At 36.6% G+C, this 72,089-nt stretch overlaps 1 protein-coding gene across 1 annotated transcript; it reads left to right on the plus strand.

Moving 5' to 3' along the window:
• The first annotated feature begins 2,435 nt into the window (after positions 1-2,435).
• On the plus strand, positions 2,436-31,355 carry RASSF9 (Ras association domain family member 9). Its single transcript, XM_071552132.1, has 2 exons — positions 2,436-2,680; positions 24,960-31,355. The coding sequence occupies exons 1-2, from the start codon at positions 2,634-2,636 to the stop codon at positions 26,233-26,235; spliced, it is 1,323 nt and encodes a 440-aa protein (XP_071408233.1). The 5' UTR covers positions 2,436-2,633; the 3' UTR covers positions 26,236-31,355.
• Positions 31,356-72,089: the final 40,734 nt, after the last annotated feature.

Raw genomic sequence — 72,089 nt, forward strand, 5'->3', positions numbered from 1 at the left:
TTTATGTTCACATGGCATGCTGGGAAGTGCCAGGGCCCTGGTCTGGAATGTTGGCCCAATATTCCTGGAAGATCAGAGCTGGAGTTTAAAGAAAGCTAAGGACGTGTACATACAGATGCAGATAGTTTGAGGCACTTTGGAAGTTTAAGGACAGGCTAACTGAACTGTTGTGTCAACACTGCCTGCAAAATTAACCTGTCCCTCTGCAAAGTTTTGCAGCAATTTCTACTCTATTCAGAGACTAGTTTGTGGACTGGGGAATGGAAAGTCAAGTCCCTTCTGTTACTAAGAGAAATAACCATAGATTTTTATGGTTTTGTGCATGCTTTTCTATAAATTTAATAAGTCTTTTTGCCCCTTATGCCACTTTTTCTTTGGGTTTTACAGATTAATTGAATGTCAGGTGAAACAGCATGTCTTCACTTCTTTATGGTATGCTGAATACCTTTGGTCTTGTTTTTAGTAAAGAGCAATATTCCTCATTCTTAAGATTCTCACCTTTATTACTTTGTAAGACTTTATCATATACTCATGTACTTTCTTCCTGGTTTTGACTAGCCGAAGTGTGCAACTGCATAGACTGAAAACCTCATCTTCTCCCTCAGCTCTTGGGGAAATATCTCCTTATTATGCTAATGTCTTCTACAATTCTTTGCATATCTACATGAATGTAAGAAACATTTTGATTTACTTGTGTAGAGGGACCCAGTTCCCACATTATATATTTGATTGAACATTATTTTACATTTTCCAGGGGAAGAGGAAAAATTTACATGTATTTTAATTTTTAAATAAAATTGTGAGATGACTATTCAGAAGTAATAAAACCAGCTACAAATATTGCCAAGTTCCCATTTATTTTCATAATGATGAGAAAAGTATTATTTTATAGATAAAGCTATTCCATTTTAACTTTGCCAGTATAAATAGTTATTTGAATATTAATTATTCTCTAGGACGCCTTGAACATCTCCTAGGGACTGAAAAATGTCCCTCTCCTTTAGATATAAGAAAATTCCCTCTTTGTAGCATATATAGCCTGATTCAAAGCAAAAGGAAAGGCTTCTATGGACTTAATGTGTGGTTACGATCATAATGCCCAAATCAGACTACTTAAAATCTACCCTGGCAACAGGACAAGAAAATCTGACACTTACTTCATTTCAGATTCCCTATTTTTGGTGTTATCTGGATGATTACACAAACAAGGCTTTTGAGACGCTCCGGTTCCTCTCTTTGTAGTTACAGCTCAGAGAATTTAGAGGCGTGGGACTGAACTGAAAATATGTGGGGTATTCCTAGAGCTGCCAGTAATAGGTAACCCATGGAATGGGCCTTTCCTTTGTTTTCTTCAGACTCCTGTGACTGTCTTTAATAAGGGAGGAAAGGGAAAATTTAGAAAAAGCCTTTTTTTCAGATAAGCCCTTACTCTGGAAGGCTTCTATTTAATCATTGCCCTTGGTTAATGAAACAATTCCCTATTGTGTTGCACCTTTAGGCAGCCACATAAAGAATTTGCCCTGTGAGGAAAAAAAATATTTACATCTAACATATACCTGTTAAATTAACTGCAGAAAGCCCAGGGCCATGGTGGGCTGGGGCAGTGCACAGGACTCCCCAGCTGCCCTGGGACCTTCACCCACCAGCACCAGCCTTTGGGGAGCAATGGGTTCTCTTTCCCTTGCTCAGCTCCCATATTGGAGGAGGGGGGAAAAAAAATTCCTTCCTAAACTTTATTCCAAATCTCTCATTCCCAGACTGTTCCAGTGAACAGGAACCATGGTGTGCATTCATTTCCCTTCTGGCAAAGCCAGTTTAAAATCATAACAAAAAAGGTCCTGGAACAGTGCAGTACGAAGCCAGCCTTTCATGTTGGCTGCCTCGCTTGTTCTCTGCCAGGCCACAGTTTAGACGTTTTCGAAGGGCAGTGAGTCTTGCAAAGGCTTTCATGCAAATAGCTCATTTACTTAAAAATCCAGAGGAAGCAGAGGGTCTACAGCAGTCTTCTTCCCTTCCTCTTCCCCTTGCTCGTCCAACACCTTGTAAAGAAGTGCCGAGGTACTGAGAAGGCAGGCTATTATGCACTGGGAACTGGTGTGGCAACTGGTGTTTGAACCTCATTAACGCATGTGTTTAAGCTGCACGACTTGACCTGAACTGGCTGGAACTTCCCAGGGAAAGTTTTGTGTGTGTGTGTGTGTGTGTGTGTGTGTGTGTGTGTGTGTGTCTGTGTCTGTGTGTGTGAGTGTGTGTGTGTCTCTTTAGCGACTTACACACCGGAGCAAAACCCCTTCTTTGCCACTTGCTGCCTGCTGCCCTGAGGGTGGCAAGTCTGAAAGTTTAGCAAGTTGTGTGCACAACTTCACATCACAGAAGCAAGTGCGTTTTCTCTCCCTCCCCTTTCTTTTTCCTGCTCCCAAACGCCTCCTTCAAGTTCGCAGCTGGGCAGGACTCCAAAGGTGCAGCAGCAGCAACAAGCTGGAGTTCAAAGTTAGCAGTAAATTGCACAACTTCCAGCTCATCGCTACGCTCGGTGACTCTTAGCAAGCTGGAAGGATCGCAGGGAAAAAAATAGGGGAGAAGGGAACACCCTCGAATTGTTTTGGGATCGCTGATGTTATGCTGCTGGGATCATGGCTCCTTTTGGAAGGAATTTATTAAAAACTCGGCATAAAAACAGGTAAAATGAGTGGGGGTGTGGAGGGAAAGGGTGGGCGATATGGGATAATTATTTTATACTTTTTGTTTGGTTCTGGGGGCAGGATGTGTAATCCGGACCATGCCGCTCCTGGCACCTGGAACTTCAGGGCTCCCGTGCGAGCGGGAGCCGGGCCGGGGGGAGCGGAGCGGAGCGGAGGGGGCCGGCATGTGCAGAGAGAAGGGGCTCTTTCCCTTGCCTCCCTGCCCTGGACCTGTCATTACCCTCCGCGCTCTGGCTCTTTTGACTGCTGGACAGTATTTTCCGTGAGTGGAAGGTAGCTCTTCCGGACTTGGAACCTGCCCCGTTCTAAGCCGAGGCGAACCCTGGCAGCCCACTGTGCTAACAAGGTGGGACTCCCCGGGCCGGCAGGACGGGCTGCAAATCTGAGCGCGTCCCGGCGGCGGCCGCGGGAACCCGGAGCCCTTCACCCGTCCCGGCACAAAACTCCCCGAGTTTCTCACGGGAGGGCCAGGGCTGCGGGCCCTTCGCTTAGCCCCGCTCCCCTGGGAGGTAGAGCGGGTCTGCAAGCCCTTCGGATCAACCCCGTGCCTTATGCTGTCCACTGGCTGTGAGCCTGGGAGGTAGGAGAGCATCGAGCTCTCAGACTGGGGAGGGGGGATGCTTTTTTTGTGTAGCTTTTAGTCCGGGGTGGACTTGTACTGCATATGGTTTTTTTGCCTTGAGAATCCTTCAGGGGGACAGCCGCGGTCCGTGGCTTTCCTGCCGCGGAGTCTGTGCATGGGGACTTCGCCCCGCACGCTGTGCGTGCTCCCACATGCCCCGCACATCGCTGCGAGACGGGGAAAAAGGGTTATGTAACATGCTAGGTGCTAGGATGGCATTGGATTTTTTAAGAGTAAATGTGCTTGGAGTGGAGTAAATCTCCTTGGACCTTGTGGAATGTACAGAGGCCAAGTCCATCTAGCTAAAGCTGAACAGAAACCGATCACTGAAATTTTGCCTCAGTGAGAAATTAAAAAATCATTTGTAATCTCTACCCTATTTTGAGTGGTGTTCCTCGCTGAAATTTAGTTTGTATTTAAAGGTATGCAAGTGAAAGGCTCTTCCAGGGGAATATAATTGAACTCCTAAAGTCTTGTAAAAATGCCCCATTTCTTGTCTGGGATTTGCTTTTGGTTTTCACATTTGATACACTGAAGATTATTCATGGGGGATTGTATTTTTTTGGATCATGTGAAAATACTAATTTAGCATATTATAAATCAAAAAGACTGTAACAGGCAATGTTTAAAAAATAGGGTACTGCTTTAGAATTATTAATATTGTAGGTTCCAGTTTAAACAGCGTGTTTTGCTAATGTGTCTGAAAACAGTAAAACTCTGATGTACTTCTCATGTGGCCATTTTATGTTTAGAAGATCTGGAAAGGTGGACATGAACTTTTATATGAAATTGCTTTTACATGAAGCAGTAAATTTGTTACTCTTAAAATACAAGTTTTGCTACTGCCATTACTTACCTGAATAAGCATTAAATCACAAAGCACAGTTCCATGTGCTCAATGGTGCAATTGCTTCTCTTTTGGATATTTACAATATCTTCACACTAATTTTATCAGTCTCACTATGTTTGCTGATGTGACATTTTATTCCTCAGAAAAGAAAGTCAAAATCCAAGGCTTTAAACAGCCAGTAAAAATTAAAATACCAGATAATCCGTTATTGTGAACATCTAGCACTTTCTTCTCATTTCATTCTCCCACCCCCAAACATAAATGAATGGTTTTAATGGTAGAGAGTAGTTGTGGCAATAAGAAGGGGCTGTGTGACCACAGGAATATGTGGGGGAGGAGGTCAAGAACAAAGCAACTACATAATTCTTAAGATGTATTATTATCTATTCAGATATTTAAATTTCTGCATATTTCATGTTCGCTTTGGCATTGAATTTTGAGAATTACACTTTACTTAGGCAGTTAGTAAAACGGTTTGCAGAGCTAGATAATAATGCTTTTTCACTGTAATTGTATCATAGTGAAGTATTTTGAAACCTTGAAGTGAGCTTAAAGTCCTGCTCTGTGTTTAGGGCAGTAGTTGGGGAGTTGGAATTTGTGGCTCACTGCCTTTTCTTAGTTTAGCTACCTGTAAAGAGGGACCAAAAAGGGACACACACAAACATCAGTCTTTAATCTGGTGCCACTTTTGCATTAGGTCTTGTGCTCATCAACCTTTCTGAGAAACGTAAGTTTTTTCCCTCTTCTGTGCAAGTTTTCAATGACCATTTGCTACATGCAAATATAACTCTTGAAAATTATAAAATAAGCAAATGAGGACTACAGTCTGTGTTTACATGAGGACATAAAGCTAAGTTGAGGAAACAAAGGTGGGTGGAAGAAGTGCCAGAGGAAAATGAAGGCGTTACAGTCATTTGCTCAGATAACAAGATGACACAACTGTAATTAGTGCTTGTCTTGCAGCATTGCCTAGAGGTCCCAGATTGGGGCCCTGTTTCATAGTAGGCTTTTCACATCCAGATTATACATTGTTAGTCTCTACCCCTAAGACCCCAGAGTTCAAACAAGTTTATTCTGAGTCTGTGTTTCTGAGGTATTCTTGCAAGAGGCAAGGGATGTTGGCCTTGATGCCATGAGCCTTTATGGAAGGAAACAGATGAAACATCAGGAAGACAAAACTTATGCTGAACTACTATTAGTCTTTGAACGCTCTTCAGTCTCTTGGACTACAGAAATCTCACTCATGCAGAGACAGCACAAGGCCTAGCTAGCCACTGTAAGCCCTGGTTTGATTTCAGGGGAACAGCCGCTAGCACTTTGGCTCCAACATGTTTCTTGTCCAGAAATACAATGATTGATGTCTTGATATCTTTTGCAAGAGCTATAAGTAGCATAGTCCCCAGTGTGTATGTGTGTGTGACTCTGTCTCCAGAACAATACTTCCAAGATGCCCCACCCACCTACAAACCCAAATGTTAGAAGCCGGGAGGGCCTGTGCTCTCTAAGGCAACAATGGAAAAAGGAGTTTCCTGCAGGACTGAGGCTCTGCAATATGAATAAACTTAAGGGGATGTATTTTTATGCAAATCTCTTAAAGATGCCATTCTTTGAGAGTGTGAGAGGAATGTTCAGCTCACATCATACTTCAGGAGTGTGGTGGTGGCAGGAAATGCTTAGCTGAAGGTGGAGGAGGAGAAAAGGCACTGAGTTCTTTGCACATAAGGTCTAGTACTGATCTAACAGAGTGCTCTGCACAGAGTCAGAACAGCTCCCTATCCAAATATGAGAAACAAATACAGAACATACTTTCAGTGTTTATGTACCACTTCCTTGGATTTTGCACATAAACCTTAGTCAAGCTTGTTGAAGCTGTGCTGTTCCGTGCACCTTGTAGCCAGGGAAGTAGCAAACTGAAAGACAGAGGGTATGGGTAATCCCATCTTCTTCACATAGCTGTCCTTGATGCTCTAGGGCTGTCCTGTTAGGCACAACACACTGAGAAATACTTTTTGCCTGTGTACTTCATGCTGGTCCTGTGTTTACCACAACCATTTGTATTCTCTGTAGACGTACAGCAATTCTGAACACCATGTACTGTTTCATAATGAAACAGTTGTTACAAATTTATTAATATTTAAATGTATTCATTGGTTTTGCTTTTCATTCCTGAACTTTTCCCCCACCTTTTACTGTTTTTCACCATTTTTACTCAGTGCAATGACAGCATAGTGTTTCTCTACAGGAGGCAAAGATTTAGTTTGCCTGCTCTTCCTTTCTTTAAACAGCTCATCTCTGGGTCAGGGATAGAAAGAAAGACCATGTATCTCCATTCAGTCTTATGGATATAGAGGGAGTTCTTCCTGTCCTGCCAGTCAGAGGCCCTTCCCCAGTGAGAGACACATCCAATTATTCTCTCAGTTTTCATACTACATTGCAGGGTAGTGAATTAGATTAGAGACTTCATCTATCTGATACTGACCTAGCATTTCCATGATCCCTCCCTTCCTCCCTCCCTCCAGTAGTTTCTCATCACATCTAGTTAGCATAGTGATTTGAGTATTCCTCTGAACATCTCATCTGCTCTGCGGTTGAATAGGCTGCTGTGAATTTTAAACCTTGGTGAAGTAAAACTGCAAATGCTCAGCATTGAGGTTTGGACTGGTAAAGCTCTTGGAGATCAGCTGCATGTCTGAATGAACTGTGCGTGACCTGCATTGTAAGTCTCATGGGATCATGTGAGATGTCTTCTTCTCTTGGATGAGCACACCTGGATAAAAGTCTATACGAAGCTATAGAGCTGCTTTTTTGATACAAGACTAGCAGGTATTTGGTATGTATGTTGAAGGGGATATTTAGAATCAGTGGTGCTACCTGTGTTAAATTTTTAGATTTAAAAGATGATGATTGTTCGGTAATGGTAGAATTCATTCTTCTCCACGTATTTTATTTTACCTGGAGTGTGAGATGTATTAGTGAACTATTGAAAAAGTTGTTCCTTTTTGAGCCAAACTTCATAATTTATTTTCTAGCCTAGCTTGTCAGCTTTCTCACAGGGGTCAAAATGTTTGCATACATTTTCTAATAATCTTTGTACATATTTGTTCACTTCACTTTCAGGAAGAGCTTTTGGTCTAGCAAAACACTAACCTTATTTCTAAAGAGTTAATTATCTACTATTCCAAGAGGGCAGGCAGCAATTTAATTCCAAAGGAGTAAATAAAATGAGTAATAGAAGCATGTAATACTACACCATCTAAGGAAAGAGCATGACTTAGGTTAAGTTGAAGCTAATCTGAAACATTAATATAATATAGAGTCAGGCTGAGAGACACATTTCAGACAAAACCTCCATTTTTTTTAGTAAGAAATTAATAAGAGGAAAAATTTTGCTGGTCCGCAGTCATTTCTTATTTTACTGTCAAAAAATTAGCATTTTACATGCACAGAAAAGACTCAGTCACATGGGTAAATGTGTAATTATTCCAACAGAGAGAAGTAATTTTTCAGAGATGGACATTTTTTAAAGTCAATTAACTTTAATAAAAGTCAGTGATATTCACAGAGTAGTACCTCCTGATTGACCTATGCTCAGAAAAACTTCTTGTTTTGTTTGTTTTATACAATTAATAAGAACAATGTAAAACTCTGGTATGAAACATTATTATTTGAAAGCATTAACATCACATACATTGTACAAGCCTTAATTAGTTCATCCAGCTTATATATTTAGTATGTTGATATATCCTCATTAATAGTGACAGAAAGGATGATGTAATACAAAAATTTTGTTTAGGACCACACATTAAGTGAAGTCTACAACTAAAGATGTTGGACATGATGGTATCCAGTCATGTGAATGGGTAACTGGGCCATTATTGTCACTTCTATTATTACTCTTACGTATTATGATACTCTCAAGATGGTGACTTTCTGTCTTCTTCTTCACTGTTTCCATGCCAGCAATTAATCAGGTATCACACAAGTCAAAACAGGTGACAAATGGTTTCAGAATAAACAGAAAGAAAGAGTGACCAACCAAATAGCATTAGAGGGGGAAATAAATCACAAAATTTATTTGTGTAGCAAAGGCCAGAAGCATCCTCTACAACATGTAGGTACTAAACAAGTTCAGTTCAGTGTAATTTTCAGGTTGGTCAAATATTGTATAACAAAAAAATGGCATGCAGAGTTCTCTGAAAAATTCTCTTAGATCAGTTTGCATCTGATTATATTTTTAATCAATTATTCCATGCCTATGTGTTCTATTAGAAAAAATTATTGAGAACAGAATTCAGCGCAGTTTTCATGCAAGTTCTGGTGATGGCATTTTACCTTCCAGGGCTGTAAATTTTCCATGGGCTTACATTATTCTTGCAATAAAAATAAGAAATTTTCATAAATAATTTCTCATGCTTATGTTCAACACATAAATATAAAAGTTAAGAGCACATTAGTGATTTTGGAGGTTGAATTTTTGGGGGAGCCTTGTCTAAAAGAATACTTTTTTGAGCATCTTTCTGGAACTTGACTCAAATAGGCTCCAGAATGAACCACTAGCTTGCATTTTCCTGTTTTGACCTACCCAGAAATGCACTTAAGTTGCAGCTGGTGCAGTAATGATAACGATACCCACTTTGGCTGTAATTGTGGTGTTAATATTTATATGCCTCAGGAAAATAAGTAGGACATGACTGGACAGCATAAAATTTTTAGAAGTGCAGAGTTTGGAAGCCAGTTATTGGGAGAGGTATGAATAAAATCTGAGTTCTTTGTTTCTAATTGATATATAGTCCACTAGAGCTAGCTGCCATACAGGGAAATGAGAATACACTGTGAATTGTTTAGGTTTGATTTCATATAAATGTCTGAGGAATTTTCAACAGTCTAAAATTTTTCATAATGTTAAAAATGGCTTGTGAGGATGGTTGTAGTGTCCCAGAACAAGGAATAAATAAAGAAATGTCACATCGATTTTAGTAAATTTTGAGGTGGGTTTGTGAAGTGAACATAAGAAAAGAAGGTTAACTGAAGAAACTAAACCCCAGAAATTAAAGTTCTTGATGATAATGATAATAAAGTTGTAATGTAATTTTATTTTTAATGCTATGAAGTCCTGATATGGGGAAAAGACAGCAAACTTTAAAGAAAAAATTCCAGCGCATGATTGGCACATCTCTCATGCACTTTATTTATTTATGCCCTTTATTTAAGACAGTTTCTCTTTCACCAAATTTTTCCTATTTAATTCTTACTCCTGTTTGCCTGAGTATGTATTTGCCTCTGTCAGCTTTAAGCACCTAATTTGCAGTTTAGATGGTTGCTAGACATAATTTTTTTGAACATTAGCATTAGAAGAAGCCATGCTACCAGCTCATTTTTTACGTTGTAATCTTGGAAGTGATGTACACCTCTGTTTTCCTGGGCTGTTGTTGCTTTATTATGTTTTTGGGGTTTTTTCCTACATTCATTAGTAAGCTGCAGAATAATGATAGGACAAAAATATATTTATAAAGAGGGTAGATATTTGCTCTGAATAAAATATATAATTTGTCTATTTTAAGAGTCAAAACTGTCAGTCTGATTAAAGTTGCTTTCACCCCCATCTGTTTTCTTTCATTGATGTAAAGAGTTCTGAACTAGCAATTTCCCATCATAATGGCAAATATAATAATCTCTCTTGAAAAGCAGAAGATACTTATTTTTTCCTCCTTTTAATGATGCAAAAAATCAATGCTTAAAATAAATATGCAAAATAATAATAGTCTTATGTTCAAGGACAAAATCAGGTTATGAAAATTCAATAATCTATTAGACCAAACTTTGTTTTGGTCAGGTATAAATATGTTTACCTTACTTTACGGATATATGACCTCAGTGGAATAATGTAGCTGAGTGAAGACTACTAATTTTTAAGAGAGTCTGCCCTTCGGTCTTGAACATGCAATTTGCTTTGTGTTAATAGATTCCATCATCCATGCAGAACACCTTACTTTGCTTTCCCCAACCTCCTTCAAACTCAAAAGGATTATTTCTACAGAGCGTAGTTTCCACTGTGAAAGCACTTTTAAGCTACAGCTTTTTTCAGAGCAACAGTTGGGATACTGTTTTCATGACCTAAAATATACCTCATTTTCCAGAGGAAGTTACCTGGTTCTGCTCACTGATCAAAGAGTGGCTTAGCAATATTTATAAATGCAGGATCTTACCTTGATGTTCAGCTGCTCATGTTTTGGTTGGCTTCATAAATGGTAAACTGATGTTCTGAACTGCTTTTTCCCTTGGATATTACCTGTTGACAGACTTCCTCTGTTCTGATTGCTATGGAACTAAGTATACTTGTTTAACTTGATTATTACCTGTATCTCTCAAGGCCACTTGGTTGTTAGCATCCTGTTTTACTGAAAAGCTCTGTATAAATCCAGTTTTCTAAGAAAGATTTAGGATTAGTATTGACATTCCCAGACTTCTGATACTTTAAGGTTTAGGTAGATACCTAATCATGTTTCTTTACCGCTGAAAGTCAATACAGGTGTCAGACAAAGATCTGAGTTATTTTTGAACTGCAGCTGTGCATGGTCAAAGTACTTGTGCTGACACTCATGTCATTCCTAAGATCCAAGTACACAGGAAAACAGAAATGTCAAGCTCCAGCTTACTCAACCTGAGCCACTGAAAATTTAGGTATCTAGTCATCTAGGTACTCTTTGTAGTTAATGGATAGATCTAAACACTTCTGGAGGGCAATTCATTCAGTCTTAGACAGGCTTTCAGTATAGGATTAGTCACCCTTTTGGAGGAGCCTACTTTATGCCACTGATTACAGAGGAAGGGCAGAAAATTATCTCTGACTGCACATCTACATTTTAAATAGCTTAAGGTAAATGACATGAGCTCCACCCAATCACTTTTCATGGAGCATGCTCAGACTGTAGAGCACCTTATTAACCATCTTCTGCACCATTCATTTTAGAAATTAGAAAGGGAATCATGAATGGAGAGGTGAATTACAGGTGGATAATGTATGATTAAGGGAGAACCACCCTAATAGCATGGATATCTTCCCTGACCCTGCCACAAAATTCCTACCTGATTTTGGGCAAGTCACATAAACCACAGTTTACAGAAGTGGTTACTCAACTGCATGTTCCTCATTTGCTAATTCAGTGTCCTGTAATCTGTTTTGCATAAGGGCTGAGCAAACGAAGCTTATGGATGTCTTGCTTTGCACATCTCTATGGACATCAATTCAGTTAGCCAGAGTGGGAATTTAAATGATTAGATAGCTTTGACCTAAACTTTTGAGCTCTCTGGTTTTTAAAATTGAGGGGTTTTTTTTCCTACAAGAGTATGTGGAGATAAATTCAGTAATGTGTCAGCTTGAGAAACAGCTGAATATCTGATGGTAAAGTTTAGATTTCAAAAAGTGCCTTCTATAAAGGGTGGAACCATACCTAAGAGAAAAGATAGAAAATGCACACATACTGGATGAATATAAGTCATAAAGGCTAGATTTATGAAGGAGACGTTGATGCCTAAGTGTAATTTTAGTCACTTAAGACAAGGTTTCAGAACTTCTGATGTTCACAAAATTACGTTTAAATACTGAGATAGTAACATTTTAACTGGTAGCACTCCTCAGCTGCCTGCGTTCCTACCATCTCTTACACTGGTCCTGAACACCATGCAGTTTGTGCCTCCACACACCTTACCATTATCAAGAAAAATTATGTCTTTCAGCCTTTTTAACTACAAGGTCCTATCCAATAGCCCTGTTCAGAGCATGTGCAACAATACACAAAGTGCAGCCAGGAGCCCTGATGGACAGAACACTCCTGTGATGCCCACACTGGCATCTTCATTGTATAGTCATCAGGAAAGTCTTGTCAAGTTATTCTAAACCGAAAGTCTCTCAGTATTTCGTGTTGAAGCTGTACCATTTTGTGCTGGCTTAAGTTACGGTAAGGAACAGAAAGACAAGGATTTGTGTTGAAGGCTTCAGTGAGAGAAGGGATCAGGCTTTTGGTTGCTGTTGTAATTAATAGTGTGTTTTTTATACAATGAACATCTGAACATGGCCTAGCAGTACCCAAGTCCTGCTGTTTTGTTCAGATTTCTGACTACTTTAGGTCAGTTCCTGCTGAACTTGCTGGTGTCAACAAATCCCATTGTTAGGAGTTAAACTCTTCTGTGGAAATCTAGGTGTCCCAGTGGGCATTATGAATTTCAGCGGCAAGGAAAACACTTCTGTAGATTGCATATCTATGCATCTACATATTACAAAACTGAATACACACCAGACTTCTTTAAAGTCAGAAGCAACAAACAGAATGTGCACATATTATGGAAGAAAGCTAAATACATATATTTCTCCAAACATGCCATCATTGTACTTATTGGCAGAGGGAAGCATGCTTTCACCCAGCTGTCACTGTAGGCAACCATTCAGCTCATGAAGTACCTTGTAAAAATAAAGTGCCTTTTTATCCTCCCTGAGCTATGAAGCCATCTGAATTGCTCATATGTTGAAAGGATCCCTACCTGCAAAGACATTTGGCTATGTGAAATAAAGAAACATCAGATTCAGTTGAATGTTCACTCAGTCTGACTTTCTGTGAACTAATGACAAGTAGTTTGCAGTGGCTTTCTGGTGTCACAGCAGCCTGTTTGGGATAATCACTATTCTGCCATAGATGCATCTCACAAAACTAGCACCACCATTTCTTGGGCCTGCCTTTGTCTTTGTTTGCAGTCAGCTGGCCATGTTTGGCTTCAGCTGTGCCCACTCTAGGTTTTTGGCCCATACCTGCTCTCCCTGTTCATAACAAATCTTGTGCCAGGGGTTACTATCCTGTAAACTGCATCAAACTTTTGAACAATTTCTTCCTAAACTGTTTAATCACATTTAGATGGGTTATCTTAGGTGGTTTAATGAGGCTTTTATCTTTATGACCTAATTTCGTCATGAGTCACTGCAGGTCAGACAAGAAGCTCAGCCCCAGTGGGAGGGTTGTGATGTACAACTGACATGGTTATTAGCCTCTTCAGGTGACCCCAGCTGGAAAGTCGTTATTTGAACACATTATGTCTGTTATAGAATAAGTTTTAGGCTTAAGTCACAATCATTCAAATATTCTAGGATTCACATGGCTTTTTGTGTAAATCACGTGGAATATCTTTCCTCTGCAGACAACTTCCTTCATCTTCTCACAGCTAAAAATTGTGTGAGTGTGCTACTGGACACATTCTCTGTATCTCTCTCTTCTCTACACTTTCATCTTTGCATTAATCTCATAAATTTCCCATTGCTCTTGGTACTCTTTGTGATTTGGCATTAACCTTGCTTCCAGTCAGCAAGTCATCCCTTCTTGCCTTTCCTATCTCTGTTGCTCAGCTGGCTAGAGGTAGTTTTGCAATCTCGTATGCCCTCCTTAGCATATCCATTGCTAGGACAGAGCACAGTGGGTAAGGTTAACAATTTATTTCGTTTGTTCAGTAGCTTCTTCAGAGAGGATGTGGTTATATTTCAGACACCTTATCAGCCTGTGTCTGACTAACTACATATTGAAGCATTCATTGACAGGCCATTTTAGAAAATTACTTGAAAGTATAAGCTGCACTAATCTCCCAGACTGACAATGGACAGTAAAAATGCTTCAGTTTCTTTCAAAAAATTATGTCCACTCTTCTTGTTAGCATAATTATGTGTCTAGTACTCAATTTAGCTCTTTCGAATGAAAATTTATATGAGTACACTTCATCATCTCGTCTTTTTTTCCTTTCAGCTCTTCAGATACTGTAAGTAATGGAATACATTTGTCACTGAATTATCTTTCAAAAAGTTCAAGGGAGAAGTTCGAAGAAAAAAAAGATAAAGAATTGATTGTTAATGAGGTCTTGATAGAAGCCCTTTTGAGGTGATGTTCTTCAAAATGATTTAATGAAAGCAAATGAAATAGTAAAGATCATATAATGTAATTTTCAGAGTAATGTGGTTTACTCTGCAAAATTTATTGCAATACATACAGAAGAAAATTAAAGACCATCCTGTATTTCTCACTTCTGGCAAACTGTAAAGAGATACTTAAACCACATTTTATGATATACAAAAAAGCTGTGTTGACAAATCAGATTCAAAAAAAGTTAAGAAAGGGCGATGACTGCTGTGGTGGCTGAGGAGATCTAAAGGCTTGCTGCTGTACAAAGGGCAGTCCTAAGCCCTGTTTCCAGGCTCCTGGCCATTCTCTGCTATTTCCTTTGCATTGCTACTATTCTTGCCTGACACCATAGAACCCAAATGAATATTTTCCTTTTTTTAATTTACCTTTGCTGTTTTCCTTTTTTTTTTTTAATCTTAATGTTGCTTGTCCGAGTTTGCTTGCTGCAAGTTTATCAAACTGGAAACCCTTTGGTAAGCTACCAGAGATGGCACAAGCAAGGTGATGGAAGTATCAGCTAGACACCAGCTTGCCTAAATTAGTTCTTGATATTTTAAGTCAAACATATTGCTGACCTGTAAGACTAGATTTAGCAGTAAAAATAGTATTTAGGATAATCACTTTCCTAAGGTATTTCTCTTGGAAATAACTCTGTCTGTTTTGGGGATAGGTCTGAGGAGTGTTGAAGTGTTTGAAAACAGAAGATAAAAATACTGATTCCTACAAAGTTCATGAAGTACAGTGTCCAATTTCTGAAATTTGCTACCAGCTGCTACTAGAGCAGTTACAGAAGTATTTACAGTAGGTAGCCAATAGGACCAGACCATAAGGAAAAGAAGAGATGCTTTTCTGAGCCTGGGTTCAGCTTGAGGACTGGCAAAAAGAAACCAAGTCTATCTGGGCTTTCTGTTTATTGTGAATGAGATTAGCATCTGTCTCACGTGGTGCTACCAGAAGCAGAGAAAAGGTACACAGCATGCACAGCATATAAGGGTTTATAAGAAAGTAACCATCTCAGCTTCCTTTAGCTTAGAGAATATTGGAAAAGTGACATGAAATCTTATTATTTCCTTGTCTGTATCATATTCCTTTATTCGACTTACTGTATTATCACCCATCTGTGTATAGTGTGCTTTGTTCGTGTTTTGGCAGCCCAGACCCAGCTGCAGAATGCTTTGTGTTTATTTCTTCACTGGGCAAAATGTCACCAAACCCAGGGGAGGGAAATAGTGTACATTTGCCTTTCAACAAAAGCTGAACTGAATATCATGGAACAACAACAACAAAAAACCCCAAACTCATACTCTCAATGCTTGGAATTCCCCTCACTTCTTTGATCTCAAGGCTCATAAACAACAAGGGTGTTTCTGAAAGGCAGTTATAAAAATTCTAGTGAGAGTAGTTAGATAACCCAAATTTCTATTAGCTGTAATAGCAACTCTATAATTTAGAAGCCTATGTTCTAAATAAGCTATAAACAATTTTGCTTCCTCTAAATTACTGAAAGTGACAGAATTTTAGACACATTGTGTACATTCTTAATGGCGTTCCATAAAGCTTGTGTAGTGTATCCAGTGCTTAAATATACATAGGCACTTAAGTAGACACAGGAGCAATATATAGGATGTATTTTTCAATATAACCAAATTCTTGTGGCAGATGAGAAGTACCAAGAGCATTTTCATTTGTTCACTATTGAGAGCTACCCACTGCCCAAAATTAAGATGTACTATTTGCTGTATTGATATTCCCAAACTTTGCATGTTGCTTATTGATGCTGAGGAATTTGAAAATGGCCATCTTCCCATTCCCCCCAACATGATCTAAGGAATTTCTATCACTGAATGTCAGTGCTGGTTTTGGCTGCAGAGTTTTTCCTGGAACTTCCATCCCTGTATAACATCTGCTTCCTCCTTAGTAGTTGCAATATATACTTCAAAGTGTGTTTTCCCAGTAAATTGTTAATGTTATTGTTACTCATATTGGAAAATATTGTGGTGGACAGCTAGTTCTCCTCTGTTCTCAAACCTCAACTGTGTCATGCCACAGCAAATACATACCTGATACAATGAATGTGTTCCCTGCCATGGCATTTTGTGTACACAGCATGCTTACTGGAATTCCAAACATTTCTTTGACTAATATCCACTTACCAACCTTACAACTTTGAATATACAATGGAGAAATGATGATTTGTTTGACAGGAAGGCAGAGTTAAAGCATAGATATAATTTATCGAGAATGTGTACCCTTAGGAGTAGAGGAAAATTTCAGAGGTAAGATGGGAGGAAAGGGCAGGGGCACATGAAGTGTCTAGCACAGCATTTGCACTTGCCTGTAGGTTAAGTAATTGGAAGCATAAACACAGTATATGGCAGAGCTAATAAGTGAAGGGGAGGACTTAGTAGAATTTTGGTCACCTTTGCTGAAAATCTGCATTCTGACCTTCCAAATGGGATTTTGCAAAACAGTACCATCCACTGTAGCAATGAGACAGAGTTCTATCATTAAATGGAGCTACAGGGGAGTGTTCAGGGTAATTCACCATAACTATCACTCTTAACTAGTGAGCTAGGTGTATATTCCCTTTTACAGTAGCTTTTATTTCTGTCTTTCTCTTAGTGCAACATCCTGAATTAGTATAATTTCATTGCTTATTTTCTGTGTGATACAAACTCTGGTATCCATCCACATAACAGATGATAGAATTACTACTGTCAGCCCTTGTTGGTCCTTCTTGTTGGCTGCTTTAAATTCTTTTTTATCTGTTTTAAGTACTGTCAGGATCTTTTTCCCATTTTATTTTTCTTAAATATTAGTCCCTCTTACAACACCTGTTTCCAAACAGTGCAGTTATTAGAATGAAGCGCATTATTTCCCATGGGATTGTTACCAAAGTCTGACATTTCAAGTCAACAGCAACTCTGGTGTGAATGTTGTTTGCAATAAAATAATTTTCAGAATTATTTTTTTTAAACTGTCATGCCTTTTATATTTTTTATTCTATGAGAAAATAATACTATTCCATTGCAATTCAAAATTATTTCACTAAAATTTGTCATAGAGCACCTCTATAGAATAAAGTGATGAGGTGAACAGAAATTTCAACCATAGATCATTGCTGAATTATGATGTATGCAGTTTTGTACAGTAGCTAACTAGATGATGGCATTTCTCTGCAGCAGAGATTAAGAAACTACCTACAGCTTTAAGTATGCAAATTTTAATTGATACAGGACATAATTTGCAACAGCTGTTGTAATTAAAATGCTTGTTAAAGGCTTCCTAACAGTGTGGGTATGTTATTGGGTTAAAAATGTCTGTTTTTAAAAAGGAACAGCAAAATGAACATAAACTTATACTAGGAAAAATGTCTTGTAAATAGCTAGTTATAAAAATAGACTTTGTTTAAATTGTTTTCTTTTTTCAAATAGCTGAAATATTTAAATTAGAGCATCCAAAATAGTGTGTATATGTGTATGTTTGAAAAATATCATGTGGCTCACAAGATGCCTAATTTTCTTTTATTTTTTAGTAAATGCCTATGTACATTTCTGTAAAGGAGGAAGTTTCATCAGAGCTCAAGAATAAATGGATATAGAAACAGATGGTAGAGAGAAATTTATTTTTTTGAATTAATTATTTTGTTTTCAGAAGCTCTGGAGTGTTCTTTCCAAGTCTTCTTGCAGTATTGGGACTGCACCGATTATCTATATTGAGGGATTTTATTCTTAAAGTACTGGTTCTGCCTTGCCATGATACTTTTCAACTATCTATTGCCCTGACTTTCATGTGATGCAAAAGGGAAGAAGAGCCAATTTTCTGACATGGCCTGTGTGGAATTTCTGTGTGGATGGTAACTGTGCATCTATTACTATTGCTTTTCGGGGCTCCAGTGAAGGGGAATGGGAATGTAGTTAGTTAATAGGCTAACTTGAATCCCTAAGGCTTTGGAGTAATGCCAGCTTCATTGGGTGGTGAGAGAGTAGGTACTTCCTCATTGCTGCCCTTAGGAAACTCAGAAGCATGTAATCTACTTAGGCAGGAGGCATACTGAGCATAAGATTTAGCCTTTATTGCTTTTTGAAGAGCTTTACAGAAGGTGACAGAAAGTTGAGGAAAAAAGTGCATCAAATGTGAATAGTCTGAATAAACTTAGTATGAACTTCTAATATGATCCATTTACTCCTAAAAGGTGGAAATACTTCTGACCTTAGCTTTCATATGGGCTGCGTATTCTCTATAGCTTTAATGTTTAAACTCACTATCAAAAATTTGGATCAATAAGTGAAGAGTTCTTCCAAGCAAGAGCTGCAGCACATGGTGCCAATAACTTTACATTTTTGCAAATTTCACAGAAAAAAAAATCCCACAGAGCCAAAATATGTTTTGATCTTTTCTTTCATAATGATCATCTACTGTCTCATATATATAACCTGCCAAGATTTTGAAAAAGAAACAATAAAAGCAATATTATCATTTCTAAATGGAATGAGATGATATATTCATTTGCTATGTTTTGGCTTCATACTAGGTTGTTGACTCATATTAGGTCAGAGGTCTGGTGGAAAGTGGATTCCCACATCCTTTCCACAAATGACTGAACATTAGGAAAAGGTTCTTCACTGAGAGTGGGATTGGGTACTGGAACAGGCTCCCCAGGGAAGTGGTCATGGCCTCAAGCCTGTCAAAGTTCAAGAACCTTCTGGATGATGCTCTTAGTCTTAGGATTTAATTTTAGATAGCCCTGTGAGGAGCGGGGAGTTTGGCTTAGTGATCCTTATGGGTCCCTTTAAACTTCAGATATTCTGTGAATCTATGATGGATAAACTAATTAGCTCTTATATACCCTGACATGTAAATGTCACTGGTATCAAAAACTCTGAAATGACATGTAGCATGTATCCTACACTACAAATGTAGGGGGTTTGTGTCTAGAGGGTATCCTGGTAATATTAGCTTCTCCTTATTTCCAGCAAGTAACTGTAATTAAAAACATCATATTTTTGATAGATAGTCATATATTTGATAGTTACAGCTCAGCTCTGAGAGATAGTTATAGCTCAGCTCAGAGAGATAACACAGGTTATTAATCTTGGAAGAGCAATAACAACGTTTTTGGCCAGTGCATAAACACAAGGCAAGAGCTTTCTAGGTCTAGGCCCTTGCACATGACAGAAACGTCTATGGGCTTTGAATAAAGAGCAGATTATAGTTCAAATACATACTTGCTGAAATCCAAATAGGCATATTTATGTGTTCCAGCAGCATGCTCAAAGACCAACCCACTGAAAACACTAGATTATTAAATGTTTAGTGTCTTGTTTTCCCAGAACATGTTACATGCCATTGTGTCCCATCATTTTGAAAGGAGAGCAAGCAGTTCAGCCACTGAGGAGGCTTGGCTGGGAGATTGTTACCCACTGTGCAGGGTGGCATGTAGGAGATGAGGTTCAGAACCTCTTGCTGAGGGGCTGGGAGTTTACAGCTTGAAAAAGAAAGTAGAGACCCCTGAGAGACACAGGGAGCATCCTGCCTGTGTTGCCCTAAGAGTTTCCTGTTTCTTAGTGGACTCGAAAAGCTCTGAGATGGCAGAGCTCTAGGCAAGCGCTTCAGTGCAGGGATGCAGTAGGCAGCAGGAGGACTGTCTTTTAAAACCTTCTTGGCTTTTGATTTCTCCATTGAAGAAAGTGGATTGTTCTGAGTGGTACCTTGACATAATGCAGTGGTTTGTTTCTGAGAAGTTAGAAGCACTTTGGTTTTACATTGGGAAGGTCAGGACAGCAGCACACCTACATATTCTGGTCAGGTGACGACCCCATCACAACAGACAGTCAACTATAAAACACAGTTATTAGCTCATCTGTTGCAGATTAAACTCTATGTGCTAGGGTTTATGCTGTCATAGAACAAAATGTGATTTTTCCAACAAATTGAGTGGAAAATTACTAAGATATCTCACACAAACGGTTTTCCAGCATGAACCCTTTGATAGCATATTTATAATTAGTAAGAGTTGTACACATTTTCAAGGAAAAGATTAGTATATTGCTTGGTGTGCCATCTGTTTTCACCTCCTGATTTTTCATTCCATATAAATTATTTCAATGACTGAGAGGAGACAACTAGTAAAAGTTTTGATCATAAACAGAATCTTAGATTTGAATACTTTTCCCAACACAAAACCTTTCAGTTGATTGTTCATGTTGAATTAAAATTGGTTCAGTTTTTCATGTTGAATTAGAATTAGTAAAGTTTTAAACTAGCAAGGAGTCTACAAAAATGTCCTGGCTGTGAAATCTCTAGCACCTACCTATGTATTTTTTAGTTACTCAGTTTGATTTTTCCATCAAGAACCGTGGTAAAGTTGAAAAAGTTGAAAAAGAACTTCCATTTTGTTTTGTGAAAGTCTGTAAAGAATTTATTACAGTGGAGGGAGAGAAGATTTTCTTTCAGTGTTCAGAAACACTGCATTAAGTTTCTAAGAATATGATGTGGAAGTGATCTAGTCCCAACAGAATGTTTGCAGAAATTAGTAAGGAAAAAGAAGCATCTTTTAGACATGAAGATGAAATTCTAAAAAGTAGAGAGATCCCCATATTTACTTGGCATGAGTAGTTATTATACTATATATTACATATTTAGGAAGAATGTCAACATTTTTAGGAAAGTGAAGAATTATGTTTGATATGTATATTTTCATGCCAGACGTACCTTAATGTCAGTGAACATCAAAAGTGCAGCCTCTATCATTTAAGCTATCTCATATTTTGACTTTGTGCAACATAAATACGTGTTTTTGTTTTGTCTGTATGTTTCTGGAATGTATTACCTTCCCCTAGGCCTGAAGAATAAATTAACAAAGTATATATCTGACATGTAACAATCAGTTTGTGCTGACATAATTAAGACTGTGTGAGGTCTGTAACATTAGAATGGGTTTTTTGTGTCCTCTTTAAGAGAAGCAAGGAGTAGAAGGCGTGAAACGAGCGGTCAAACCATGCAAACAAAAAGATTGAAATGTGCTGTTGACCATTCTTAAGTTTAAATTCCCATCTGTTCCTAAGCAACAATTGGCTTTGCAAAAAAACAACAACAACAAAAAAGACTTGTTATCATCAAGACTTCAAAATCATGGATTGATAAGTAGAACATTTCAGAGATCAATTCAAAGCAACAGAATTCAAGCCAGAACTGAAAACTTCAAAGCCTGTTTACAGCAGCAGCAATACATTTTTGAAAAAAAAAAAAAGGTTGCTTAGCTACTTTTGAAAAAGTTGCTGTTCTAGTTTGCAGGAAAGTCAACCATTTAAACTGGAAAAATAATTTCACTGTTACACTCTCATTAACTGATACACTGTTAAAAATTGTTATGCCCTTTACCAAACTGCAGGACATGGAAGGCAAGCAGCCTGTAAATATGAGAAGCTTGCCTCTCCATTAAAATGACTGTTTAAAAGAAGATCTTGCTGCTGAAGATTTTCAGTTTTAGTTATTGCATCTCAGAAAAAAATATATCTTGTCAGTTACCAACATTTATTAATCTTCCTTAGTATTTGAATGAATTAATGGATTTCCTTAAAAATTACAGTAATAAAATGGACAGTGAACGGAACAGTAAAGGTCTAAACTAAGCTATGAAGTTGTAGTATTTAGGTCCACATTTAGTTGTCTTTACTAAATCTACTGCTGCTGTAACCATTCTTCTTGCATTTCTTTCAGGTATTAAACCAGAATCTGATTGGATTAATCTCACCTGAACTCAGCTATCTCTAAATAAGCTACTTAATTGAAGATGGCCATATAGGTCTCTTGTAGTTAATGAAACAGGGAAATAGTTTCACTTAAGGATTCATCCAAATGATCATAGATGGTCTAGGCAGTGATGGTTTCTCCTGGGCTGTCCACTGTCTTGACAAAGAGGAACTTTTGATGGTGAATTTATACTGAAATTTTAACTTTCGGATATCTAAGGGAAATGAATTCTGCTTCATATTTGTGGAATCTGTGCTTCACTTTCTATGAGGAAAGAAGAGGTTAACAGAAGATATTTTCTAGTATTATCATCTTCTTGCATCCTGAAAGCGTTTAATAATTGTTATTTTGTGACTGACACAATGATACTTCATTTTTAATTGGAACGACCTGAATTAACAATGATAAAAGAATTATACAATAAATTTTATTCATAAGATTCATAGTAAAGTGCATCAGTTTACCATTTTTTAGTGGAGGATAATAAAGAATCTCTTTTGATATAAGCTATTAGAATTTATTGGTAATGTAAGATTATAAATGACTTGCTAATTCTTTTTGATTAAAAAAAGATAAAAAATTGAGGTGACTGAATAAAATTGAAGATAATATGTGTTGTGACAAACACATAGAAAAAATAATGAAATAATTTGTAGTTTACAGTTCTGTTTCAGAATTTCTTTTTAATTTCTTTTCTCCTTTTCTGTAAAAGGTGGCAATATGATTAAAAGGTGTAGGTTACATACATTATATACATTCATGTATAAGCCACATAAGTTCTTTGTGTATCTGCTTGTGCATGCATTACCCAATTGTGCAGTGCTACCTTTAGTTTATGGTATAGACAAAATAAAGAACACTCTTTCCTCAGAGAAGTTTAATGTACAGTCTGGGTAGACAGGTGTGTCATAACTGAAATAATAACAGTGGATGATAAATTGCTAAAAAGGATTGAAAATGGTAATTTAAGGATTTTATTTTTACATCCATATTGTTTTCAGGGATCCTGTAGAGATTACTTTACAATAAAGTGTGTTGCCATCAAAACTTTTTTTTAACTCCTGCTGAACTCTGTGGGAAGTTTGTATAAAAATGGGTATAGCAAAAATATTTTATAATAATGATGGGGTGCCTAGAGGTTTTCATATTTATCTGAAGATCTACTGATATAACAGAGAGAAACTGTCTTCATAAGAAAACTTTAAAGGAGCCAGGAGGAGAAGAGAAAAAAAAATTCTGTAGCATCTTAGGTTTTGTAAATGTAAAAGCTCTTACAGATGCTGACTTTGTAGCATATGACGTACTTAACAGTAATGCCATTTAATTTACTCTCATCTTTCATTCCATCTTCCCCCATTTAAACTTGAATATTACTCTTTCTTTGTGCCGTTTTGCCATTTTATATGTCTGTGACATACACTTTCTTACTCTGAGAAGTAGTCTATGAAAACAACATCAACCTTCTGAGCAATAGCTTCAAAAAACAATTACTGTAAAATGCTGGTCTTGTAAGGGGGAGCTATTGAAGTGGGAAAATGATGTCATTACTTAGAGTAGTCTGCTAAAACACAGATTTTACAGAGGAATGTTCCAAGACCTGGAGCAATGTAGTTGGACAGAGCTCTCCTGTGCGATGATACTAATAAACTGACTCTTGTAGGTTTTATTGGTATTCATTTGCAGTCTCCTGTCTTTTGAGGATTATTGCCTCCTGGTCAAAGTGGCACCTACAGCTGAGTCAATCATAGTTCAATTTACTGGATTGCAGTGTATCTGTCATGTTGTGTAATAATTAAGAAAAAGAAACAAGTTGGATTACTTTAATAATTATAGGGTATAACCATAATTAAACCAAATAAAACTCCATTCCTACTACATCTCAGAAGACTAGAGAAGTTCTGTGAATAAATAGCCCCAGATAGAAACAAGTGTTGTATTGAGCACTTTGAATATTGTCTGAATAGTTATTTTGACTTTCAGGCTTTCTCTGTCAGACTGGGTTAGACATTCATTCAAATTAACTGCAAGGGATACCAGAAGATCCAAAGAAAGGCATTTTTCCTCAGGGAATTTACCGTTCTATCATTTTATGATAAAAGAGGTCAAATTGTCAAGTCTGGGCAAGCAGTAAATTATGCATGTGGAGACTTGACAATATGAATATCGTGGCAACTCCACCATAATAAGCCCACAGCAGCCCAGGGCCACTCAGATGGGGACAAACCGAAGAGTTAGCTGTAAAGTGAACTTCTGCCTTTGGTCAGCTGAATTGATCTGTAGACACTACTGATTGTACTGATTAGACAGTTACAGTAGCCATAATGGGATCTCAGAGACCTGAAGTTAGCTATCTCAGTGTAGAAGGAGATTAACAGGTTAATAGCACTTTTATTGTAATTCATACACAAACAAATAAATACACTTTTTTCCTTTTATTTCTGTGTAATTTCAAATGTTAAAAAATACAGACCTATGTGTGTGTTCTCTTGCAGTTGGTATTCTCTCACAACTCACTGGAATTCAGGCTATTTGGTACTTCAGGAAAAGAAACAGATTTCTTGAGACTTGTGTAAAAATAGCACTGAATAACAATGGTGTTTATGCTTGTGTGGGTACAAGTGTGGCAGAAGAACTATAGATTTATCCTATTGTCAAATTCTTTTAGCCTTGATGGTGTTCAGTCAGCTCTCCTTAGTCCATCTACGTTCAGTGCATTTTCTCTTCAAAAGCATTTGTTATTAAGAGTTTAGAAATGTTCGAGCAGTGTCTATGTGATCAGAAATATAATACAGATTGCCAGACTTTGTCATTGATTGTTAATAGACACTTTCTATGTGTACAAAACCTAAATTTGATAAAAGACATTTTGTGTGAGATTTCCATTCAGCTGGCCTTGTAATAATATTAAAGCAGTAGATGATTAAAGGTGTTACTTAATCCAAAACTATTTCTTCATGCAATTTAAACAAGTTTTTTATCTTGTACAATACTGCAGGAATTTTTCAACATGGTAGTCATATTAGAATAGTAGTAATTATTCATACAGTCTGTACCATTAATATGTAACTTACACTTTATCTTTTCCTGTTTTCCAGATCTCCCAGCAAGGATATGGCTTCAAATGAAAGAGAGATTGTGGTTTGGGTTTGCCAAGAGGAGAAGATTGTATGTGGCCTGACAAAGCGCACAACTTGCTCAGAAGTGATTCAAGCACTGCTTGAGGAACATCAGACAACATTTGGAGAAAAAAAGGTCCTTTTTGGAAAACCTAGTGATTATTGTATTGTAGAAAAATGGAGAGGCTCAGAGCGAGTACTGCCTCCCTTGACAAAGATTTTGAGACTTTGGAAAGCCTGGGGGGAAGAACAGTCTAATTTGCATTTTGTGTTGGTAAAGTCAGATGCCTTCCTCTCATTTCCATTGTGGAAGACAGCTGAAGCCAAGGTAATACAAAATGTAGAAAAACAGTGGGATCTCAGTCCAGCAAACTACATGAAGATGTTGCCAATAGACAAGCAAAAGAAAATTGTGAGGAAGACTTTCCGGAAACTGGCCAAGCTTAAACAGGACAGTGTTCAGCAAGAGAGAGATAATATGGAGACACTGATTCATCTGATCATTTCTCAAGATCATACCATTCATCAACAAGTCCTTAGAATGAAGGAACTAGATATGGAAATTGAAAAATGTGAAGCGAAATTCCATTTAGATCGTGTTGCCAATGATGGAGAAAATTACGTGCAGGACTCATATTTAATGATCAACTCGAGTGAGACTGAGCAGCAAAGGAGTAGGCCAGATGATCAAAAAGAGATGCATGAGTATTTGAGCAAAAGTGAGGGCATTTTACAGGTTGAAGAGAGACTGAAACACCACAAACAATTAATAGAGAACCTGTGTGCTGAAATTGAAAAGGAGGTACACGGTATATGCACAGAAAAAAATGGAGATGAAGTCCGCACAGAAGTAGCTGCTAACACTGAGCTGGAAAACTCAAATTTGGAAAGTGTAAAATATGAGTTGGAAAAAAGTATGAAAGATGGTCTAAGAATCAACTCATACTTGAGCTGCATTCAGAAAGAACTTACATACAGAGACTCACTGCTTCAAAAGAAGGAAAAAGAATATGAACTTCTTACAGAAGAATTTAATTTACTACATGTTAAAGACAATGTTGAAACTAGGCTTCAGTCAAATGAAGAGCCATCCAATGGCAGTGGCATCTCCAGTAACAGCATTGCTGCTCCTGACTTTGTTCATAGAGTGACTAATCTGGACATAAATGATACAGACTCTGACACTGGAATCAGCTCTACACACAGTCAGGACTCTGAAATAACATCAGGAGACGTGGTACTGTTGTCAACGTAGTTGAAAAGGGTCATGCCTTTATGAAAAGTAGTACTTTGGAGGATATTTATAAGAATTAGTAAACCTTATTGTCTTAAAAGTTAAGTTCTTCAAAATGTTAAAACTGTGACACAGCTTTAGCAAAGTAAATAGTGTCTATTTATGTCCTTAATAGTATAATTGTGCTAAAATGCATGGGCAGTCTCATGGGTTAGCTGCTGATAGGTGCAAAATTGTTGGCTGTGTTCCATCAAGACGGTCTGTATAGATCTTGGAAGTCTGATACTCGTGAAACAGGAACATTCTGACTGACTTGGACCAAAAGTCTTGATATCTTTGATATCTCTAACTTTTTAGGAACATGAACTAGAGACTAGAGCAAATTAGACAGAGAGTTTTATCTTCACTATTAAATTAGCTTTATTCAGATGGATTTTCCCTGTCATGAAGCTGCTGTAAAGGAGTATATAATTGAGCATGTAATCTGTTCCAAAATAGTTTTTATGATATTGTAAAAAGAAATATAATTGTATTTATGCTATATTTTAAAATTTAGTTTCAAAAACTCCTAAGTCCCATTTTAAAAATTACCTTACACACATAGGTTTTTAATTAGAATTCTCTTTCAGCAGCATTTAACTTCGTCTAAGATCCTTAAACCTCCTACTTATCTGCTGTTACCCTGTAGTTGCCCCAGTGATGTTTAAGTCCACATAGTTTCTGCCAACAGGCATGTCAGAACTGCTTATGTCCTGCTTGTGTGAGACACTCAAATCCCAAGCTCACACCTAACCCCAGGGGCATTTTCAGCAAGGCTTTCTCCTGCCTATCTCACCAGCTGGATCCAGTGTCTTAAGCCTTCTCAAATAATAACTACCAAAAAAAAAAGGTAGCAGAAGGGACAGGCAGGAACCAGACATCTTTTCTCTCTGGCTAGACACTGTTTCCCAATAGACAACTAGTTTTCGCATAGCAGGTAAGATGTCAAATTACATCTCATAGTGTTTTGGAGTGGGAACTTGTAAATCCTGCTTCCTTGGTGAGGACTTCAGGATGCAGCTAAAATCGATCCACTTTATATGCCTAATTAAATATTGAGCCACAGGTTAAAAAAAAAAAAAGCAAAACATGAGAATTTTGCAACCATGTAGTTAAGTTAAATTATTTCATTTAGGATATAGTAGTTGGTCTCAAATCCTTCTCCAGTACATTATTGTAAATCCAATGCAAAGATGTAGAACTGAGGCACTCTTCTCAGTTACTGAAGAATATTTCTGACTCTGAGCTAGAGGCTCTGTGAATAGAGAGTACATGCATAATTTCTGAGTTGCTATGTTTATGTTTTGCAGATCAATCTGCTTAATGCTTCTGATTAAAGGATTTGAATGGAGAAATATTGCAATGATTCTAGAAAAAGTTCAGGTCTGGAAAATTCATACAGATCCTGGAATTAACAGACTACAAAGTAAATGTATGGACAGTACCTAGAAGGTATAAATGTAAAATACTTTTAGATACACTGCTTTCTCTTTATGTAATTTTCTTCTCTTAAATGTCTGTCAACCATCTGTTTTCTAAAACTACGAAAATGTTTGAACTGCTGATTAGCACATACTTCATACAGCGAAACAAAAAAAAAGAAAAAATCTTTTTCTAAAAAAGGAAATTTTTATTTTTTGGGGGGGAAGTTTGGTTTGATTTTTGTGTTTTGATTTGGTTTTGTTTTATTTTAATCCTGGATACTATAAATAGTTTCTGCTCCAGCAAAGAGTGCTAGTTGCCTTAATATATTTTGTGCTGTATTTTTGTCATACAATGCTTTTCGAATGCTTCAATAATAATGTGTAATATTTAGACTCATCAGCTCCCGATGGAAACACATGTATGAAATATATTATGTTATCTTTGTAATAATTTATTAACGCAACTCTGCATCTTTTGACCTCTGTGGTATCACTCTGACAAGTAGTAAGCACAGAGCTCTGAATGCTGAGGGTAGGCTAATGTATTCTATGAGTTCTTGTGAATTTAGTTAACAGTTATTTCTATTGAGTCATTTTTTATATATAAATACTTAAAGTGTAGAGAATTGAAACAGAATAACATTCACAGCTGTGCAGGCTAGTACAAGACCCATGGGGGAACTAATTTCCACTCATACTCTCCTGGTTTTATTTCACTCATAGGAACTTGTGCAGGTTCTTACAACTGATCTTTATCTACACTAGGTGGTTGATTGTACCTCCCCTGCAACATGTAGATCTTAAGAGTATTAATGTGTTTTAAGGAGAAAGTAGGAAAAATAGGTTGGGAGAGAGTATTTCTTAAAAAATAAAGCTATTAAAAATCCTGTGGTTTGTAGCATTTATTTGAAATTTATACTTTGGTATCTCAAATACACTTTTTTCTTTCAGAATTTAGAGGCATGTACAAGATGACCAAAGACTGTGTGCGCACTTTTCTCTTTATCTGCCTCTACACTTTCCATATACTTGTTCAACCTGTTTTTAGGATGCTAAAAGTGTTCTTTAGTAACTTTTATGCTCTTTACTTCCTCCTTTGTCTCAGCTATCTGTATTTGATTTTGCTTCTAAATTCCTGTGAGGAAATAGTCAAAAACTTTGAATCATTTCCTATCATTCTATTAAGCCAGTTGACTTTTCATCTTCAAGTTTTATTTTATAAAATTTTGCATGGACTGTGTTATACTTACTGACAAAAAGGAAATTCATGTAAGTCCTGCTTAAGAGGAGAGTCTTCAGAGGAGAGGTCATCCAACCCAGAGCTGGATGCAGCATTCCAGGTGGGGTCTCACAAAAGCAGAGGGGAAGAAACACCTTCCTCGACCTGCTGGTCACACCTCTTCTGATGCAGCCTAAGATGCAGTTGGCTTTCTGGGCTACAAGTCCACATTACTAGGCCACATTGAGCTTCTCATCTACCACTTCCACTAAGTCCTTCTACCCAGGTGTTGTCTTGATCCCTTCTCTGCCCAGCCTGTAATTGCTTGGGATTGCTCTGACTTGAATGCAGGACCATGTGCTTGGCCTTGTTCAACTTGATGAGTTTCTTGGTCAGCTTCTCATCACCAAGCAGAGAGAGCTCCATGCACTCCAGTTTGTCACTGACATAGCGAACAGCACCCACTCCTTGCCTGTTCATCCTAAAGAACCTGTATCATTCTATTCAACAGTCCAGTCATAGGAGCCATCCCACCACATCTCTGCGATGCCAGTAAGATCACGGTGCATACCTCTAACTCCTCTTGTTTATTCCCCATACTACATGCACTTGCATATAGGCATTGAAGTTGAGCTCTCAGTGAAGACTATTTGCAGACTGAAGCAGCTCCATCTGGGTGGAGGCATCGGCCACCACCAGATAGATAGTGCAGCACCCCCAGGCTGCAGCACAGCCTTAAGGGCCAGGTAGAGCCCTTGACCTGTGCAAATGATTACAGAGAGGTGCCCAGTTGCTGAGTTATGTGAACTCCAAGTCTCACTACTCAGTCCATGGAATGTTCCTTCATCTCAGAGGCACCCTACGACAGACACTGCCACATCATGCCCTTGTTGTCTGCCCTAGTCACAGTGTTCTTACTTTTCTTCAGAGTTGGAGGGATATTGTGGTGAATAGATGCCAGACTCAGCTGTATTGTGAATGCTTTTGCAGGGGATAGGTTAGTCCCCAGTATGCACCTAGGCACAGATCTTCTGTGGCTGTCATCTGGGCTAACATTGCTGAAATGGACTTGCCTAATACAAAGTTCTTGGGATTCTACATGCATAAATAGTCTCATATATTTATTTATAACCTATATAATTCTAGTAATTTGCAGGAAGCAGTGTTTACCCCAAACTCATGTTTCTGACTGACTTTATTATGTACGTTTACAAATTTAATGAAAGCAGATAAGTCATTACCTGCTTCAGTTTCTTGATGACTCTTTCAAATATGAAACATAATTATCACTTGATCATATAGAAATTTACAGTATTTACCGCCATTTATGTTCTTAAAAATTACTGTGTAATTAGAAAATTATTGCCTTTTTTCCCCCCCTGGACTCTCTAAGAGATTTTATCACTTCAGACTTACGGACTACATATTTGTCTTGAGATTGTGTATTCAGCAATTGTTCTGCTGGCTGTCTTGTGTTCTGTACATACACTGACATATATTACTAACACAAATACTCAATTGTATGATACTGACAGATTGAAATTCACAAAATTGTATAATTTCTGTTTCCGATTGCCTAATCCTTACTTTGGAGAAAGATTTAGATTCATACACGTAATCCAGCAAACTACTGATATATCTGATGTTAAGAAAATAGTAATTTGAATGATTTTGTGTGTGATTGCATTGGGTTTCCAGGGCAGGACATTGACGATTGTGTGACTACAAGGGTGGCTTCTGTGAGAGGCTGCCAGAAACTTCCCCATATCTGAGAGAGCCAATTCCACCTAGCAGCAAGACAGACCTGCTGTTGACCAAGGCCTCTGGGCTAACAGATTTAAGAAGGTAACAAAACTACTCGGCAACAGTGGCTGGAGAGAGGAGTGAGGATATATGAAACACTTCTGCAGATACTAGGGTCAGTGAAGAAGGAAAGGAAGGAGGTAATCCAGGCAGAGATGCCTCTGCAGCACTTGGTGAAGACCATGGTGAGGCAGATGGTCCCCCTGCAGTCCTTGGAGGACCCCACAGCAAAGCAGGTGAATCTCCAAATGAGACTGTGCACCCTTGGGAAGCTCACGCTGAATAAGGCTTGTGGCAGGAGCAGTGACTCCATGTTGAGAGAAGCCCATGCTGGAGCATCTATTTCTGAATGACTGCAGCCTATGGAAGGAACTCAAGCTGGAGAAGTTTGTGGAGGGACTCCATGCTGAAGCAGAGGAAGAATAAGAGAAGTAACAACAAGAAGAAGCAACATGTGATGCACTGACTGCAATACCCATCCTCTGTCCCCTTGCACTGATGAGGGAGAAGCAAAATCAGGAGTGAAGTTGCGTCTGGAAAGAAGGGAGTGGTTGGGGGGAAGGTGTTTTAAGGTTTAGATTTTATTTCTCTTTACCCTGATAGGATTTGATTAATATATGAACATTTTGATTAATAAATGAAATTAATTTCTTGAAGTTGAGTCTGTTTTGCCCATCATGGAAGATCTCCCTGTCCTTCTGTCAACCCAAGAGCCTTTAGTTGTATTTTCTTTCCTCAGCCCAGCTGAGGAGAGGAGGGACAGAGCAACTTTGGGCCCCCACTGTCCAACCAGGGTCAACCCAACACCGTGCTGCATATATTTTCTTTTATCTGAGCATTCCTTGTTAAATTTTTAGTATTCTTGTAACTGCTCTGTTAAGAAAAACCCAAACACATATATTATTTTCTGTTTTCATCCCATGAAACACTGATTTTGTAATAAAATATGTTTGATAATAATAAGCATTTTCATTAGCAATGTAAGTGGAACATGCAGTTTAGAACAGAAGTCTCTAATCCAAAGAGCTTTTTTCCTAAACTTACCTTAGACCATCTCTCCATGTCTAACCAGTTTAATTAGCTAAAACAAAAATGACTGGTTTTTTTCCAACAGTAGCATTCTCAAAATTATTACACACATAGTATTTTTATTTTCCTATAGTTGTGCTGTTTATCCTTCTGGGTATTTTAGTATGGCATTTAAAATATAACTATTCCATTTTGCCTTTTATGACTTCAGAAAAGAAATTACTACTTGCTATCTTTCTCAAGGCTCTGTCTGACAACATAAACATGGTTCAGAACAAATACGACAATTTTCAGTGTCTATAATGGAATGATTTTTCATATATTAAAACCGTTAATTTTTACTGAATGTGTTTTAGATAAGTATAGGGGTTTTTAGTATTATAGTGCCTTTATGATAAAGTAGTTTGTTAAATGTAATAGTCTCTTTACAAAGTTTGCTGTTGTTTGCATTTTTTAAATTTAATATGCAATGCAGAGTACATTATACTTTTTCAAAATCTCATAGTCATTTTTCAAACTAAACTGTCCATGACTGAAATTATTACCTTGCAAAGACAAAACTGTCAGTGTATAAAGTACAATCAAGATTTTCTTTCTAATACTTAACGGATTCCAATATTTAGTTAATTTGCCTTACATAAAATACATCTTTTCAGGCAGTTGATTACAGGATGATTTTCTGGAATTAGATTTGTGGCTGCCTAGCATCACTGGCAGATCAAGTCCAACTGGAATCCAGTCACTAATTTCAATGTTAGCATAATGTTTTACAAACCTTCAAGTTTTACTTCAAGAAACATTCACAAGAACCTGTCAATTAAATGCTTACATTTTATGCTACATATACTTTTCAGGTTAAAAAAAAATATAGTAAGAATTTTTAATGTCTTATCCTTGTCAGCTGAAATCCACGTAAGGGTGGGAAAATGTAGTCTTTGTGCGTGCAAGTGCTGACTTACGCAATGACTGTGTGCATAATTTGCTCGACTAGCTTGTTGATTGAAATTTTAAGTTACCCAAATATTTGAAAACTTGTGATGTTCGATCTATTCCCTAAAATCTGTTTTCCAGGAGTTAATAATTCTTTCTGGGGAGAGAGAAACTATCTAGTTAAAAGAGACACAGTGATCATCTTACTAGGATACAGTTAAGATAAAGTAAAAAGCTTAGCTGGTAAAAAACTTCAATGTTAGTTAGATGTAATCCGATGAAGTATTGAGACTGGGTAAGTCATATAATGTTAACTATGGAAAAAGCCATGCAGTCACTTGCTATGATAAAAAAAAAATGTGTTGTTCCACAATGCAAAGAATTAGAGGAGTATACGAGATCCAAAAATATCTGAGTCCTTTACCAGTGCATTCCTGAGAATAATAGGTCAGCAACTCTGTTATAGATTATGGAGGGAGAGTTATTTTCAGGAGGAATTAGTTGTTCATTCCTTCTGTCTGTATTTAGAAGTTTTACTAGGCCCAGAGAAGGACCTTTTGATCTAGAGAGCTTTTCATTCATGATCAAGAAGTAGTGTGGACTCTTTTTGTATTAGACTATAGTGGTAGAAAAATATACAGGTTGCCATGGACTGTGTGAGTGAAAAGCTTATAGGACCATTTTTCCCAATTCCAATTTGACTCTTCTCCAAAATGTACCTAAATAATTGCTTGCCTTATGTATTTTCAGCTCCCCATAACTTTTCACTATGTTCACCTGTGCAATTTTTGAGTTAGTCAGTGGTTAGATCAGATTTTAATAATTCCTTCCAACATCAACTATCATGCTTGTTTATGTTCATTCCTATTTTGTTTCAGAACAGCTGTATTTCAAGTTCTTGTTTCTGAGTTCAGATATTGGTTTTACACTGCACATTAAGTAGCTACTGCTTCATATTTTATTTTGCTTAAATATTCACAAAATAGATGCACATACTTACTTGGAGAAGGAGGTTACTGCTTAAATCTCAGTTCCCCAAACTGATTAGCCTGTCAATAGTTTGCATATAGTAAATTGCCCTTACTTTTGCTCTTCTTTATGTATGAAAAAGAATTAAGTAGATCAGATGATGATTTTACATAACATAGGAATATCTTCATTAATATATTTCTCCTACATTATTTATATTTGCAACGAATTCTGAGAGCAGAGAAATTATATGAAAAAAAGTGAACTGCTATTTCTTTTCTGGCATTTTCATGTCAAACAGGGCCAGGTCAATCATAAACCCAGAATTGTATTGCAGTCACACATGTCTAGAATAATAGATTAGCAATACGCATTTTGGCTAATGTTCAGTTATCTGTTCTGGTATCCTTAAAGCTGAGAGCTTGAAAGAGTTGTTATGAAACTGTTACTGATGATGACCTCAAGAAGCACTGCCTTCATCTTAACATAAACTATTTTCAGCATGCCTTGTTTTTGCCATCTGGATGATTATTTTACTATGCAAACAATTTTGTTCAGTAAATTTGATCCCTCACTTTTTTGGGGGAAGGACTTTGTATTAACAAGCAGATCTTTAGTTCTTTTCATTTCTCTTCTTTTTTTTTCTTTTTTTTTTCTCCCAAAAGCAGAATGATATAAATAAATTATAGCTCAAGGGTTCTTAAAAAAATAAAAGTATTATTTCTTTCTATACAGATTAGTCACTTGTGTACTATTTCTGCTTTCAGTGTACTTTTCCAAGACATATTTCATATATTTGGTTTAGATGTCTAAAATTACAGACTGAGAGTGTTTGTAGTTAAGTCAATATTTGAGCTATGCAACATAGGCATTCAGAGAAAGGCCAAGTCCTGTGCTTGTGTAACTGTTTCATTGCTGTAAATTCCTCAGTAAAGTCGCACTCCTTTGTATATTCAGTGAGTGATACAGTAGTTCACATTTGTGGTATAAGTAAGTTCAGTAGACTAAAAGAAGGAAAGAATAGTGCCATCTATTTTCTAGGAGTAGATCAATATCTTGATATTTCTGCATGAAAGCACAACAGTTTGTTGTGTTTTCCTCTCAATTTTCCACAATTTTAAAGCATTATCTACTTTACTTTCTTTTTCTTTTTTCTAAACATTATGTGGGGTTTTATACACAATATATTAACTAATCATTTATGTTGCTGAGTTATAATCTTACAGTTTGTTTATATCTATAGTTTGGTAATTAATATTTGCTTCTCCTTCTTTTTAGACTCTGACTCTCCCGAAGTAGCACACAGATTTAGATATTTTGGTTTGTTAGTGCAGCTACTACACTTTTTAGATGGACTTTGTAGCAATACTTTAAAATACCTGTCTATTAGGCAAATACATGATTTTGCCAATTACAATATAGATTAACACTGAGAATGGAAAATCACCAACACATAAAGAACATAAAGAAACTCTATCTGTAGGATTTCATTGTGGGAGAGGTTAGTGGATTTGTTTGGTTTTGGTTCTTTTTAAGTCAAAAGAGTATGGAAATACATCGGGAATGGGCTTGTTAATGATTTATGCATTTGTATGTATTTTCCTTCAGTTTAAAGTTTTCCTCTTAAGAACAACACTAATATTTCTGTAATTGACTATACTGCAACTGCTACTCCATGATCCTATGGGCCTTATGCAGTCAGGCAGGCTTAGAAATGGCCAGCTGCATCTGGTAATTGAAGTCCCAGAGTGATTTATGCCAAATTTGGTAAGTTTATACTTGGCAGATGCTTGGCTCACAAGGCAGATAGCTCTGGTTTTCAAAACTGAATTGTGCTACCATAGTTTTCCTCCTAACACATAATATTACATAAGTAAAAAGTACTGTCATCAGACAATGCTCTGTTACATCCCATGACATAAAAGATTATTCCTATCTTCTGTTTTCTGTGGTCTGGGATAGCTTTTGTGAGGCCTGAGAAAAAAATTAAGTGTCGTTTAGCATGAAATAGGATAAAAGTAAAATGAAGATTGAACTGGAGGCAACTGCAGCATAAACCCCTTAAAATACAGTTATAAAAGGCCAGCTGACAAAGGACATATGCAGAGATATAAAGTAGAATATTTTATCCCTTGTTGTGGGTGTGACAAACTCTCAGGCCAAACCCATGTCATATAGCAGTCCTGTATTTGTTTCTGTTTCAAAACAAAAATTAGAAACAACTGTTTTGCAGTGATAGCAAATCATCTATTGCCAAGGAAGAAGGAAATTCATCATCTCCAGGATTCCTTAAATTGAGACAGGATGTTTTTATGCTCTAGTAAACCACAAGTTATTGGGCTTGAAAGTATTCACTTACAATTTAAGGGAAGATGATATGTTCCACTACAGGAATTATTGGTGAAATTTTATGGCCTGTGTTAGGCAAAGATCAAACCAGATGATCCTTACATCTTAAAATCTTCCCTTAAAATTTACAGCAGCTCAAAAAACACCTTGTAAGCAAAATGATGAAGGGAAAGAGGAGGTCTGAAACACTGATTTAAAATGCTTTCCTTATAATAAAGCACCATTGTTTCCAGAATGGGCAAATGTGTTTGTTCTGGAATTGTTACATCCCCAGACTTGTTTGTAGTCATGGCCTAACTGAAAATTTGATACAGACAAAAAAGTAAACTGTGAGTTCTCTATTACTTTCTCTTCTGGCAGTTGAAAGAAATATTGCCTACACCTCCGCAGTGTGCATCACTCATGTCAAGCCATGTAGAGATTTACCTGCCTGTGCAATGACTGTCTAAGCAGACAAAGAAATATTGTCTTCTTACATGTGAGAAACTAAGTTCAGAATGACTGAGTCACTCTAAGTTGTGAAATTTCTGTCAGAGCCAGGGAATAAATAGAATTAGGCATGAATCTATCATGCTACTAATGCTAAGAGTTTCCTATCTATCCAATTTTTGCTGTTCTGTTTCACATCATGGAGCACCTTAATAGAGGAAAAGAAGAAAGAAGGTTCTAGGGAACTAGATTGACAAAGTTCTGGCACTCAGTAAATCTTTCCTGCTTCCTGCTGCTGAAATTGTGATACTACAGGGGGCTCAAAGAATGCGAGTACTCTGTGTGCAACACCTGACAGCAGATTAAAAGAAGATGGGGAGAGTGGATGAATGCAAAGGGAAAATAATTTGCCATATTAAAAAAAAAAAAAAAAGGAAGCAATTTCTGACTCTTTTTTCACCAGTGCAAAAGACAAAGAAGGAAGATATCAAAGCCCAAAGCTATTAATTCAATCTTCAGCTTTAGCTTTTAGCTGTATGCCTCATCCTTTTTGGAATGAATTGTAAATTTTCAAACTAATAGAATTTTAATGCTTAATTCTCCATTCAATATTTCAGCCTAGACTTGGGACAGGGTTAAAATCTGACCTGTTTCAGGCTATTTAAACTTTCTGTCATGTAATCACAGTCAAGTTGCTTTAAATTATTCTATAAAACTATAGCTGTAAAGATGACTTTTTCATTTTTTTCTTTATATGTTCATTGTAAATCAGGAAGCACACAAACAGAAATGCTGTAATTGTGCTTTGCACTGCCAGATACTTGGCTTAGTAAGTTCTCAGAAGTTTTTAGTAAGGTAATGGAATAAGAAGTACATTATATGTACTTGGAGCAAATGTGAAAAACATGAGATCAGAAAGTCATGGTATTGACATATACCCTTTTATACCCTTTCAAATCATAAAGTATTGATCTTCTCCCTTGAGCTTGCATTCTAAAAAAGAAACCAACCAGAAACCTTATGCCAGCAAGGGAAAATGAGTTTTTCATCTTTTTTTCAGAATGTTTCCAGAAGTTTATACACAATGGGTCCTTCAGATGATCCCACCCCAGAAAATGATAGGAAAAATATTCTTCCATCCCTTCTTCCTTTCCTTTCAGCTCTCTCTACATCACAAACTGGTCATGGCTGGAAAAGCATCTAAGGTATTTCTCAGAATAGCATCTGAAAACTGATCCCTGGATGAGAAAAGTGCCAGATCAGAACACTTACTAGATAATATACTGGACCTAAAACCTTGGTATGATACAAAAACTGGAAAAATTAATAAAGGATGAGGAATCTGAGGTGTTTGATAATCTCTATTTACCACAGGATAAAATTTTAACACCTCTGAAATCATACTTCAAGGTAATTGATAGGACTATAGGCAATGCATGCTAGCCAATAAAAGGAACAGATTGAGAAGGACTGACATCTCTCGATATTTTTAACAAAAATATTCTGTCCTATGTGATACTCCTCACAAATGATCTGCAAAGCATTTTATGAAAATTATTTCCCCAGGAGTTATTTAACTGAGACTCATTTAGCATCAATGCCTGATCTCACTTCCTTTTTCTTCTCTACTGATAATTCTAGTATCTGTATTGAAAGGAAAGAGCATTTAGATAAAAGTGTCAAAGTGAAGTAAAAGAAAGAAGTTTTTCCATCAATGTATCATTTCTTTGAGCTCAAAAAACAGATGTTACCAGAGTCTATCCATCTTTAAATTATCAACAGAACTTCACTGGGGCAGCAGATTCAGGTCCTTTGAACTACTTGTTCAGGTTTTAACATATGAAAGACTCAATACAATGGCAGTTCAATCTCATAAAGTTCAGTATAACTGTGTTTACTCCAATTGAAAAAGTAAGAGGAAGGATCTCACTTAAGATGTGAGATCACAATAAGTAAAAATGCTCTTGTGCATTCTTCAGCTTTAGTTGCAGAAAAGACATCATCTAGTAAAATTCATATGGTCCCATACAAAACATCATCTAATTGCTGCACTCCATCTGTTGTAATGGAAATTGGATAATTTACTATACAACAAAAATTGAAAGATTATTGGTGCAAATGTGCTTTCTTGATAGCAGCCTCTGGAAAGTAATTTTTCAAATAGGCCTTTATTAAATAAAGTTACTTGATAACAGGCTGCCTTTCTGTAGAACTGTGTGGATCTCTGAATATACACACCCATGCTGAGCAAATTACATGTGAAAGCATAAGAACATCAGCAATTTAAGCTCAATTTCTTAAAAGAATAGCTATTTCATAAAAAGTTGCATGACTTTCCTCTCTAGCAAGTTAAATATACCTTTCCTTCTCTAACTTGGCAAATGATACTATATTCTTGGGAAAAGAGAAGTAGAGACCAAAAAAAGAACTGGGATTGCTGCTTTGATGGTATTTTAAAGTCTAAACGTACTTGGAAACTCTACCGTGAAGACTGCAAATGCCACAAGACATTAAAAAAAAAAAAAATAAAATTGCTCAAGCATTGTCAGGGTGAAAGTAGTAATCTGACTTCACATAAATGGCAGGGAACTTGGTACACTTAATTCTCAAATAGTCAGGACTGAATGTTTAGCAAAGATTATGCTGCATCTTCAAGTGATTTGAAGGCTGATACAGCAAATACAGTAACGATGAATGCAACATGATGCTACAACCACCAAGAAGCAATTTCTCTGCTCTTCTGTTTGAAAGTATCATGTTGCAACATAACACTCTCCCCATTTAGGATGCAAGTAGTCGAGTGCAAGTAAGTAATTTATGAAATTCTGTAGTGTCATTTACAGGCCTATGCTATGGACCTTTTAGTACAAAGGGAAAAATTCTGGTAACTTTTATTTTCATCTTCCTGGTTTTTTTTTAAATAATAGAGTCCTGTTTGCATAGACTGATGGGGTTTTTTAAAAAATCTCAGAAAATTTTCATATGACTTAGAAGTGTAAAATTTTTCAGGAACATTGACAGTGAAGTCATTTGTATTGAACCATTTCTGCCACGCAAAAGAATTAAGGAGCATGTGGTGTTTTATAGATATATCAAAGGAGAGAACTGATCCTGGAATAGTTATTCAAAACTAGTTACAGCAATTCATAAGAAAAAAAGGGAGAGAAGTAATAATGGCAAGATACTGAAAAATATTGAGTCATAGTTTAAAGTCTACCTGAACTTCTCAGTAGCTACTCATTTTAGACATTTTAATCTAAACTTACAGAGAAAATTGTTTAATAACTAAGTACTGTGCAAAGGTTTATGTTACAAAATCTGGGTCAGTTGTAATCCAGACATCCAGCAGAGCAGGTCACTCTTGGACTCTCTGAGAGTCGATTTTTTCACCATAAAGAAGAAATTAGTAGAGAGAAGGCAAAATACACCAGTAGAGAAATTCCTTACATACTTTCTTGCTAGCACTAGGATGTGGGAAAGAAAGGAAGAAAAGCACTTTCTCAGCTCACAAGAGGGTGGAAAACTACAAATGAGACTTCTATGTATTGTGGATGGCAGTGCCAATGCCCAGGAAAAAGAATCACTCTCTGCTCTGATTTTCTTGTAGAGCTCAAACTGGTGTTTCTCCATATGTGGAGTCTTGTTCCTGCACCATGGCTGATCGTGACCCCCTGGAAAGCTGAGCATTGGGCATGGACTACACACAGAATAAAACAACCCTCAGATTTACAAGCCAATTGTTGCTTCCTCATGCTGAAGGCTCTATTGCACAAAAATTTTCAGTGTTTACCAGCTGTTGTTTTCCAAAAACAATAGCAGAGGTTTTGCCAAGTGCACAAGAGTTATGCAACAGCCTTTTTACTGTATTTGTAAAATTGCTTAGTTTTGCACTGCAAAGGACATGCTGTGTGTATGAGATAGGAATAACCAATAGGATTCACTTTAAAGTTTCAGCCTTATGATGCGTCATCTGGGGCATGGATAGGATTTTCCTGCTGTGGCAACAAATGACATAGAATCTACCTTTGCTTCCATATATAATAGCATTTCATTACATTTGTTATCACCATAGTACATCTTGAAACATTTTCAAGGTCAAAAGCAAGAGACAAAGGTACTAGAGTTAGAGTCACTGCCACTTGTTACTGTGACTTGGGTCTACTAAGCCGTGTCTCTAAGGGATATGTTCTGAAAATGTTCCATCTCCTATTCTAGCTGAACAGAAAAACCAAGTTCAAGTGACTGCTTAGAGAGCTGAGGTCTTCTGTAGACACATGCTGGGGAGGTCGTTGGACCCACGGGAGTATGGGATGGATTCATAAGCATAGTTTTAGACACAAAAATTATGTGTAGATGTATATTGAGGAGGATGAACTAGGAAAAAAATAGTTAAAAATGAAAATGCCTGAATTTCAATATAACATGCAGCATCATTTTAATTACATCTGACAATTTCAGTTACAGCCTCTAGGAAAGCATAGCATTTCTAATGCTTTTCATTTTAAGACTTTACAACACTGTATGAAACATGTTAGTATTATTTTCAAGGCAAAGCTAGGCAGAAGAAGAAAATGGATTTGGATCACTTAGCCAGTCAGTCAATGATAGAATTGGGATTTTTAATGAGAACAATTAGTCCTAACATAGTCTTCTGCCCATTATTTTCTACCTGTTCCCACTTAGGTGAATGAAAAGAAGCACAGTAAATGTTATTTCTGGAACTAGAGGTTTTTAGCTATACTTTCTTTCTGGAGGATTTTTTTTCCTTCTAATCCAGTGAACACTGTTATTGGCAAATAGAACAGTAGCTTTTTTGGGATTTCTAGGATTATATAAAATGGTAAATAGTTACTTGTAAAGAAACCCAGGAGATCAAACACACAACTTATTTTTTTCAACTATTAAAATAATTTTGAACATTTTTAGCAAGAAACATATTAAAGGATAATTTATAGTATTTGTATTGAAGAAAAAAATAGAGTTTTACCTTTTACCTCTGCCAATGGGCAGGTACTGTATATGAAAAAAATAATTGGTAACTTTTGAAGTAACATATTGAAAATATTTATTCAATCAATAACATGATGTATTTAAATAGAGTCTTAATTTTTTCATATTTGTGTTATATCTGCATGGAGATTACAGAGACATAGCTTTTAGTTTAAAATATACTACTCAAGAGAGGAATTTCAAAACTATGAAATTTTACTGCAATATTAAGCACTCAAATGTCAGGGTTAGTTTCTTTTCACAAAATGAATTAACTTCCTTTGATTTCATACATTATACTATGCAGGTACCAATCACATTACATTATGAATCCTGGGTCATCTATCATCACCACCTGCGGCTCCTCGAACGCTTCCATCAGCGCTGCCTCCGTTCAATCCTAAACATCCACTGGTCTGATTACGTGACCAATGTGTCTGTTCTTGAACAGGCAGGGGTCAGCAGTATCGAGGCCATGATGATGAGAACGCAGCTGCGCTGGGCAGGGCACGTCTCCAGGATGGAGGATCACCGCCTTCCGAAGATTGTGCTCTATGGTGAACTTGCCACCGGCTGCCACAAGAGAGGAGCCCTGAAAAAGAGATACAAGGACTCCCTGAAACAATCCCTCAGCCTTGGCCATACTGACTGCCACCACTGGTCCACTCTGGCCTCCAGTCGGGATTCATGGAGACACACCATTCACGCCGCTGCTGCTTCCTTTGAGAATGCACGGAGAGTCAGTCTCGAGGAAAAAGGACAATGCAGAAAGAACCATTCCTCACCAATATCACCTAAAGAGACGTTCCGCTGTGCCTTTTGTGACCGGACCTGCCTATCTCGTATCGGCCTTTTTAGCCACCAGCACGCTTGCAGCAAGCGTGGGTAGTGCCCTTCCCAAATCTTCGTTCGCGAAGCCTAGCCATGATGATGATGATGATGATGATGATATTTTTCAGTAGGACCTTCCCTTATGCAATGCAGGTAAACTTCTTAGCACATAATGCACCACTGTTTCAAGTATAATCCTTCCCTGTGTAGCTGCCTGCTCTATTCATTGCACACTAGGCAGACATTAAGAAAATTTATTAATTCCCTTTCCTTTCATTGAGGGATGCATCCATGAAACCAAAGACACAAAAGATTCACAAAGACCTACAAATTTATTGGTAAAAGTCACTCTTGGAAGATAGGAAGCTGAAGCAGAAGGAGCTTAAGGTCATAAGTTTCCATATTTTAAACAAAAGTTCTTTAGCATTTCATTCATAGCATTAATGTTTAGCCCTCTATGATACAAGTTCAATGATAGAAGGTACAAGTTCAGAATCCTGACTCCCAATTATTTAATTTACATTTCATTGAGTCTCAGACATTGGGTTCTCTCAATTAAAAATGGTCGAGTTGGAGGGGGCAAAAAGCAATATAGCTACAGCACGGCAACCATGTGATGCACAGCACAGGGGCTAGGGTCTACAGGGAACGGTACCATTTCTCGGGGAGAGAGAAGATGCATCAAGCTTCTTCCTATGGAATCTCTACCTGTTTAAAAGGCAAGGAATGCAAGATCAGAAGTTGTCCTTGAAATGCCTGTTTCATCACCATGTCAGAACCCCAGATGCTTATCTTTCAGCCAACTGCTTAGTCCTTTAACTTGTGGCGAGCAACCCAAGGCTTTTAAAGTAGAAAAAAAAACACCAAAAAACCAAAAAAAAGTCTAACCAAATAAAAGCCTCATAACAACCCTATCAAATCTCTAGTTATTTTTTGATTAGACATTGTGATGGCATTAAAAACAAACAAACAAACAAACAAAACAACACCCCCCCAAAACAAACAAACAGAATAGAAAGGAAAAAAGCCACATTTGCTTTGACCACTGTAGCTCTGAAGACAGGTCCTGGCGTTGTGCCAATGAATCATGCAGTAAATGACACAGTCCTATCTGATTCCTAAGTAATTGATCCTTCCATTATCTTAGAGGCATTCCTGTCCATTCCCTGATCTTTAATAGTGGCCTGTGCTCCCTCCTCCTAGCTATTCCTCTATTTTATTCTGCTTTTGTCTGCAGTCTTCCTCACCCTCTCTGATAGGGAAGACAGCATGCAAGTTGGAAACAAATAAGTAACACACACACTTTTCTTTGAAGTCATTAGGAACTTGTAGGAATAATGTGGGTTAAAATCTAAAATTTCTAAAAGTTCTCTATTCTTTTCTTGATTTTTCCTGTTTGGTTTGCAAAAGGTCTCTCTTGTTTGCATTATTGTTAGTCTTTCCTTTGTATATAATTCCTATTCCTCATCAGAAAAAGTTTAGATAGCAACAGGAATCACATGGTCACAAGGGAACAGTTTCCCAGACCTGACCCTAAATCTGATATTTCAAGGCAAAATAGTGCTCAAGAAAGTCAAGAGGGCAGTAAAAATTTTTTGAAAAAGAAATGGGAAAAAATGAAGTTCTGTGATGTGATTGGCTATTGAGATATGTATAGGTCACTTAAGTTGATGCAATTATTTCCCCTATTTAAACCAATAGAATAAAAGCTAATGAAATCTTTGCATGGGCAAGTCATAGAGGAGAATAAGAATTTTTGCTAGTGGCTTTTATGGCTATTTACCCACAGGAGGAATGAACAATGATATTTCAGAGCTCAGGGCTCTGCTCCAAGCTCCAGAGAAGGTGGAGATGAAAAAACACAGTCAGTTCCAGCATTGTAAGCCATCCTCATGTTCCACCTTCACTAAGCTAATGCCTCTTTCCTAGTTCTTCATCTTTCCCACTCGTGGTTTCTTGTACCAGTCATATTGTCCTATCCATAATATTTTATCCCCAGCTCCATAGGCTTGTGCTTTTTTAACATGTATTTCTTCATTGTCTGTCTTAGCTTTTATTTGTAGTCCTAGATTATTTTGGCCACTGTTAGTCCAAGCTTCCTCTTCCAGACATTCCCAGTCCCATTCCCTGGTTTACCTGTCCCAGTCTTCTTGCCAAGTCAGTCCTTGCTCTTGAAAAGAGCTGAATAGCTTTGTTTGGATTTTTCCAGAAGAATTCAGCCTGAGGCAGCTATGAAGCATACAGAATTTCAGCCTAAATGGTTAAAGTTTGGCAGTTCTATGCAACATGAAAGAAGGGGGTTTAATATTAAGCCACATCACTAGCCAAATCTATATAAATCCTAATCTGGTTCCCTTTGAAGTCCATGGTAAAAATCCCAATGGGACCATTAATTTTAAAACTTTATTATAATAAGCAAGTAAGTACAAGCTTAAAGTGCTTTTGTGGACTGGATAGCAATTAAAACTCAGAATGTACCTCTAGTTACTATGAACATGAGTACATTATTTGCACTTACTACTGTCACTTCCGTTTTATGAATGTATCCGACAAAATCTGTAAAATTTATGTTTGAATTACTCATTGAATAATGTTGTCAGAAGGGCTGCACTTCCAAATCCATGAAAAATAAATAACATTGATAAACTGATATTTCTGCATAAAACACACTAAATGTTCCACTACAATTTAAAAAGTGCAACTCTTTGTTGTGGCTGTTTTGGTTAGCAGTATTTCAGTTTGTAAGCATTTTAAGCATGTGTTCAAAGTAGCATGGGAGAGAGGAACGTGATCCTTTGCCTTTGTTTTCATTTATTATTCCAAAGAACATGAAGGACTCTTTCATGTTTTTGTATGGAGTGCAACGCTTTTGAAATTCTTATGCAGGGCATGTTACAGTCTAGTAGCCTTAGGCAATATGGCCAGGATTCAAGACCTCACAAAAAAAAAAAAAGTGAATAAAATATTTGATGAGGCTGAGGGGGGAAAAATAAAATAATAATAAAAAAAAGACAGTGTCACCATGTCATTAAATTGTGACATCCAGTCTGTTCAGAGTTCAAAGCAATGAAAGTAGAGCTGTGTGGGTCTTATGGATTATATGCAGTCTGCTTTTTATGATAAGCCCCTCACATTCTACAGTTCTCTGTACCCATCCTATTTCCCAAACAAGCTCAAGGGCCACAGACAATAACAGTCAAAATTTCCCTCTTTTTAATACAGTGGTGAGATCCCTAGCTGTGCTACGTATGGAGTTTCTGTTGTATTACCTAGAAAATCATCCTGTAAGCCACATCACTTCAGACTGTTTTGGAACTTTCCAGTTAAAAAAAAGAAACAAACATCATCCTAATTTTGTTTCTATTACATTTAAATCACATATTTTTTAAATTTATTTATGTAAATTAACATTCCATAATCAAGATTGTCATAAGAAAGCCATTATGTGAGAATAGAAACAGTGTAAATAGTATCTGCCAACCTTTTTTATTTTTTCCCTGATAGGAAATTTAGTTTCTCTGACGCTTTTTGGGAATAAACAAACTGCCTTTTTTCTTTATTCCAAATTCCATAGTGACTGTCCTGAGTAGCATAATTTATAAGTGCAAGCTACTTCTTTACTTTTCACTGCTGAAGTCTTCCAGGTGGATCTTGAAGGTTAAATAACTTGTTTGTGGTTTGACTTTTGCATTGGAAAACTCATTAGAAAGATTAGTCTTATTCATATTGGTGTAATTAAAACCATAACTAGGTCCAAAGCCTTTGCTCCTTGTTGTAGTGTCTAAATTTCTCCTTAATCAGAACACAATCTTCTTCAGAGTTCTCAATAAAAATATTGTTTCATTTTTTCTGACAAATGAAATTGTTTCCAGGTTATGCTGACCAAATTACATTAGACAAATTACTAATTAATTTTCCCATTCCAGTTTCTCAAGTATCAGGATACAAATAGTAATACTACCTAACTTCTCTAAACTGACAAGCTGTTCTGACATTTCCATATGTATTTATAGCATATGTAAATTTCCTTATTGCTTTTTAAAAGACTGTTTGTTCTGTTTTGGTTTTGGTTTTGGGGGTTTTTTTTGGTTGGTTGGGTTGGGTTGGGTTTTTTGGGGGATTTTTTTATCGTCAGTACTTTCATATTCCCACAAACAATTGCTCTCTTGTTCTCTAATAGGCTTCGGATTATTTTCCTAGCTGTGTAGTAGCTCCTCTCATAAGGTATCTGGTCCAAAGTTACACAATGTACAGGGCTGTTATTCTCTTCTTTGGAAAGGCTCTATTGAAATTCAAAAGTGCTCACTTTCAACATTATTCCCAACAGTGCTACCACTGTTAGACAGCAGTAGAGTTTTGGGAAGATTTTTTTCAGTCATCTTTTGCTTCTGTGGTAGAATTAAATAAAATTGTTAAAAATTACCCAAACCAAAACTCTAAAGCCATGCCATTTCATTTTTTTCCTCCCTTCTCTCCACCCTTTGCTTTTGCCCTGAGGCTTTTTCCCAGGCATCATGATCTTCTCATATTGCTGTGATTCTGCATGTATCTTTTCCTGCATAGGAAAACACCTGCCTTTTTTATGCTTTTGTATTGCAGGGTTAAAGCTGCCTTCTGATTAAGTGATTCATAATGGAAACAACATATGGGGAAAACATAAATGCTTCTTAACCTTTTAAGCAAAGATTGTCCAAGTAACAGATAAATATAAAGGATTAATTTTTATGGCAATTTTAATAAAAATCTTTAATTATATCATTATTTGGCACAACAATGAGGAAACATCATTAATAACAAAAAACAGTAAGAGAAATGCTGGCAGACATACAGAAATTTATTTCATATGCTAGTATCCTATTAATTTGCAGGACATTTATTTCAGTACCATTAGGCTGAGGATACATGTTCTGTGATAGATACTGCAGCAGCATCTTCCCTTTGGCCTGCTGTACATACACAGTGCCATAGAACTGCTCTAATATCAAATGAAGCCAATCAGGGTTCTTAAATTCACTTCTTCAGAAGCAAAAACAGGCCAAGCCTGGAACATATAGATCACTCAAAGAGTATATTTAATATTAGAATTTAAATAGATAGAAACTAATATAAATCCTCCAGTAAATTACTGATCACAGTAAAACCTACTAAATTATATTTATTGCTTGCAAGGACAGGAAATGATCTCTCAGTAATCGTGCAATTGAGATTTTAAGACAGTAAGGCAACAAAAAAAAAATTCAAGTCTTTGAAGTTCAGATCCTGAAAGACATTTAGATATTTAAACTGATAGAATTTAGGTCCTGAAATACTGATTAGGCTAACTACTGGGTGTTTACATACCCAGCTGCCTCCAGTTTCAATACATGTGTAAGTACCTCTAAGAAGTAAGGACTACAGGTTTGTAAGACATCTCCTATATTTCCAAGCAGTTTTCTAATTCACATCCATCTATACATAATAAAGTACATGCAAACTTGTCAGAACTATGAAACACATGCTGAAAGAGAACAAGAGAGCACATCCTTTGGAAGCTTCGAGTTTTAGTAGGATAACACTGGTGTATGCAAAGGTGAATGCTAGAAATATGAAAGTATTTGTCATGCAGGTAAAAAGAGAAACATGAGCATAATTTTGTTTTTTGTCTTAATGGGAACTTGAAATACATTCAGATTTTAGTAAGTGTTTGAGCATTTTCCTAATTAGAGAGGTTTTATGGTGAGTTAAAAAAACACCCCAGGAAAAACAAAAACAGAAAGAACTAAAAAATAATCCCAAGCTGTCTCCATCAGTTAGCTGAGCTTTCAAAATAATTTTTCACTTTAAATTTGTAAATTGGGAAGTCACTTTAATGATATAATGAAAATGTACCATATGGAGAGGATGCAAAATTTTAGACCTGGTTTGATCTTGGTTTCTCCCAGGAACAAAAAGTAATACAGATGGAAAAATAAATATATAACTAATCCAGAAACATTGAAAGAGTTGAAAAAGTACCATGGACAGAAAACCAAGGAAAAAACTTCAGTGAGAGCAGGTGAACTCTTCTCTCTGTATAGCTCATGTGCTGCTATCTATTATAGCCTTTATTCTGCTCATTTACTTAATAGACCTGTTTTTTAAAAATATTCTATAAGACAGTAATTTGGATGTCAGATGGAAAAGGAAAAAAAAAACTTCTAAGCCAATTGTTTCATTAAATAAGTGTTGGCAATAAAGCTCTGTTAGCTTGGATGAATTTGTTTCATGACAGTATACATCGCATATCATCAGTCCTGGGTATTATATTCTGCTGTTCAAGTGCAATGTCTGAAGTTAAAACAGTTGAAAAGGAGAGGAATTTATGTGTGTACATATACTAAGAGAAAAGAGAGAACTGCAAAAAAGAAGAAAAAGCTGCAGTAGTAAGAAATCTATATCCACTGAAAAAATGCATTGCCAGATGAAATTAATTTTAGCCAACTTATTTAAAATAAAACAGGAATTGGCAGTATGCAGTTAAATGGTTCAATAGCTGTTTCAATAATTGGCCAAATGAATCCAGAGTCTAACAGTGAACCATTTTTCTTTATATATATATGTATATGTGTATATATATATATACACATATATATATATATATATATATATATATACGTATATATAAATATATATATTTCTTTTATTTCTTTTATTTGAAAGTCACGTAAATTTTGCAGTACCCTAAATTATGTGGTCTCCACTTAAAAGCAGTGTCATGTGATTCTATTTTTCTTACCATTATCAGAAGTTTAAGTTCTGATGGCAGTAAGTAAAAACAAAAGAAACAAAAATCTTGTTTTGGAATTGTGTTTTCACCTGTATTACATTTGAAGAATTCCTGGAAAGACAGTAGATGAAATTCAGGTGCTCTGGCAATGTTTTGCCCTTCCTGTGACATTACTGTATAAAAGAGTGAGAAGTAGTACATGCAGTTTTCTAATATTGGGTTGCAAGGTGCCTATTGCCTGTACACATATGGTGAAAAACAATCAATACTTTGTCTTCTAGATTAAATATTGTAAATTAGCATGAGCTGTAAATTGTGGAGCTCAAAGAAGCTGCACAGAGCCAGAGAAATGTGAAATTCTGAGAGAGCTGTGAGCTCTGCAGGCTTTTTAAACTCTACTTCTTGAAGATTAACATTTTCAGGAGCCCCTGAGGAAATCTGCCAAAAATAACTGTCATTAAAATTGTATCCAAGCGACTCTGAAATATTTTGATCAGATCTCAACTGAGATATCAGGGAAAGGAGCTTCCTTTGATTAACAATGGCTGGACTTTGCATAATCTGCAGGAGGAAACTCCATCCTTTATGCCAATGCACATGTAAACAGAGTAGCAGTTTCTGTTATCTGCAGCTCATGGTACTAACTTTTCAATTCTTTAAATCCAAAATTTTCCAAACAAACCTTCAATCACACAGAAATAATGAGGAAAATAGTAGTATGAGAAACAGATTAATGTTATTAAAAAGAAATCAATAGAGTTGTTTATTTCTGCTCTGTTTTACAATAATTTCAACCCCTACTAACATGGATGGCTAGAAATTTTACTCTAGGGACTAGCCTGTGTTGATTAAATTTCATTTTGATAAGTATTTGTGTTTTGAGAGATTTTCTGATTACCAACTTTCGCTCTTCTAAACAGCCTGATTCTTGGGTAAACACATTGCATATAGTTGCTTTTTACCAAAAAGTTTTATTGTTATTACAAGTTCTTTTTCAAATTTCAATGCTATAAGAAATAGAAAGCATCCTCTCTTGGTCCTACATTTTTAGCAGCCATTCACATGGAATGATTTTGTCATTCTTCTTTGTTATCAACATTAGTTGAAATGATTTTTGAATGGGAAAATGAAAAATACTTTCAAGATGTAGTTTATTAGCAATGTGCTTTATCAAAAATATCTCCAAATGAAATAACCAGGTTAATGTGTTGAGAATACTTTCTGTATTTCTAACATTTTGCTATTGCAAAGTCCATTTAGTTTTTGGTCTAACATATAATATTTATTTTTAATAGTTAATATTGAAGCACTCCTTCTGAAGTCCACACTATTGTGAAATGGCACAGAAGAGCTGAAAACACAGTCAAAGATGAAGACCAATAGGAACTTGACATACCAAAGTCAGTTGAAATGGAATCCTAGAAAAAATACATGTTATTAAGAAATTGTTTGGTGTTGCTGAACAAGAAAACACGTGTGTTAAGAGGTCAAGAGCAAGCATGAACTATCATTTTCTACACTTAGCAAAGTGTACAAAAGAAGTTTTATCCTGCAATCTTTTGATTGCAAAAAAAAAAAAAAACAAAACAGAGAGAGAAAAAAGAAGTAGCATGGCTGTTCACCTCTAAATTCAAACTATAATATAAGCTGGGTATAAAATGGAAAGATGCAAATCACAGAGCACTTTAGAACAACCACAGAAAAAAGTGCCTAGCATTAGCAAATAAGTTTCAGTTTGTGTTCCAGCTGCAAACTGTTTTCATGGAAAAATGTCCACATACATTTGAAGAAGCAGCCATGTGGAAACTTAAAATCCTTTGTGTAGGTCCCACTAATTATTTTAAAAGGAAAGGTCTTGCTAATTCCCTAATAGAAACAGAAAAGCTACCTTTCTGTCTAAGAATAGAGGAATTCTTCAGTTAGTGCTAAGGAGAATGGGATTAATGAGACTAATGGTCCATGGACAAATGCTAATTTCTTGCTGCCAGAAGCCAAACTGGCTTCAGCTGTAGCATTCCTTCACTAGGTAATCCTGGCCTGAAGCCCAGTAACAGTCAGGGACCAGCTCCGCTGGCCTCTCATGCCAACAAGGGTCTTCAGATCAAATCCTCTCTGCTAAGGCACAGGGGTGTGCTTGAGGAAGCCAGGGTTTGTTAATGTTCTCCATCTTGGCCTTAGAGAGCTCTGGAAGGTAAATGGATTATGGACAGTCAGTTTGACTTCAGACCTGACAATGAAGACTCAGTGACTTCCTTCTACTCCCAGTCATTCCTGAATAGCTTTCATGTAACTTTACACACAGTTCAGGTGCAGGAATGAAATATCACAACAGCCCTGAGACTCTTCATTGAAACTTCTCCAGCAGTGAATTTTCTCTGGTATCTCAGAATTTGTTCCTGTCACAGAGATTGATTGAGGATTTAAATGAAGCCTGCAAGTTGTCAGCAGTGCCTCTGCCCTTTAGCTTCATTGTTCAAGAAAAAACTCATAGGCTAAATATAATCTGGCACAATGCTGAAATTTTTTCTGGCTGTTATTCCTTTCTATTACCTTTCAATTTTCTAAAAATGGCCCCTTTTATGGAAAAAAAAAGCAGAAATAATATTTTTAAAGTGTCCTTTATAACTGCTATTATGTGTTAACAGGAATACAGTAGCTGATGCATCACATAAATTATAAACCATTGCCCTTTTTACAATGGAATCTGAACAAAATTAATATTTCACTTTTTCACTTTTTTTTCCTACTTATCATTGCTCAAGGATAGCAAGCATTATTTTATGAAAGCATGGTATTACAAATTACCTAAAAATTCACAACTAATTTTATTCTAGTTTATGGTTTATATGCATTTTATGACCCTACCTGTTCAGTCTCTTTGGGTAATGAGTTACTCACTTGTCAGTTTTCCTGAAGACAGGATATACTCAACCTACTGTTATATAGCACTAATGATCTGTCTGTCCAGTCTAGGCAGAATGGAGAGTACTGCTGCTTTTTTTCCTAGATGGCAATCTGTCTTCTGTGTGACAGCAAAATAGCAATGGAGAAGAACAGAACAAAAAAGCCTTTTTGGAAGCCCACTGGGATTAACTAGGAGAACACAGTTGTTTTAAAAAAATCACCTATTTTATTGGATCTCCCAAGAGTTGTAACACTATTCATCCCTGAGGCTAATGAAGTTCCCTTGTGAAACATGCTGTTTCAGCTATGTGGGGCATATCTTGATTAGCATATGTTTCTTCTAAAAATACATTTTGAAACCCCCAGAACTAGCCATTTGTTGGCAACCCATAGTAGTCTTTCAACCTTGCATCACTGATTATAGAACAAAAACTTTAATTTTAATCATTATGGAAGGAGATCAGGCTTTGTCTCCAATTCCTCTACCTAGTGAAAGCTTGGAAAGGCCGTTAGTTTTCTCCCAAACAGAGTGAAAACAAAGAGCTTTCCTAATATGAAAGTGAAACAGAGGACTATTAGCTAGCCTTGACTTTAATATAGTCTAATTTGGGAACTCCTAGGGAGCTGAGATTTTAAACAGTATTATCAATTAAAAAACAAAACAAAACAAAAACAAAAACAACCAAAACCGAAACCAACAAAAAAATCCAAAACAATAAAACCCCTAAAAACCTCAAGTCCCTTTTTTTGGTATATATGCCCTGGCCTTAAGGACACAGGGGTTACAATATCAGCCCTAGTTCTAAAAAAAATTAGCATCAGGAGGAAACACTTCTTGCTCTTACGGATTTACTGTCTATGTTGTCTGTACCCCATCCCTATTTTTACATCAGACTCAAATGGACAGCTAGGCATGTGTTGTGCCTAAGGTATAAAGAACAGTTCTGAGTTGTGAGCTCCATCCCTAATCATCATGGAGTCTGCAGAGGTAATGAAAGTGTGACTACCAATACTTCTTTCCAGAAAGATCTTCAGCATGTTTTCCCCTTGGTCCAAAACAACGACATTCTGGCTACTGGTCATCCCTGGCAGCAAGGGCCATTCCCAGGACAGCACAGGGTGGTTAGTCAGGAGAATTTCAGTGAAGAAGTTCCCAGGGCTGCTGCCACTGAAAGATGTGTATGTTCCAACCAAACATCTTATATTTCCCTTTACCAACCTGACCTGCCTGTGTTCATGAGCCAAGTCAGTGTGAAGCAAGAATGTAAACACAGAAGACACAGTCTCTTCACATGACTCATCTTCATTTTGTCCTGATCTATACAGTTTTTCACCCTACTTGATGCATATTTTCATGCTCTGTAAAATGAAAAATTTCCTTTTCTTACACTGTATGTATATTAACACTTCCAGAACTTAACTGACTAAAATGATGTTGAAATAATGTCTAACAACATTTGTAGCCATTTTTATTATAATTGTGTTTAAGAACAAGTTTTTTAATATATATAGTAAATGTATATAAAAATATATTATGAAATGTACTTGTCTTTGATCTATACATACTAAAAAATTTCAATGTTAAATGATACACAGGAGAGTATTATACAAAATTAATCAATGTATTAAACTGTAGCCTTAGTCTTGTAGCAAAACGCATGATGAATTAGAGTTTGGGTTTTTTAATAATATATAAAACATATACTGTATTTTCATCATATCTGTCTTTCAAGAATGTGAACTGAAATGGAGGCTGAAAATCTAGTTTACTTTAACTGTTTCTAAGCATTGTATAATGATTAGCTTTCAGTGATTTGGTTAATGTGTTGTATTTCTCATGCTTTTGTTATTTTTTTAAATTAAAAATTATTTTTTTAAAATATGTCATCTTGTAAGGTAATCATAGACACAGAAAATCACTCTCTATGGTAAGTCTGATTTTATTCTACCATTTTCTCGTCATATGGACTAGGCCTGCAGTCAGAAGATTCTTGATACCAGCCTGTGTGAAATGACCATATTTAGCTGTCTAGGGCACGTTAAGCTTATACACAGTGCTTTGGTTCAAAGTATCTAGTTTTCCTTGACATATGAAAAACACATCATCACTGTGTTATGATTGTTAATGCAACTGAAGCTTTCCAGACGTCCAAAGATTATGGTTTGGTTTCCTGTGCTGAGGGATGAGGGAGATTGGTTGTCTCTCAAAAACTGCATTGATAATGATATTACAATATTTTCTTGCTGACCAGTTAGAAAAAGATTCTTGTTGTCAGACTCATTTTATGCAACTCTCTGCAGCAAATTTTGCAAATTTTCGAAACAAGTCTTTCATGGAAAGTGATTGCAAATATCCATTGAAATTAACATTGACTTACTAGAATTATGTGAGAAAACAGAGGAGTTGTACTGATGATGACCTTCCTTCAGACTGGAAAACTCCTTCTCCATGAGATGACTTCTGTTTCAGAGGGAGTTACTCCTATCTGCTGCTGGTAAATTCAATCTGGCATTGCTGAATAAATCTCCAGTTCAGGGTGACATTTCTGTGGTTCTGTTTGACTGTGTTCATCTAGCTCTTAGTTTTCATGGAGATTAGCCTTTAATCAATTAACACACTAATTCCATACACAAATCAGACCCAAAGAGCTATTCTCCAGAGAATGCAAGCTTTTTATCTATGTATTCAGAGCTGAGTGTGCCTGAGATACAAGCAATGATCCAAAACCATTTATTAGACTGGGAAGAGCAGACCTGCTACCTCTTAATGTCTCTGTGCACCAGTTCATGAATGTTTTGTTTAGAGAGGCATTAAAATTTTTGAGATATTCTCCCAGAAGACGGAGTGTCAAATCCAGGAAGCCTTGCACACCACAATGGGCTTGTATGTCTGTGCTAAGGGACAAATCCAGTGCTGCAATATTACAAGTGGAAGTGGCTAAATAACCTGAGACTCCTATCTCCTGCACAGGATAAATGCAATTGTAAATATACACCCCAAACCCCACCATGGTTCCTTTCTTCAGTGAAGAGAATGGAAACTTTCAGCTGGCTGAAATAATTTTCTACAATCATATGAAGAAAATCACAAGGCCTCATTTGAAAAAGGGTTGGTGACGTTTCTATGTAACGATCCTTCTAACTCTCATTATAAATCCTGTCTTCTTTCACATCATAAGGCGTGAGTATAATGTATAAGTGCAAGTAGTTGTGTTTACAAAAATGCTTTTGGAAATGAAAATAACTTGATAGAAAGGATGTTAACTGATGTCAATATGCTACTTAAAAAGTCACAAAAACAAAGCTGGAGTATTGGTGTCATGTATGTTTACAGTTTTTGCTAGAAGCTTGCATCTCGTTTAGTTCTAGTATACGGGCATAGTAGATACTGATTTTACAGTTTGTGGAAAACTCTAAGTAGAAAGAATGCTGTATGGAAGGCAGAGGAAGTTCCACTTGCTGAGTTTGTGCTCTCTTGCTGATCTTTTGTCTTCTAGGTGACTGAAGTAGCCTGGGTGAAGTTAAAAGCATCTTCTCTGAAGGTTTATTCATCTAGGTATGTATTAATAATAATGGTGGATGTTTTAAAATCAATCCTCTGACCATTTCCTAAGGTTGGAGTTCCCCTGAGAAATATAACATTCTACACTTGCAGTTAAAATTGCACAAGTAACCAGCAAAAAATATCCAGCAGAAAGCAGTATATCTTTACAAACTTTCGGGACATTATACTAATTACATTATGTTTATTGATTCATTAACTTCCATTATATTTTATTGTCTGATATAGCAGGTTTTTCATGATCAGTACATTATTTCTAAAACAATGATGATATAAAACTCTTAAAATATTCTGAAATATTTTTTGTTAATTTCAGTGAAAACAAAGATGACTTTTGTCTAAAAGCCTGATTTTCATGCTTTGGTCATTAGTTTAATAGGAGTTCACTTGTCACTCTGGGATGTGATAATTATTTCAAATTTGCTTTTAATTTTAAAAAAATAGAAGATCATCTCAGAATATTGAAGCACTTCAGATAATAATGTTTTCTTAATAGATATGCTAGAGCTGCCTGGTACTCTTTATACGCATGATGAATTATAAGCAAGTAAAGAATATTAAAAAAGACTTTAACTAAGTACAAGTTATTATAATAAAATAATTTATCTGAAATTATTACCCAAAATGGTCTTTTGCTGAAAAATATTATGGTATCTACTTTTGCATCATATTCTTCATATTAAAATCTCAAGAGGTCCCATTTTCAAACTGCAGCTATGCAAATGCAACCATTTAGCGAGGCAAGAGAGCATTCCTATGGCATTGTTAAACAAGTGAAAAAATAATGGATTATATTACTGCAGGTGATGAAGTGAGACATATAATATGAAAAATGTTTTTCAAAATTAATTGCTTAAATTCATCCAGTGTTATGTAGTCAGTCAGAAAAAATAAAGGAACACAAACTAGGTCCACAAGGGTGTGGCAGTGACCAGTATCTGGAATTTTGTGATGAATAAGATTAAATTATTTGGGGTGTGAAAATAGCTTTATTCCCCATATAGCAATAATTAAAAAAAAATAATCTGGGCAGTGGTCCTAGAGGTGATGTGAATGAATACTGCAATAGGTATTTCTCCTCCTACCTTGCTCACAGAAGTTGCCCTAACCTCTCCCACCCAAACAAGCCTCAGAATAATCCCACCTTTCATGGGAACTGCTACAAAGCCCCCAGCTCACATTTTCTGAGGTAGCCCTTTCATAATTTTAGACCCTATCCTTGTGTGTTTTACCATTCTTTCCAATCATGAAGAGAAAAAAATTGCAATACAGATGGTGGACCTTGGGAGCAGAGGACCCCATAGTTCTGAACAGTTTACAGTAGGAGAGAAAACAGTGTTTTGCTGTTTGACAACTTTCTCACCACATGGTCATGACTTTAGTGAGCAGAATGCCACTACCAGGTAAAACAGGACCAGAAGAACTGTAAGTTTGAAATTAAGGCCATCTGTATGAAGGCTATGAACCAGTAAGTTTACACAGTGTTTCTGCTAGAATACCATGATCTGGGTATTCTATTAAGTATATATCTTCTAATATCATGTAAATATGTGCTTATAGTCTAACATGGGAATCCCATCAGGAAAAGATAAAAAATACTAATTTTGTTTCAATATTATTTTCTGAGGTTGAGATTGATAAAATATTTGACAGACCATTCTTCAGTGCTTCTCCCTGGCCACGGCTTCCACCAAATGCTGGTTTCTGCCACCCAATTGGAGCTCTGGTGAGGATCTTGCAGTGACAATTCATGCTTCATCACCAGAAGATAGATTTTCAGAAAAGGACAATGGCTCTAAGAATAAGTCTGTATGTCAGTACCCGTTGCCAGCCCTGCTGATTCCTGCCAGTGCTGTCTGCAGTCAGCATGAGGAAAGGGCTCTTTAACTGGCAAGTCTCCAAGCTTTATTCCCAGACAGCTCACCTCCAGCCAGGCAATGCTTTTGCACAGCAACAACAATTCACTGCTTGACTTTCTTCCAACCAAGACTAGCAGACATAGTCATGACACCCTTTTGCTGCAGATATGGCACCAAGGAAAACTGGGCCTAGCTATCCTTTGCCATTATTCCTGCATGATACAAACTACATGTAAAACCACTGCTGTAAATGCTCAAACTAAAATTTCTTCCTATTGTCCAGAGCAGCTGGAATGAGAAGGAATGCTATTGCTCTGGCTTTACGCTGGTTAAAAACAGAAAAAAATTCTCAAACTCCTCTTTTGTATTTTTCACACATCAAAACATTTATATTTACATACTAGACCAAATTACTTCTCAATCAGAAGGGACAGTAAAGTACAGCAGCTGTCACACATCTCCTTTACAGAAGCACTTTAAGCACTGTAACATCTTTAATCACTTCTTTAGAGGTAGTTACAAAGACCCAGAAAAGATTACTCTGTCTGTTCTTCCCCTCTTTATTTGTACTTGCCAAACAGCTTTTGCTGAATCTCAAGTGCAGATTGTTGTAAAGTTACACATCACTGTAAGATCACATTTTCCTTGAAGGTTGAGATAGACTTCCGGGTTACAGATGGGACATTTTCCCCAGAGCTGTTTTGCTAGAAGTCCTACTTTGACAACATCTGCAAAGGAGTTCTTCTAGCCTAGGCATGCTCTGTTGCAGTGGAAAATATAGGTCCACATCATCTAGGAAGTCAGGCAGGACAAGTAAGGAGGAAAGGCGAAAAGAAGGCACTCCCAGGTTTCTCTCCATATATGTGTTTCTATGTTCTAAAATTGTCAGTTGAATCCAAGCAGAACAGTTTCAAGGGATGGGTTATGAGAAAGATGATAGTTATATAATGAATTTTTACTGATGTGAATACACTGACAATTATACTGAAGTTTTGACTTCACTATGCTCTCATTATGTAGGTTTTTGGGTTTTTTTGCAATACTACATATTCTTTTTACTGTCATGTTGAGGTTGTTCTGCAAAATTAATTGCTCCTCTATTCCTCTGCTGTCACACTTATTTTTAGGTATTTTTCACCATAGTCCCTATGCTTAGCACAGTCTACTTCCTCCCCCATCTTCCTTCAGTCTTTCTCTAGGCAACAGTTTGGAATATTTTCCTAATCTTTGTTTTCTATCCCATAATTACAGTATACTCTATGTCTGCAATAACAACTGTTAAATGGGAGGTTGTGATGATGTGTGTGTGATGGGGGTGTTTTCTGTAATCTCTCTGTAAAGATTTCAAGGAAGCTGCCATATTCCTCTGCTATGCAAAATGATTTGGCCTTTTTCTTAGCTAAATCAGCAATTTGTGATAATGCACTAAGGAGGAGATCCACAAGTCATTTTCCATTTGTCTACCTGTCAGTATTACAAGTTTTATCTAGCTGGTAAGTTTGCTGCTGACTCATTAATGTATGCAGCTCATATCATGTTAAACTAGATCGCTGCCAAGCTTTTCCCACCCTGATGTTATCTCATGGTGTTTTAGATTAATTGGAATTTTGGATTAAGTGAAAGCCTGAGGCATTTGACTAAGAAAATGAGATTAACATTGAGTTTTTTACTGAGGACTACTACACTACAACCTCAGGTGTGTAAATTACTCATATTTTTTCAGCATGTAGATCTGCTGACTATTTAAAAATAATTAACTTTACCTGCTACCATACAGAGCAAAACCTCATCACTTCCCAATCCCTTTTGCACTTGGATATCTCTTTTGTACATACTGCTTCCTCATATCTTCTCTCTCTCTTCCATAAATTATATGTTTTTTCCACTAATTCCATGTTGTCCTTTCCATCTCATCAAATCACAAAAACTGTTTCAAAGCATTCCTGTTGGACTAAACATTGCACCCAAAGCAGACACAGACTAAACATCTTTCTTGGTACGTTTCCAAATACTTACAATAAGACTTAATCTAGGAGTGAAACCCCCGCTCAGAAGTCCATATTGCTTAATTTATTCAATCTCTTTAGCAATCTGTGGTAGGCATAGCTACATCTCTCACCCTTAATTATAACTCTGGTACAAATATTTAATTATTCGCTGTTCCAGACTATTAAAAAAATTGTTGTGCAATGATTATAGATGTTGTACAATACTTATAGCTTACTCTTTGATTGTGGAAAGGAAAATGAGAACAAATGTTTAACAAACATTGTTGGCAGATGCGAGTATATTTTCAGTCTTCACATGGTTTTTCAGTTTTAGGGTTGTATATATAATGACTACTGTGGAATTTTGAGGAAGAAGTTGCAATTCTGTTCCAGCTCTGTCATCCATGTCTTCCCTTCAAGCCAAAGAAATCAATAAGAAATTGTTTTGGTTTGGGTTTTTTTGGAGGGTGAATTGTCTACATGTTTATTTGCTACACAGAAGACAAAGTGTCCAATGTGCTGGCAAATTACATAGACAAGAAAGACTAATGTAAAACAAGATTGATATAAAATCAGTGTATCAAGAAAAATAAAGTGAAACATACTGCTTACTATCAAAATCTTATTTCACCCTGAAGTTTCCATTGACCTTTACTGTAAGTTAGCTCAAGAGATCACTGCAGGCAGAATGAGTTCGGGATTTATTTACACCCTATATTACAGTAGCATACTTGCCAGGTATCTGGTTATTTCAAATATGGGTTTCAGATCAAACAAAAGATTCAATAATTAGATTACCAGTTTACATTACTGACTTATTGGCTTATGGACAATATCCACGTTAAGAGTATTGACACCAATCTGCCTTATGTGTAATTTTCCTGTCAAAATACAATATTGGAATATCTGTACTTTTGTTGTTGTTGTTGTTGTTGTTGTTGTTGTTATTTCTTTGGGGTTTTTTTGTTACAGGTCAAATGAGAGGAAGGCACTAGTTTAATAGTGCAGTGTTTTCTATGGTGCCCTACCCAAAGACTTTCATATTACCTATATATACAGCTAACTCCAACTGATTGCAGAGCCATTGTACACGGAAGTGGCAAGCTCCTGAAAGGGATCTAGAGGGCTTTTAATCTCTGAAGACCCTATGTTATCCTTCTGGTACTGCAACAGCCTTAAAGCCCCAAGTTCACACTCTTAAAATCTTCTTACGTCAGTGTGCTTTCCTATGTATCCAGGATCTGGATATTTATGATGTCACTCATTCATATGTCTGTCAAACTATTGGATACTGTGGCATCCAGTATCAGTGTTCACACACCTATGTGCTCAGGGCATAAACACAAGTCTTTATCTGGGCCTATATCTATTACTGTAAACAGCCGAGGTGCAAAACCATTACTTGAAAATACTCCCCTTAATATTCATTCTTGTTCCTCAGCCTTGCCAAAAAGTATTGTGATAGAAGTCTGAATTCCAGAATCCTATAAGCATGTCCCAAGGCAAATCATACAGAAAAGTACAATGTTGCTTTCATCATTCTCATTTGGAAGTATATTTTACTTTGTGGTTGTTGATGATATGTATCAATATTCTCCAAAATTATTTTTTGTGGGCATGTCATATTTCTGAGAAAATTAAAAAGATTGAGCAAATGAGGGCAGGCACCATATAAAAAGCTCAGGCCCTGTTTAAGACATCTTGTAAGCACACACAATTCTCAGATGTGCTTGTGCTGAAATACATTTGAAGGTGTTTTTCTTTGAGTAAAACTATGTCATCATCTCCAAACTAAAACTTTCTCATCAATGTCTAGAACATGCAACTTTTACTAGCTGTAGTAGTAAGACAGTGCTTTAGTAACATAGTAACTATGCACATTCCTTCAACTTAGACATTTGTACAGCTAAACTAATTGTAACAAAACTTTGCAAACAAAATGTCGAACTTTGGCAAAACACTTTTTGTACTGGTTTGGTTTCTCATCAAACGAAAGCTAACCATTTGCAAAGAAAAATACAGGGAAGCAGGAACTATTAGTTTCTACCTTTTTTCCGAGGGAAAAATATTTTCCTGGCCTTATCCTATTATAAGTTTAAAGTTTAATTCTTACTGAAGTGTTAGGAAACCAAAAGCTGTCTTTTCCTCCCTAGCTGCAGAAGTAATTAAAAGATAAGCTTAATTCAGAGTCCCCTTGTAACATTTTGGTTATTTTTGTAAGACTACACATTATTTGTAAGGAGCTGAAAAAAATCCATTTTTGCCTATGGATTTTAGCCTTGTCACTCCTGGCTAGCTATTGACATACAAGTTTTAGTGAAGCCTCAGAGTTTAATTAATTTCAATAGAAATCTTTCTGCTAGTATTTTTTATTGATCAGTTTTCTATCCAAAACATTAAACCCACAAATTTTGGAATGGGAACAATTACTGATGATATAAATGAGCTGTTCTGCAAAATCACATGATAAATTTTTGAACATGAAAGGATTACAAAAATTATTTGAGAAATATTTTTTTACAATTTAGTGAATAAATTGAATTGCAATCAATTGCCAAATGACTGTATGGAGAAAGGCAGTCATAATAATTATTATTCGTAATATATTATTACCCTTTTGGGGTGGGTCACTACTCAGATTCCTATTTCTTGGAACAAAACCAAAGCTGTAAATTCCATAAATGAATTTTAAAAGGGGGTGGGAGAAAGGCAAGAGAGTAAGCAGGAGTTTTTCAGATTGCTGTGAAGGAAAGTATTTATCAATCTTTCCAGGGACTGATGGGAAATTTAAAATAGATCATAAGTTAAAACTGAGGTTTAGACCTTAGGTCATGGTAAATGATAGAGAAGAGCACTGCACTCTATTGTCTCATACTTTTCAGATGTCTAAGGTAACCTCAGAAAACGTATTTTGTGATAGTACAAATTTTCAGCTAAGTGTACGTGTCTATATGCTGACACAAATTCAACAGCTCATGCTTGAATTTTACAACCTCACAGGTCCCTTATATCTCAGAAGCTTTTATTTACAAACTGTTTTATAGAGTCAATTATAACAAGTGGATATCACCATAGATAGAGGAGCAGAGGAGCAGAGGAGAGTATTAGCATTTCTATATTCACATTAAGTTCCTAATTTTCAAATTTGTACCACTATCCTAGACTAATTTTTTTAGATTTTTTTTTTCCCATGTTGGGTTCTAATTTTTTCCACCCTTCCCCTCATCACAGACAAGAGATTTTAATCTCAGGATGTATCTAAACCACAATTCTTATAAAATTTGTTTCTTTGATTTTGAAGGATTCTCACTACACATTTGAATGTTGTGTCTCTACTAAGAATCTCTTCTGCATTTTCTAAACATGCCTTTCTAGGATTATGTGTGTTAGTGGGTGGTGTTTTCAAGTACTTTAAATGTGGCTGAGTTGAGCAGCTGTGGCACCAGGATCCCATGAATAAAAGACTGAGCTTATAATGTTCCTGTGGCTGGGTACATGTTTCTAATGCTTGCTATTCTTTGCTTTAAGAAAGACAGCCTGTTCTTGTGATTAACTTGAATTCCTGCAGATGTAAGGATATACACTAATTATTCTTAGGTTGTAGCTGAAGGTCGTCTCAAACTTTGTTTCTTGGTATGTTTCTTTTCTGTACAGAAAGTCAGTCAAAACTCTTCAGTTGTCTCTGCCTAACAAATGACAGCCAAAGGTTTGAACTTGCCTTGGTATGCTCTGTGTATGTCTGTTCTCAGCTGTGTTCATTTCAATCTCACCACACCTTACTGGAACTATGGTTGCATTTGCACTTCAGAAAGGAGCTATAGTGGGGAGACAGTGCAAGGTCACATTCTCAGAACACAGCACTGCTGTTGCCCTTGGTGTAGAGATATAGACCTGACAAGGAATGGCAGTCCAGTGCTTGTGTAAGAATATGTATATCCTGAAATGCGAAGAGAAGCATCCTTGCACCAGAGGCCTAGCTTAAGGGACAGGAAAGCACTTTTTCAGCAGAGGAGACAAATGTGGTCTAAGCCAGAAAACATACGTACTGTGAAAATATTTGTTGAAGATATACAAGCTAGGGCTAATGTACCATGAAACACATTGTGCAGGTGGGAAAAACTTACTGTAGTCATCTTGTAAATAACCATATCTAAAGATTCATGAACTGTATTTTGAAAATTCTACATATTCTTTCTGTCAGAACTTCTGTTATTCTTCAATGTCCTTCCAGTTTCATTGGGAATTCTCTGATGCTCTTTTGATTTTGTGATTTTTTTTAACTCCTGCTCAAAGTCCTATTTTTGTGCCAGGACTACCCTTTCCCATTAACTTCAGTTCCCCTGGATTTCATTCTCTACTTACTCAAATTTAGATGTATTTCTTTGACACATTTATCTTACACTAAAAATGGTTATGTAAATTCTGTTTCTGATTACAGAGTCAACTTTTCAGAACGCCAAACCTTTCTAGGAATTAAGATGAGATATGAAGTTAAAACATAGAATCACAGAATTGTGAAGCTTGGAAATTATCTCTGAGATCATCAAGTCCAACAATTATCCCAGCACCACCATGTTCACCACTAAACCATATTCCCAAGTGCCATATCTACATGTCTTTTGAATACTTACAGGGATGATGATTTCACAACTTCCTATGGAGGCCTGTTCCAATGCCTAACCACCCTTTCAGTGAAAGAAATTCTTCCTAATATCCAATCTAAACTTCCCTTGGAGCAACTTGAGGCCATTTCCTCTTGCACTGTCACTTGTTACTTGAGAGAAGAGATGGACCCCCATCCAGCTTCAATATTCTTCAAGCTAGTTATAGAGCAATAAGGTCCTCCCTGAGCCTTCTTTTCTCTAGCCTAAACAACCTCAGCTCCCTCAGCTGCTCCTGACAAGATTCGTGCTCTAGACCCTTCACCACCCTCATTGGCCTTCTTTGGACATGCACCATGACACTTTTGCAATAATATGTGAAGTTCAAATAAAAACACTGGAAAAATTGCACACAGTTTTCATCTGTTTCTTCAATGAGTGAAACATTTTGGTTTAAAAAAATCTTTTTACTGGATGTGCGTATGTAAGCAGCTATGCCGCATTTTGTTTTAGTTTATTTTAAGCACGCTCATTATTGGACCTTAAATTGGGGTGGAGGGAAGAGTTGCATCAGGATAAAATATTGCTGACCTCCACCTAAAATCAAACCAAGGATACAAAAGAGATGAAAAGCACTATAATCCTCCAAACTACTGCAATTCTCTGTATCATTGCATGGGAAATTCATTTTTCTGTGGAATTTTTGAAAGTAGAAAATTTCCTGGAGGTGTCTGTGATCTTCTTTGTTCTTATTTTCAGCCATCAAAATCCTACTGTTTGTACAGAAGCCGCTGAAACCAATTGTATTCTTATCTGTAATTCTTTATCTTGTGTTAAACTAACTGCATTGAGTCCTACTGTTTTTGAACTTTCATTGCAACCATCCAGTCTTTTCAATTTTTTTATATGATCATATTTAATGATAACTCTCAAGTGAAGAGCTCTATTCATGGAGGCAAAGTACATCCTGTCCCAAAGGAAACGTTTTCTTGCAGTTAAAAAGTAATTCAAGAACAAAGTCAGTTTGATCCTCTCTGTTCAGAATAAGTGTGATGTGGACAAATGTTCACTTGGAACAAGTGTGCTAAGAAAAGCAAATTTATTTCAGCCTTCAGACTGTAATAACTTTTTTGGTTGTAATTTGAAACAGAGATCTGGAGGTTAAAAGTCTGCTACAATTACCTAATATATTCAACTCTTTTACTTGAAATCTGCTGTTTAAACTGTTGTTTTGGCACAAAAATCTCAGAGAGCTAATACATTTGCATTTCTAACACTGACCAAACTATTTCTTTAAATATTCACTTTCATCAGTCAGTGTCACATGGCTCTACTCCTGCTGTTACATAAAAAATGGGGTTTCTTGTTATGCTTTAAATTGTCCTGTCCTTTTCATGTTTACATTGATCCTCCTTCTCCTGAAATTATATTTTAGATTGCTACTTTAGTTACTTCCTTTGCTGATGCCTTTACAGAGATGTTCTTCTGCTATTTATCTTTTTCTTCATTGTTACCATGTTTATTTCAACATGTCTTCAAGCATTTTGGAAATTAACCCCTCCAAAACCCCCTAATTATTTTATTAATTTTAGAGTTAATGACTTTATATAATTGAAGACTAGTTTATGGTCCCTTTACTGAAGCTGTGTCCCCCATGCAAAAATTTATTCAGTTTATTCTGTACTTTATATTTGTTTTGGCAAAGAAAAATTATGGGACATGACTTTACTGTAGAGACAGATTATGATTCCAGCTCCTTCTTCATCTTCTTTCATCTTCTTTTTGCTGTAAAATGTATTCCTATTTCCTTTTAGAATGTTCGTTAAATAAACTCAGTTACCCATTGATGGTTTATTCAGTTTCATTGTCTCTATGCTGTGTAGACTGCCCACAGGAGTACAGGTGCTTATAGACAGTATTGCACAATTGTGGGTACCACAGTTTTAGGACTGCACAGACTCTGAAGAATTATGGATTCTCATCTGCCATGCGGAGCTCTAGCTAACAAGTCTACACGAGCCAGTTTCAGACTTTTCACATAGTGTTTCAGTTACTGTGGCTCCTGGAAGCACAATGGAGAGACAACAAAATCACTCTTCATATAACCATCTCTGGTCTCATATGGTTGGGTATAACCCCAGCTAGCAAGCCCACACGACCAAGGCTGACTCTCCTCAGTCATGCAAGTACTCTGAAGTTTCAGTGGCACAGAAGTTCCCTCAATAGAAAATACTTATAACAGAAGCCACTGAGAACATATCCCACCATCCTCTGTTAAATCATCCACTGTGTTCACTCTGCTGTCTGCAAACCTAATAGGGATTTTGACAGACTGAAATGCACCACTTCATATTCAATAGTTGTCATCTCAAAGTGGTGCATGCTGTGTTTAGTGCAGGTGTGTGGTTATGTGCCGTTCTTGAGTGAGGCTGATTTTATAAGACTTAGTAAGTCATGTGCAGCAAAATTAAAATTCATCAAGAATTCTCAGTGGCATACAGGACAACATTCTGAGCTAATATATTACAGCTGGCACAAAAGAAACATATGTTCTGTGATCTTCCAGGAGATTTCACTTTCACCTCTCCCTCATCTAAAATTATCATTTTAGATTGAGCATGTGGTTACACAGAAAAGCAACCTTTAGAAAACATTTTTCTTTTAATTTTTTGAGACAAGAAGGACAAAATTTATACTTTTTATTTTTTTGTAAACATCCAGAATAAATTAAAAACATAAATAAGCATGAAAACCAAACAATTACTCCATTCTAAGGATGAGTCTTAGTCTAGATAATTTCTGATGGCAGAAGGAGTGACAACATCTGTACTCTGACTAAAATAAAATTGAACAATTAGTAAGTGAGTTCTGATGTGGTAAATGAGGCTTCAGCTATTGCAGGCACACATTCCCTTATTTTCTTTATCAGCAGATGCTGATGTTACAAAACGGTAACTAGCAATTGAGCACAGATGGTTATCTCTGTTCATCAGGAAAGCTCAGAAGGGAATAGGCACTTAAATAGGGAGAACTCAGTCACCCTTTTCAGTAAGTTTCCTGTTCTGACTTTCAAACAATGTCTCTTAACAGTTTTCCAGTCATATGCAATCTGCACATCCAAAAAGGTATAGTCAGTTGCAATCAGTGCAGATCAAGTAGCAAATGAAAGCTGACCTCACCTGGCTGAAGCATAGATTTATGTTCTCCTACAAGCTGATCTGCCTTGGGCTTGTTATAATGACTCCCACTACCACTCTGAGCACAGCTTGCTCCCTCCTGTCTAAAAATCAGATGACAAACAAAACTATAGTATATATTTGATCAGTTATATATATATATATATATATATATATATATATATATATATATATATTTGGGTTGGGTTGGGGTTTTTTTCCCACTCCACTCACCAGCTTCCTGGGTACATACCGCAATACTGGTGGTCTGAAGTAAGGAAATATTTCAAATGACATTTGAAATTTCTCAGCTTGTGATAAATTAAAAATATTTTGTCATTCTCTGACTGAATTTGCTGAACATGAAACAAGGAGCACAACGGCAGTGTGGTGAGTGGGTAGTTATCTTCCTGCTATTCTGGGAAAAACAATGAGAGGAACAGTAATGCTGCCTAAATTAAACATGGATTAACTCCATATACATTTAATTATACCACTGAACAGGTTCCCTCTGATCCTCTTCTTTAATGATGAAATAAAAGTAGCTGAAGATAAAAAAAAGTTCAAAGAAGTCATAAGATTCCCAGAAAACTTTTGTGACCCTCTGACTTCTCTTTGTAGAGCCACATGCTGTAAGTCAGCACAGAAGCACTGTGCATTAGTGGTCAAGAGTAGCTGGACTCAGGGATGCTAGACAGACCCTGGGCATGTTGTACAGAACAGGTCCTCTGTGATATGGACCTCTCCAGGTCGTAGCACAACTCCACCAGGAAAGAATGTGTATAACTGGTGAATTCAATTTCTGTATCTTGGTGTTTAATTACAGATGCAGGGCAGAGAATGTGTCCTGATGAGCTTCATGAAGCCTGAGTGCTTATTCAGTTTATTAAAGATATATATTTATATAAATATATTATTAATATATATTTATATAGTATATAATCTGCATAATATATGATATTATATATAATCTATTATTAAAATTAGTTGTAAAGATTCAAGTTAGATGAAGTAGAATATGTAATTTTATGGTACATGAGTTGATGGCTGTTAAAATGGGTGCAGTCAGCAATGGCATAACTGTGTGAACATGGAAAATGTCCACACCTTTTCTGAATTATTGTTTCAATAGCTCTGAACAGATGTAAGTTGGGCTCACTATACTTAATGATGTTTTGTCCAGCTTGGAGTTTTTTTTACTGCCAGTCATTTTCTCTACATGTTAACTCTTTTAAAAGTCTTTGTTACAATGACTTAAAAAAAAATCCTTATATATGAACAGATTGGTGAGTGTAAAGTACACATTATGCAAAAAGGTGGTGGGTGTGTTGTTGCTGTGGCTCTCTTTCTGTCTCTGCCCACTTGAGGTCTTAGTCATGCAGAAAAACTGGTACAGTTCTATATGATTGCTATGCATGCGATCAAACTAATGCCAGAAACTGGAACAGACTGACATGCTGTGGAAGATACTTGAACTGAGTAGGAGAATCAAACTGGAATTTTCTCAGGGTTTAGTGCCTACAATAATGCTGGCAGAATTACCTAAGTATGAAAGAAGATCATATGCTAACATTGTTTGATTGACATTTAAACCAGGAAGAGTTGCTTGTGCTTCTGGAACAAGATGCTTGTAAACTAGTCATGAGGTGGGTAGTGCTGGGTGGTGACATATATTAATGAAAGGCCTTTGTAGTATCTTTTATGATTAGCATATTAAACACTGTATTGCCCTAATGTTCTTTTCTCCCTATTTAAATAGGTCACTGGTGGAAACTAGAACAGAGAACTATGCAAATCAAAAGGAGCTTTGTGATCTGCAGTTGAGTGTCCAATTACTGGCCTCAGGGTACTTGCATCTTACCTACTCGCTTCCCTTACTCAGTAAAGTTTTAGACTACACGAGGAAAAAAAATGGCCTAGTTTGATTATCCACATCAGCCAGAGGATAGTATGTTATATGTGATACCATTGTAGTATCTGTAGACAACCGGAGGATAAAGCCTGGTGCTGAAGGTATACACCAGCTAAATTCAACATCTTTCTTGACCTGAGGTATTTGAAATTAACACCTCTCCCTTTTTCAGAAATAGCTTAACCACCAGGCTGTGTGTTTTTCCTGCTGGGGATATTCATCTGGGAAGGCTGTGATCATTCTATGTAACTTTATTTTCTTTCTGCCACAAATATTCATAAGACAAATACCTGCCGAATCTGTGTCTCCCACTGCCTCAGTATCAGGCCTTGAAAAAATGTGCTGAGATGCCTTGAAAAAGAGGAGTGGCCACTGTCATTTTTGAAAGAGACTTATAAAGCACTATGTTCTGAAAGACAAACTTTCAGCTTGAGATATTTGAGAACAGAGATATCTCAAATGCCCCCACCACTCTTGTACAAAGTGCTGGATTTAAGGCACACAAGGGTTTTTTAGTGATCCCTGTTGAAATGTATATTACCATACTTTGTGTTTTCATTATTTCAAATTCAATTCTAAACCTCTTGATTTTCCATTTACTATATGAAAATTTGAAATTTCACACTTTCCCTTCAGCTTTTCAATGTTTAGAGTACAAGTAGCAAAGAGCTCAGCTGGTATTCCAAACTAGTTCTTTAAATGGAGTCTAAGTACATAAAAGTACCTAAAGGAGTTTTCAGATCCGTCAAATGAAATTTTATTTTTAATTTGGTTGGAATAATGCACAAGTTACCCTGCATCAACTGAGCCACAGTATCTGACTGTGTATCTGCCTGTGCCAAACAGAGGGTAACACAATTTTCTTGAACTTTCTATGTCTTAAGAACATGTATGCAGACAGATAAAACTTGATTACAAAGCTGATTCCATTGAAGCTGGTAAACAGCACTTCTAACTGACATAAAGTTCACAGAAAGGCAGCCATGGTAGTTCTAACAAATAAAAAAGTGAGGTCTTATTTTATGAGAAAAAAAAAATTTTGAGTTCTTTGTGAAAGAAATGAAGTTATGAAAAAAACCCTAAAGTTTAATTTACAATCTAATAGCTGAAGCTGGTTGTTTATGTCTTAGATTTGTATTTTATTATTTATAGCCACTCCTCATATGTAGGATTTATCTCATTAGTAAATCCTTTTCCATTTTGTTGCCTCCAGACCTTATCACATTGAAATTTCAACAGCATTTGAGGCTGATTCTATCCTACTGTGCAGTTGCTACCCATCTAGTTTGATTTTTCTTTCACATATTTTTTAAAGGGAATTATCCCTAAAAGGATACCTGAGACACTTGATTTAGGTTAAAGAAAGCTATTAGCAGCTCCATTGGTAAAACCAGAAAATCCCTAGTACACTTTAAAGTCCCTTTGCTGATGGGGTAGAGGAGGTTTTCTTATTTGCAGAGAAACAGACACAGATGTCTGCTATAAGCTGAGGCCAATTTAAAAACTTCTGAAATGGAAAAAGAAAAAAAGAATTAAATTAAGAGTTGACAAAATGATGCAAAACATTTTTACTGGTGTTGACTTTATTGATCACCATAAATAGCAATGCTGCTCTGCAACTTAAAAGAGTACTGTTGACCTCAGCACTTCAGACATGTAATGAAAGGTTTCAGTGGTGACTAAAGGATGTTAAATGAGCTCTCTAAATTACAAGGTGAGCAGAAATATGTTAGAGAACACTAACACTGCTTCACTGTCTCAGGGAATGCAACGTGCTCCACTATGAAATTATTTACTCATGTATATAGAAAGAAGTATCAAGCAAAGAATGTCTAGTTTTCACTGGATAGAATGGCTGAGACAGTATGTCAGTGTGGAGAGGGTGTACCATGTATGCTTCACTGATTTAAAATTACTGGAGTAGTGCTGCTTTGATGCTCTTACAAGAACACTGATACACAGTAACAATGAACTATGTGTTTGTTATAACACTATTTAGGATGGTTAATGCAAAAATCTCACCATGGAGACAAAATCTTAAGAAATGTAATTTTTTAAATAAATGGGAATGACCAGTATAGTATCATAGACTCAGACCTTTAAGATCTTTGAGTCCTTCTGTTAAGGTGGCTTAAGTTGCTAGGATCGTGGCCTACAACCTAGGAGACACAGGCTTGATTTCCTGCTTTCTTGAAAGCTCTCAGCAAGACTGTTTTCCTCATTCTTCTTCCTAATATATAAAACAGTTGCAAAGTCAAGTGCAGTAATGAAAACAAGCTGGACACGCCTGGAAAAAAACTTCTATCATTACTTAAAATATAAAAAGTAACAATATAAAACAAGTGCTATCAACTGTAGTCTGACATCTACAGCTACAACTTTTATAAGTTTTTGAGAAGTGATAGCAACTTTCCTAAACAGGAGTCATCCTGATCATCACTTTCCTGATTTGATTACGACAGAGGGAACATAGAGTACACTGAAAAAGCAATGGTTACAGTAACACAGAGCGCACAAGACAGAAATGAATGAAAAAATGACAGAATTTTGAGCAATTGCAAGGACTGACTCATTTTCCAAAAATACATGCATGATATGTGATAAAACCCAGTAGATACATCACCAACCAGAATGACTGTAAACAAAACACTGCATCATATGTAAAACTTTATAGAAAACTGAAATCAGATGTTCATGTATATTGCTTCATGAAAAGTAAAATCCAACAATTAATTACTAGACTGATGGCCTGACATGCCATGTAAGTAACTAAGAGAAAATAACAGTGTAGCACAAAAGCGCCAAGTACAGTAGTGAGATTTTTGTTTTGTTTTGCACTGGTCTCCCTTTGTCCATTTATATCTCATTGTCTCTAGTCTTACCAGGACAACTGTATTTCATTTCTCCATTACTGAATTTATACTTTGAACTTACAGTGCTGCAGATGGCAGTACTATGGATCAAAGGACTGCTCAAGCCTGAAATGATATCTAGTGAAAAAAAAAATGTTTGCTTTAAGTGTAGACATGAAAGCACAGAGAACAGCAATGAACATTCATATCAAGCAGCATCATTCAAGATCAAGAATATGTTTGTTGTTGAACACTGGGGACCAAT

This window comes from Pithys albifrons, chromosome 3, assembly GCF_047495875.1.
Source record: "Pithys albifrons albifrons isolate INPA30051 chromosome 3, PitAlb_v1, whole genome shotgun sequence".
NCBI classification, from domain to species: domain Eukaryota; kingdom Metazoa; phylum Chordata; class Aves; order Passeriformes; family Thamnophilidae; genus Pithys; species Pithys albifrons.

What these genes read in the sequence shown, in the direction of transcription:
- RASSF9 (XM_071552132.1), top strand. Translation starts at nt 2,634, where the DNA reads ATGGCTCCTTTTGGAAGGAATTTATTAAAAACTCGGCATAAAAACAG. An exon ending in AAAACTCGGCATAAAAACAG is followed by an intron (nt 2,681 to 24,959) that starts GTAAAATGAGTG and finishes CCTGTTTTCCAG; the next exon opens with ATCTCCCAGCAAGGATATGG.